Raw genomic sequence first — 72,089 nt, 5'->3', positions numbered from 1 at the left:
GCAAATTGCTTATCCTGCTCCTCTTTCCGGAGTTTTTAAGGATAAGGTATCTTGGCTTTATATTCCTCAACCTTAGTGGTTAAAGAAGCCTTTTTAGAGGGGTTGTTATCAGCACTTGTGTGTGTCTGATCCCTCACTGGCAATTGAGTGCCAGAGTTAGAAACTGGAGTGACGTTAGATGCCAACTCCTTGTCTGTTCCTGGCGTCTGAACGCCAAAACTGTGCCCATTTTGGGTGTTCAGCGCCAGATCTTGCCCAGTTTGGGCGTTCAACGCCAGATCCTTACCCATTTCTGGCGTTGAACGCCAGTTTTGCCTTGTTTCTGGCGTTGAACGCCAGTTTTGGGCATGGTCTGGGCGTTCAGCGCCAGCCTTCCACCAATTTTCTGGCGTTTTAGTGCCAGAATTATTTTTCCCTGGGCTCTTACTGTCCTCAGGTGAATTTTGGGTGGTTTGCTCATTCCTTAGCTTTTTGCTGCCTTGAGGTGGGGTATTTAATGTTTTCCCACTTCTTAATTGAACTGCTTGGCATTCTTCTGTTATTTGTCTTGACAGCTGCTGCTTTGTTTGCTTAAACTATTCTTCCATATGTATATTAGCCATCCTTGTCTCTTGTAGTCTATCTTTGAATTCGGCTAATTGCTTTGTTAGGAAGTCCAATTGCTGATTGAATTCAGCAGCTTGTTTCACAGGACTGAGTTCAGCAGTTGCTGTTTTAACCTCTTCTTTCATGGAAGGGTCACTGCTTAGGTACAGATGGTGATTCCTGGCAACTGTATCAATGAGCTCTTGAGCCTCTTCAATTGTCTTTCTCATGTGGATAGATCCACCAGCTGAGTAATCTAGAGACATCTGAGCTCCTTCAGCAAGCCCATAATAGAAGATGTCTAACTGAACCCACTCTAAAAACATTTCAGAGGGGCATTTTCTTAGCATCTCTCTGTATCTCTCCCAGGCATCATAAAGAGATTCATTATCTCCTTGTTTAAAGCCTTGGATGTCCAGCCTTAGCTGTGTCATCCGTTTTGGGGGAAAGTATTGATTCAGGAATTTTTCTGTCAGCTGTTTCCATGTCCTTATGCTGGCCTTAGGTTGGTTATTCAACCACCTCTTAGCTTGATCTTTTACAGCAAATGGAAATAGTAATAGTCTGTAGACATCCTGATCTATTTCTTTATCACGTACTATGTCAGCAATTTGTAAAAATTGTGCAGAAACTCTGTAGGTTCTTCCTGTGGAAGTCCGGAATACTGGCAACTTTGCTGCACCATGATAATGAATTGAGGATTCAACTTAAAGCTACTAACTCCAATGGAGGGTATGCAGATGCTACTCCCATATGAAGCAGTAGAGGGGTTAGAATATGACCCCAGAGTCCTCCTGGACTGTTCATTTCCGCTTAGGTCCATGATGGAGAAAGGGAGATGATGTAAAATAGAGAAAATATTTATATTTATTTATTTATTTATTTCGAAAAATAAATTAATAAAATAAATAAAAATAGGTGAAGATTTTCGAAAAAATGAGGGGAGAGAAAGTGGTAAGGAAGTTTTGAAAAAGATATGATTTGGAAAAGATTTTCAAATTTAAAAAAATCTGAATTTTTTAAAAAAAAATTTGAAAATTTGTTTTAAAATTGGAGAGAAAAGATATTTTTGAATTTAGTGAGAAAAGAGAAAAACAATAAAATAGCATAAGATTTAAAATTTTTAGATCTAATACTCCGTGTTTTCAAAAAATTTGGAGGGAAAACACCAAGGAACACCAAACTTAAAAATTTTAATATCAAGACACAAGGAAAACTCAAGAATACTTTGAAGACTCACAAGAACACAAGAACATGAAGAAGGAACACCAAACTTAAAATTTTTAGAAAAAACAAAACCAAAATTTTCGAAAATCAAGGGAGATCACAAGAAAACACCAAACTTAAAGTTTGGCACAAAATTTAATAGAGAAAATATTATTTTTGAAAAAGATTTTAAAAAGAGTGTACCAAACTGCCACGGACTTAAACCAACGCTCTAGCCAATTGGGCAGTAAATGTAACACTTGTTTTGAAGAAGGATATTTTTAACCGAGAACAATAATAAGAGACTCTAAACCAAAAAGAAAATTTTCCTAATCTAAGCAACAAAATAAACTGTCAGTTGTTCAAACACGAACAATCCCCCGCAACGGCGCCAAAAACTTGGTGCACGAATTGTGAATCACACTTTTCACAACTCGTACCACTGACCAGCAAGTGCACTGGGTCGTCCAAGTAATACCTTACATGAGTAAGGGTCGAATCCCACGGAGATTGTTGGTTTGAAGCAATCTATGGTTATCTTGTAACTCTTAGTCAGGAAGTCAATTATGTTTATCAGTTGAATTTCGAATGAACAAGAGAGCATGGATTAAAGGTTACTTGTTATGCAGTAATGAAGAATGTGTTGGATTTTTAGAGATGCTTTGTCTTCTGAATCTCTGCTTTCATCTGTTTTCTGATTCACGCACGCACGTCCTCCTATGGCAAGCTGTGTGTAGGTGGATCACCGTTGTCAATGGCTACCATCCATCCTTCCAGTGAAAAGATTCCCAGTGCGCTGTCACTGCACGGCTAATCATCTGCAGGTTCTCGATCATGCCGGAATAGGATCTGCTATCCTTTTGCGTCTGTCACTACGCCCAGCAATCGCGAGTTTGAAGTTCGTCACAGCCATCCAATCCCAGAATCCTACTCGGAATACCACAGACAAGGTTTAGACTTTCCGGATTCTTATGAATGCCGCCATCGGTTCTAGCTTATACCACGAAGATTCCAATTAAGAAATCTAAGAGATATTCATTCATTCTATAGTGGAACGTAGGTGGTTGTCAGGCACGCGTTCGTGGAGGAATGATGATGATTGTCACGTTCATCACATTCATATTGAAGTGCAAATGAATATCTTAGATAGGAACACGCATGTTGAATGGAAAACAGAAATACTTGCATTAATTCATCGAGACACAGCAGAGCTCCTCACCCCCAACAATGGAGTTTAGAGACTCATGCCATCAGAGAATACAAAGTTCAGATCTAAAAATGTCATGAGATACAAAATAGATCTCTAAAAGTAGTTTAAATACTAAACTAGTAGCCTAGGTTTACAAAAATTGAGTAAACTATGATGGATGGTGCAGAGATCCACTTCTGGGGCCCACTTGGTGTGTGCTGGGGCTGAGACTTAAGCAATTCACGTGCATAAGGTCATTTTGGGCATTCAACGCCAGGTTTGGATCCATTTCTGGCGTTGAACTCCAGCTTTTAATCCTTTTCTGGCGCTGGACGCCAAAATTGGGCAGAAAACTGGCGTTGAACGCCAGTTTACGTCATCTATCCTTGAGCAAAGTATAGACTATTATATATTGTTGGAAAGCCCTAGATGTCTACTTTCCAACGCAATTGGAAGCACGCCATTTCGAGTTCTGTAGCTCCAGAGAATCTACTTTGAGTGCAAGGAGGTCAGAATCCAACAGCATCAGCAGTCCTTTTTCAGCCTGAATCAGATTTTTGCTCAGCTCCCTCAATTTCAGTCAGAAAAATACCTGAAATTACAGAAAAACACACAACTCATAGTAAAGTCCAGAAATATGAATTTTTCCTAAAAACTAATAGAATTAAACTAAGAACTAACTAAAACATCCTAAAAACTATATGAAATTAACCCCAAAAAGCGTATAAAATATCCGCTCATCAACATGCAAATGCAACAACTAATTTAACAAAGAAAATTTAAACATTGGTGTTGAGACAGGAAGGTACTAACCCACGGAGATCGGTATCGACCTCCCCACACTTAAAGATTGCACCGTCCTTGGTGCATGCTGAGATGTGCAGGTGGACGGATTGTTCCAACTGATGCTTTTCTTCAAGGATTATGCAAATGGACTTTTTTGTCTCCCCTTTTAGAAGTTTCTCTCTTTTTCCATCTTCGGTGACCAGCCTGAAAGAAGAAAAAAAGAAGAATAGTAACCCAAAAATAAATATAAGAAGACAAATAAAATATGGTTGGGTTAATGCCAAATAATGAGGGTCTCAATTACATGGTAGCTACAACATGAAAGTGAGAAAACAGTAGAAGTACATGGCAAATCAAGAGTGCAAAAATTTGCAACAATAGGGAAGAGAGTGTGGGTAAGGAGAGATAATATAATATGCAAAAGTAATACAAGTATAAAAGATTGGCATTGATTTAAATAATATTATCTAACCAGAATAAAATAAGTCACTAAGTACCCAAAATAATACAAGAGAAGATGCAACAGTTAAATAAGAAAATTCAACACCAACAGAAAAGTAATAAATATAGAAAAGAAAGTAAAAATATGCACAAAATTAAAATGCAATGAATGAAAGTATGCAAATAAATTAAGTAAAATAGAATGAAGGTGAAAAAGAATGAGAAGTGAAAGAGATAAAGTAAGAAAGAAAGAGGAAAGAAGAAAAGATAGAAGAAATTAGGATTAGAAAAGAAAAGATAAGATAATTGGCGCTGATCTGGATAAGTTGTGCGACGCAGGTGATGCGGACGCGTGAGTGACGTGGTTGCGTGGTACGCGATAAGGTCAGGTGACGCGGACGTGTGGGTCACGCGATCGCGTGGCCTGATTTGTGCAATTGGCGCGAGTGCAGCCTCGTGTTCACGCAACTCTCTGTTCGAAACTCTTTTTGCCAAATTTTTTGGGTGACGCGGTCGCGTGGTTGACGCGCACGCGTGAATGGCCTTTCTTTTAAAAATGACGCGGACGCGTGGGGCATGCGTTCGCGTGGTAGGGCTTGTGCTTCTAGCATGGTTCCAGCCTCATTCCAGCCCAGCTTACTGCCTTACACCCTTTTACGTCGATTTTACAGAGCCACGTGTTCGCGTGGATGACGCGGACGCGTGGGAGGCATTTTTTTCCACATGACGCGGACGCGTCAGCAATGTGGTCGCGTGGATCAATTTGTGCCAAAGGCACGCCTCCAGCCACGCTCTCGCGTGACTTTCTGTTCACTTTTCTTTTCTTCCTAATGCACTTGTGACGCGGACGCGTCAGCGACGCTTACGGGTCGCATGGATTTTTTTTATATAATAATGCAGTATGTAGAATGCAATGCTAATATGAACGTTGTGCATGATTTCAGGTCCAATCAAAACTCAAAAACAAACAAAACAGACTAGAATTAAAACTGAAAAAGGGACGATCATACCATGGTGGGTTGTCTCCCACCTAGCACTTTTAGTTAAAGTCCTTAAGTTAGACATTTGGTGAGTTCCTTGTCATGGTGTGGCTTGTGCTTGTATTGATCCTTGAATCCCCACCAATGTTTATACTTCCAGTGCCCTCCAGGATCCCAAACTAGGTGCATAAAGCCTTCAAGCAGGTTAAAGCAAGTGACAAGGCCCCAAGAGTGTTAATTTCTAGACTGAATTCCGGGGTCCCAAACCTTGCTTTTGCACCCGTCTTCTTGTTGATCGTCATGATTCCATCCGGGTAACAAGCAATCTGAATTCTCACTAAAGCGGCCAAACAACTTCCTAGACCCATTCAGTTGAGCTTTACACCAACCTTTGCATTTAAACTTTGAGCACACAACCATGTTGAACCTTGCTTGACGACTCCTACCAATAACCATCTCCCTCTTACTCTTAAAGCCACAAAGAGCTCGAAGCTGACCATCTGTTTCAAGTAAAGCATATTCAAGTGAGCTAGTTAAGCTTAAAGATGAAAGATTTACCGACTTGAATGAAGGAATAGATGGTGATGGCTTTGGAGGAGAGGTCTCCAGTAACTTTGGCAAGGTAATTTTAAGCTCCACTCCCTTGTGCTCTTCTTAGACAACTTCCACCTCATTGTAAGCTTCTTCAATTTCAACCTCTTCCTCTTGGTAGCTTTCTTCCAATTCAATCTCCTCTTCATTGCTCATCAAAGGCATGGGAGGTTGTGCTTCTTCTTCTTTAATCTCCATCTCTTGATCAACCTCTTCAAAGTCTTTAGCCATGATATGCCTTGGAGGTTGTACACCCTCTTTGGCATCAAATTCAAATGTCTTGGAAGGAGGTTCTATGACTGGACTTTTCCATGGAGGTTCTGCATCTCCTAAGTCTGCAACTACTTCTCCCTCTGCAACTATTATGGCTTCCTCTACTTGTTCCAATACAAAGCTATGTTCCTCATTGTCCACCGAAGTTTCTAGTGTCTCCTCCATGCTACGCTCTTCTTTTGATTCTCCACATGCAGCCATGGGAGTACTTTGAGTGCTCAAATGTTGGGAAGCTAATCGATTTATTAACTCACCTAAGGCGGCCGCGAAATTTAGCACACTCTTATTCATCTTTTCTTGCCCTTGAAGAATAACACTAAGGGCGCTGTTATCCAATGGAGGTTGGGGTGGATAGGAGGGTTCATTATTTTGGAGAAAGGATTCACAATAGGAAGGTGGTTCTCTTGATAAGGATATGGAGATGGTGAATATTGAGGTGGTGGTTCTGGGTGTGGTTCATGTGGTGGTTGGTGTGGTGGGTATAGGTTAGGGTCATATGGTGGTGTTTGGTGGTAAGGGACTTGTGAGTATGGTGATCCAGAGTTGTGTTGAGGAGATGGTTCATAAGCATATGGCGGGACTTGTTGGTAACTACAAAGGGGTCTACCATAGTCATCATCTTGGTACGCATCACAGAATGGTTGTTGGTTATAGTACATTGGAGGGGGTTGTTGCCAAGAGGGTTGATCAAATCCTTGTGGCTCCTCCCATTTTGATTGTTCCAACCTTGATGTCTGTTCTCATTGTAATTTCCTCTTTCTGCAACATAATTTTAACCAGACTCATAGCCAAAGGGTGAGAGTTCATAGTAACAAATAAAAATTAAAAACAAAAATAAAAATAATTTTAAATTAAAAGGTTATTGAAATTTAAATTTTGAATTTGAAAATTAAATTTTGAATTTTAAATTTTGAAATTTGAATTTTGAAATTTGAAATTTGATTTTGAAATAAGATAAGGTTTTGAAAAAGATATGATTTTTGAAAAAGATTTGAATTTTGAAATTTAAAACTAAGATAAGATAAGATAAAAATTTTTAAATAGAAATCTGAAATTTTTTTTATGCAAATTTCGAAAATTCAATTAAAATAAAGAGAAAAGATATTTTTGAATTAAATGAGGAAAGAGAAAAACAATAAAATGACACCAAACTTAAAATTTTTAGATCAAAACGAAGAAAACAACTAAGAACAACTTGAAGGTCAAGATGAACACGAAGACTAAATTTTTGAAAACATTTTTAATAACTAAATAAAAACCAATAACCTCTTAATTTATGAAAAAGCAAAAATAAAAACAAAAATAAAAACAAATAAACAAGAAAAAAGCAAATATTTACAATAACCAATAATAAGGCACACGTTTGCAATTCCCCGGCAACGGCGCCATTTTGAAGAAGCGGATGATTGACAGTTTAGAATTCAGAATAAATTCTCGTTGCAAGTATAGTTTCTAAACCAAGCAATCATCCTTTCTTACAAACGTTTTGGTTGTCACAAGTAACAAACCCCTTTGAAATTGATAACCGAAGTATTTAACCTCGGGTCGTCTTCTCAAGGAACTGCAGGGAGGTATGTTCTTATTATTGGTTGAGTTTTGTAAATTGGGGGTTTTGAAAGTAAGGAACAAGTAATTTAAATGACAAGTAAAATAAATAAATGACTATAAAATAAACTCTTGGCGATGTATGAAAATTCGGAAGTCCTATCCTAGTTACTCTTATGAGAATTGAGTTTAACCCCACTTAGTTAACCTTTACGAAAGCAAGGGAAAGTCAAGTGGACTAATTAGTTAGATCCCCAAGTCCTAGCCAACTCCTAAGGAAAGACTAGAGTTAGTGGAATTCCAATCAATTAGAGAAATTAATCAACAATCACGATAAGTTTGATAACTCAAGAGCCTCCAGTTAATCAATTAAAGCCAAGAATATAAAAAAAGCTAAATAAGAATCATAAATCTGAAATACATTAATTGCGTTAATAAAAAAAAATTCAATCTAAACATAAAGAGTTCATAAACTGAATTGATAAAATAAATAAAAGGAACATTGAACCTGGAACTCAGAAGAAATTGTAAGTTGAAATAATAAAGTTGAAATCCTAATTCCTTTAAGAGGAATCCTAATCCTAAATCCTAAGAGAGAGGAGAGAACCTCTCTCTCTAAAAACTACATCTAAATTATGAAAAGTGAATTATGAGCTGATTGAGTTATTTGAATAGATTCTCCCACTTTATAACCTCTAATCTGTGTTTTCTGGGCCGAGAACTGGGTCGAAAACACCCCAGAAATCGCTTGAGAAAAAATCTGCCACGCTGATTTTCGTCACTGTGATGCGTCCGCGTGGAGCGCGCATTCGCGTCACCTAGCATCAAGGAAACCATGGCATATTATATATCAAATCGAAGCCCCGGACGTTAGCTTTCTAACGCAACTAGAACCGCGTCGTTTGGACCTCTGTAGCTCAAGTTATGATTGTTTTAGTGCGAGAGGGTCAGGCTGACAGCTTTGTAGTTCCTTCAACTTCTTGTATTCCTTCCACTTTTGCATGCTTCCTTTCCGTCCTCCAAGCCATTCTTGCCCTGTAAATCCTGAAATCACTTAACGCACATATCAAGACATCAAATGGTAATAATAGAGGGTTAAACATATCAAAATTAAGACCAAAGAAGCATGTTTTCAATCATAGCACAAAATCAGGAAGAAAAACGTAAACTCATGCAAATCATATGAATAAGTGTATGAAAGATTGATAAAATCCACTCAATTGAGCACAAGATAAACCGTAAAATAGTGGTTTATCATTGTTCAAACTGCAGATTCCATTGTATCCTGTCACTATCTTCCAAACCGTACCTATAAGGTTAAAATTAACTTCCAAAATTCAATCCTTGGTTTAAGATTCTTTTTTCCTTATAAACACACTTCTCTGAGTTCTCTTATCTTTCTTTTATTTCTTTCTCATGGGTTAATCTATTTCCTTCCTATAGGATTTATTATATGTGCCATGCATAAGGCTTTCATGCTGATATGTTGTAATTTACTTTGGATAAATAGTAACAAATTTTTGTTTCTCAAATTCAGGGAGCAAATTCACAAATTCAATTTCTTCAAAGCTCTACCATTTGCACCACAAGACTCCAAGAAACTTGTTAGTTTTTGCTATGTCTGCTGATAGTATTACCTCTTTTTTCTTCCTCCCTTGTTTTCTGAATTTCGTAAAGGCTTTGGGAATTGTTGCTACTGGTGTCTTTGCCTTGAATTATTGGATTATTATTACTAGATTTGGATACTAATTCTTGCCGATTGCCACTGTTTGTGCTTTTAATATTGAATTTTGTGAATTGGTGCATTTGGTTTGCTTGGTTTATGCTATTTGTTATTATCAGTATTAATGCACGCCAAGTGCTCTCTGATATGCCTCTTTGATATTCCTCTCTGGTTTATACATGTTCACAATTCTGAATTCTTGTTTCTCTATCCAAGTTCAAATTTATATTTTATATATACATTACAATATAACAAGCTAAGGATTCTTTTTCTGTTCATGCATGGAAAAACTTGTGGGATCCGTTTAAGCGTGACTGAATAGTATAATTAATTAATTAATTAATTAAACGCAAAACATTTAGGCATTTAGCTAACTAACAACTCTAGTTGCCTTCTGTCTAAGTAGTTTTCTTTTGCTGCTTTCATTGAGCTGTTGTTATGCTAGTGCATAAAATATATAAAATATATATAGTTAGTTTTTCTTAACATATAGTATCTTAAAAAAAAGCTGATTAGATTTTAGTCTTTTAAATTGACCATTATCCTACAATATTATTATATAACTAAAATATTAAATGTTGATGAATGAAAACTCTTAACAAAAATATAAATATGATCCATTGTTGTATGTTTGAATGGATAAAAATGGATCTGAAGCTAAGGGTATGAAATTATTTTCAATTCTTTTATTCTGCTGCTCCTATGGTACTGCTTTGTTTATACTTTGGTTTCTTAAACTTTCAACTATTTTTAACTGTTTCTTGCCATATGCTACCGACATTATATATGATAGTTTGGGTTGTGAAGTTCTTATTCTTTTCATACTGCATTTTCTGAATACTACTTGAAAATATTTTTTACACTGCAGAATGTAGAAAAAAGTGAGAAAAGAGCACTACAGGATTAACACTCTGATTCTGAGTTGCTTGCTCATGTCTTTCCAAGGTGATTACTGTGGTCAGAAAAAGAGAGTTGCATAATTTTTCATGCTTTGCTGTTTGTATTTGATGGAGTAATGTTTAATTAATACAATTATTTTTAGGTAGAAGTTTATTATTATTATGATTACCTTATGGCTTAAGAATGATTATATTTAAAGTATACTTATCAGGAGACCTAAAATTAGATTATTGAAAAATCACAGCCTAGATATACTTTAATCTCAGAGAAATTAAAGTTGAGACATACTTGCCAGTTTTAAGTCAAAATTGAAATAGTACTAGTAATTCATAAAACAGTTTATATAACAGCGAAAAATAATCAAGAAATGTGTTAATTGCTGGTTGGTTGCTAGTGCTACTATGGCTTTTTTTTTTCGGTAAAAAAAATAGGCTGACAAGTGTTAGGGGCCACTCTCACCCTGGTTGAAGATGAGAATTAAAATTCTCAAAAGAGTTTATATTCATGTATTTTTTATGTTTTAAAGTAAGAAAAAAATTTAATTCTCAAGAGCATTTTAATTTTATGCTTTCCAACAGGCTTTTGATAGTTATCTATCCACTACTACTACCACTTCTTTTATTCTGCTGCTCCTGTGGTATTGCTTTGATGTTGCTGTGGTACTGATTATCTGCTGCTGAATCGCTATTCGCTGCCGCTGCTACCTTTCTAATTCTGCTTCTGCTGCGCTACTACTTTGGTGCTGGTGTTGTACGGATTAAGACAGTATTTAAGGTTGGTTCATACGAATTTAAATACATCTATTAATTTGTTATTAATGTTATGCGGACAACTTAAGTGCTTTCCTGAGGCACTCACTTCAGGACCTTCTTTAAGAATTGCTAAAATTTAATTTTCTTTGCTATTTTATGTCCAATGCCTTCAAAGTATTTTGGAGACTTGGAAAATATTGTCTCTTAGTTAATTAGGAAGCTAAACTCGCAGTTAGTGAAACTAGCAGTAAAGACTTCAAACTAGAAACTTAGCTATCTATTTGAAATATATAGGTTTTCGATGGATGTGTCCAAGGATTGAATGGATACACCACATCATGAAAAAGAATATCATCTCGGTGTAGAAAAGTTTTTACACTTTGCTTTTTCATCACCGGGAATTCCTCAATGGGAAGAAATTCAATGCCCATGTGCAAAGTGTTGTAATAGACTTTGGTTAAGGAGAGATGTCGTGTATGACCATCTAATATGCGATGGATTCGTAAAAGGTTATAGGCAGTGGTTTAATCATGGGGAATCACTTGTTGCTATGGATGTTGACAGTGACACAGATGAGGAATATAACTGCAATGATAATATTGATGAGTTGTTACGTGATAGATTCAGAGATACTACACAAGTTGATGGACATAACATGGGGCCTAACGAAGGTGCAAAAGAATTTTATAAATTGGTAGACGAGGCAAGCCAAGAACTATACCCTGGATGTAAAGGATTACAAGATTATCCTTTACCATCCGTCTTTACTTGTTAAAATGCTTGCATGGTTGGAGTAATGCGTCGTTCACTTCTCTCTTAGAATTATTGAAAGAAGGAATGCCACATTTGAATATTCCTATTTCTTTTGATAAAATGAAGAATGTGGTGAAGAATTTGGGTCTTGACTACCAAAAGATCGATGCATGTCCCAATGATTGCATGTTGTATCGGAACGGGCATGAGAATGACTCACCTTGCCATGTCTGTGGAACATCCCGTTATATTGAGCATCATGTAGAAGAAGACGATGCTACCTCATCTAAAAAGCCTTGTAAAGTTGCTGCAAAAACTCTAAGGCATTTCCCCCTAATTCCCAGACTTCAAAGGCTTTTTATTGCACAAGGACGGTTGAAGCTATGTCTTGGCATCATAATGAACGTGTTAAAGATGGGTCGTTAAGGCATCCTGCCGATGGTGAATCTTGGAAAGCATTTGACAGTCGACATGAAGATTTTGCAAAGGAGCCTCGTAATGTGAGACTTGGCTTAGGAAGCGACGGATTCAATCTGTTTCAAACTTTGAGTAGTACACATAGTACATGGCCTGTTGTTCTGATGTTGTATAATCTACCCCCTTGAATGAGCATGAAGCCTGATTATTTTATGCTCTCTTTACTCATTCCTGGCCCACAATCACGGGAAAATGCTATTGATGTCTTTCTTTAACCACTAATTGAAGAATTAAAAGAATTGTGGGAGTTAGGTGTCGAAACATATGATTCCAAAGAGAACAAAACATTCAACATGATAGCATATCTTTTATGGACAATTAACGACTTCTCTGCGTATGCTATGTTATCTGGGTGGAGTACAAATGGAAAATTGGCTTGTCCATGTTGTAATGATGAGACTTCTTCTATACATCTGAAACATAGCCACAAGACTGTTTATATGGATCATTGAAGGTTTTTTTACCCATGAACCATCCATAGAGACATAATAAAAGATCTTTCAATGGGAAAACTAAACTTAGGTCTCCACCGCAGTTGTTAGATGGAACAACTGTATTTCATATATTGCAAGGGGTAGATAATTCTTTTGGAAAGAAGCAAAGGAGATCAAAGAATGGCATTTCAAATTGGAAAAAGCGGTCAATCTTTTTTGATTTATCATATTAGAAGTTCAACATGTTTAGACACAACCTTGATGTCATGCACATAGAGAATAATATAGTTGATAGCATAATTGGAACGCTTTTGGATATTTCTGGAAAGACAAAGATCATGCAGCTGCGTGTTTTGACCTTAAAGACATGGGTATCAGGAAAAACCTTCAACCAAGAGATACGAATGATGGTAAAAGAACTAAGTTAGCAAAGGCATGCTTCTCAATGACTGCAGTAAATGATAACAATCTACGAAGAACAAAGTGGGAGAAAGCCAAAGACCATAGTCAACAGTTCTCAGAATGGTTTAAAACTCGTGCCATGAAAAATGATGTGCCTGGTTGGGCAAAAGGGTTGGCTAGGGGTCCAAATAGAGTTGAAAAAAGATTTTCAGGTTATGTTATCAATGGGTATAGGTTCCATACAAGGCACCGTGATGCGAGACGTAAAACCCAAAATAGTGGTGTCACATTGGAGGCATTGACTCCTAGTTTTGCTACTGTGAAAGATAAGAACCCAATTGAAGCAAAAGTAACCTACTATGGTAGAATAGTTGATATGTTTGAATTAGATTATTATGGCCAATTTAAGGTAGTCCTATTTAAGTGTGAGTGGTATACAGTTGTAAAAGATAACTTTGGTCTCTCATATGTGTATTTCAGTCAAAAATACTACCAAGAAGAACCATTTATGCTAGCATCCCAAGTAAACCAATGCTTTTATGTGCAAGACCCATATGTGAGTGACAAACACTATGTTATGAAAATAATTCCAAGAGATTTATTTAGGATAAGTGATGACCTTGAGTTTGATTCTCCCATAATATATGCAAGGGAGCCATGTGAACCTAAAGTGATTCCCAGTCTCCCAAATGATAATGGTGAAGTTGATCTAGTGAGGAATGATCTACGAGCAACCATTATAGATGTGGCTCCAAATATGTTTGCCAAACAACGTGGTGAGAAAGATGAGGAAAGCGAATACGAATACATGGAGGACTCTGATTCTGAAACATCTTGACATGTTTTCATGTAATGCTGTTTTGGTAGAATTCTAAATGTCTCATTTGTTTTAGTTATTTTGCTTATTTAATTACTCGCTTATGTTGATTATGTTAATTTAATTATTCATAAAATAACATTTTTTTATTGCAACTCTTTTGTGTATGCAGAATGGAGAAAGGAGAGATCGCTAAAAGAAAACAGATAAGTACCTTAGCACAAAAAATGAAATAAAAAAGTCCAAAAAAAAAATTCCTTTGAGGTTACACAAGTGAGGTCAAGTGCTGAATTGCTACAACAATACAATATTAAAAGAGAAAAGATCATGGCTGAAAATAAGAAGGCTAGCTTCCAAGCTCAAGACCCAAAAGATCAAACAAGAAACCAACCCATCACAATCATGGAAGTTGCCATTGAAGAGCAAGCTAGGACTCCAAAGAAAAAAAAGAAGGTCCAACCAATGTCACTTTTTCAAGAATGTGAACATAATGGGAACGGGACAATGTCTCAAGCTGAAAAGACCTCCAAAATTGGGAATCAAAGGACTGTTGAAGCTGATACAATGGAACAAAATGATTTAAGTTATGATGATGAGAGAGAAGATATAAGCGAGCTAAGTGCAAGTTGAACAAAAAAAGGAATGAGTCTTGACATGTATTTTAAGGTACATGGGATAAATTTAGAAGATGAAGAAGATGAGGAAGATGAGGAAGATGAGCTTGATGATGCTGCAAATGATGAGGGTAATGGATGACAAGCTAGTAATGAAGGTGCTTTTCTTGTTTTACCTTATTGTCAAAATATAGCTTGTATTACTTCTAAGTTGATTTGAGTTAAAATTCTGTTATTTTAATCGGACTCAGGCACAATAAAGAAGAAAACTCGTGGAAAGACTATGTACAAAAACCTTCATGCCACTGATTTTAATGATCAATGGGAGGTGGAATTTTTTGGAGGGCAGCCTATAAGTCCAACCAAGGAGGTTGTATCTAACCTCAACCAACTCTTGGACACAATAGTTAGAAATCCTCGTTTTGTGATTTTGCTATATACTAGTTGGCATGGTGTGCCTAAAAACCTGAAAGAGGACATGTGGGAGTATGCCAATGTATGTAAATATAGAATTATAGATAATTTTTTTAAAAATTTATTTGTTACTTTATTTATGCTAACCTTTGACATTTTAATTTGTTATCTTGTTTAGCAAAATTCATTCTTCCAATAACTTCAAAGCCGTGGGTAATGAACGGATTTTGTCGTGCATGGAAAAAATACAACGGTGAAATAAAAAAGGAACATTTCTTGAAGTACAACACAAAGAAAGAAATGATAAAGACCCGACCGTTAGAGATCTCTGAGGTTCAATTTCGCAAACTAATTCGGTATTGGAGTCTTTGATGAACGGACTTTTGTTGATATAGAATTTCACAAATGAAAGCTCGTTGTAAAGTATAGTTTCTAAACCAACAATAGTCCTTTCATACAAAAATATTGGTTGTCACAATTAACAATCCCCAATAAAAATTAACCGGAGTATTTGGACTCCGGGTCGTCTCACGAAGAATTGCAATGAAGTGCTCAATTATTGGCTATGAGGGGTATAAGGGGGGGTTTTTTTTTTATATTTGACAAGAAAATAAATGACAAAAAAAGTAAAATTGAGCAAGTAATAAAAAGAGAGACATTCATGGCAATGGATTAAGATCATAGGCTTTCTATCCTAGTCATGCATGATTAATTCATCTTATTTAGTTAACTCACACATCGGGAGAATGTCAAACAAGACTAATTAATCATGTCACAATTATAAAAAAGAATTTATCTCATTACGTCAACTCCAACAAATAGGGAGAAAGTCTAACGAGACTAGCTAATCTCAATCCAAAAGTCCTAACCAACTTACTAATTAGATTAGCAAAAGATTAGCGTCAATGGAAACAATATTCCATAAGTCCTAATCAACTCACTAATTAAATTAGCAAAAGGTTAGCGTCAATGGAAACAATACTAGCTAACAACTCTAGATTGCCAACATAAGTTGGGTTTTCATGACTCAAGATTGCCCAATTACTCTTTCCAAGCCAAGAATGCTCAAAATCTACTCTAACATCCTACCAAGCATTTTGTCAAACACTTGGTAGGCATAAAAGGAAAACATGACAAAATTGCAAGGAATGTAATCTATGCTACTCAATTGCAAGGAATTAAACAACAACAATTCAAATGAACAATAAAGAAACATGAATCATAAATTGCATTGAATTGAAAATAAAAGAACCAAAAGGTGCATCAACAACAAAGTAAGCAATTACAAGAATGAGATACAAAATTAAAAAGAGAAAGAGTAGAGGAACAACAAATTGTAAAGGAAAAGTAAATCAAAGCATGAATTAAACCTAAATCTAAGATGAAAATTAACCTAACCTAATTCTAGAGAGAAGAGGGAGCTTCTCTCTCTAGAAAACTAACTAAAGGCTCATGTTGGCTAAACTAATTGCTCCCCCCTTTGTCCAAGCTTGAATTCTGCATGAAATAGCATTAGAAATGAGTTGGGTTGGGCCCAAAATGTTTCAGAATTCGCTGGGGGCGAATTCACTTCAGTGGGCCATGGCAGAATCGGCGCGTGCGCGCCCCTTAGTGCGAAGTAACATATAGCAAATTTTATATCATTTTGAAGCCCCGGATGTTAGCTTTCCAACGCAACTGGAACCGCCTTATTTGGACCTCTGTAGCTCAAGTTATGGTCGATTGAGTGCGAAGAGGTCGGGCTTGACAGCTTTCGGGTTCCTTCATTTCTTCATTTATTCTCCCGCTTGCATGCTTTTCTCCTCACTTCTTCCATCCAATACTTGCCCTATGAACCTGAAATCACTTAACAAATATATCAAGGCATCGAATGGAATTAAAGTGAATTAAAATCACCATTTTAGGGCCTAAAAAGTATGTTTTTACATTTAAGCACGATTCAAGGGAGAATTACAAAACTATGCTATTTCATTGAATAAATGTGGAAAAAGGTGAATAAATTCCCCAAAATAAGCACAAAATAAACCACGAAATCGGGGTTTATCAGTCTTCCGACTATTAAGGTAATATTGTCTTTTAGTTCTTTATGTGATTAAACTTGGTGTTTTGGAAAAAAGTAGTGTGATTTTGAAAAAACAAGAAAACATGTTTATTAAGAATAATAACATCTCTTTTTCATATTTATATTTAGGCTGTGTCTACTAAGAATGCTGAAAATAGGTCAAAGCAAACATATCCTCACCGGATGGGTTCCACAAATTTTGGAATAATGCGCAAGCAGCTGGTAATATAACTTATTTTTTTGTGATTTCTCATTTATATTCATGTTGTAGTTTTCTAGTTAGTATGCTTCATGTAAATTTTTTTGTATGTACTCTAGCGCGACTCTAAAGAGAACAATGAAGAACCATCAAGAGTTGAAGTTTTCATAGCAACTCACACAAGTAAAAAAGGAAAAGAAATTGATGCTAAAACGCAAAGCACAATTGTGAGTTGTTTGTATTTGTATTTGGATTTGTACAATATAAATTCTATAGTGATTTCTATTAATATTGAGTTAATGCGGCTTTGTATTTTATTGCTCCTCACTTTTGACAAGCTGAAATTCAAACCCGCATAGAGGCAGGGGAAAATGATGAGGATGCATTTGTAGGAGTGCTAGGAAAGGACCAACCAGGTCGAGTTCGTTGTTATAGGGCTTCGATTACAAGAAGCTCTCTTAAAAAGGATGAGGAGATTCGACAAGTCAAAGTTGAATACAACAACAAGGTTGAATCATTAGAGAAGAAGATGGACGGTGTATGTAGTTTATTAAAGGTATTGGTGCACCAAGTCAACCCTGGAATGAGTGAGGAAGAGGTAGCAGCCTTAGTGCAAGCTGCCTAAAATTCTCCTTTGGATGCTTCAAGTAGCAGACCGAGAAATACTTCTCACTCCTCCGAATCAACTCATATTCCACCCAAAGATGTAAGTCACTATCTTTGGATATTCGATATATTTCTATTCAAAGTAGTTGACTTATTGTTGTTGTTGATTTTGGACATTTGATAGTGAGATAAAAGATTATAAATGGTGCTAATGGTGTTGAATTGGAATCTGAATTTAAAGTTGTTGACTTTTTAGTAGTGTTTTGTTTTGTATCTAGTGTGGCATTGAATCTCAATTTTGGAAAACACGAGAAATCTTTGAAGATTTTCACTTTTTCCTAATCAAATTGGAAAAAGAAAAAGAAAAGAAACCATAATTGAATTTTAATGGTTTTGTTTGTTTTGATTTTTGCAGACTCCAGAAGGAATTAATGGCTCGCATGGTATATCTCATTTTGCTTGATTTATTTATTGGGAATCGGTTATAGAATTGATCTATATACAATTTGTATTGATTCTCCAGTTGCTAGTATAAACTTATGGTGCATGCATGTGACTGCAGGTGCAGTATAGGGCTACAAGAATGGTTAACTTGGTTGTGAAATATATTAAGAGTTAGGGTGATACATGCCATTGTTGAGTAAAACATGTGACAATTGCAGAAAAAAGGGGGGGGGGGGGAGTTTGATTGTTAGCTTCCTATATCAGTACCCTTTCCCTTTTTTGAAAACTTTAAGAACAAAAAAAGTATAGTGGCTTTCAATGAAAGAAAAGCCTTTGCTGGTGGTGCACGAAATTGTGATCATCAACAATGGCGCCAAAAGACTTGGAGCTCTTAAACGTAAATCACACTTTGTCATAATTCCGCACAACTAACTAGCAAGTGCACTGGGTCGTCCAAGTAATACCTTACGTGAGTAAGGGTCGATCCCACGGAGATTGTTGGCTTGAAGCAAGCTATGGTCATCTTGTAAATCTCAGTCATGCGGATTCAGATGGTGATGGAGAATTGATAATTAAAAGATAAATAAAACATAAAATAAAGATAGAGATACTTATGTAATTCTTTGGTTGGAATTTCAGATAAACGTATGAATATGCTTTGTTCCCCCTGAACCTTTGCTTTCCTATTGCCTTCTTCCAATCATCCATACTCCTTTCTATGGCAAGCTTTATGTTGGGCATCACCATTGTCAATGACTACTTCCCGTCCTCTCAGTGAAAACATTCCAAATGCGCTGTCACCACACGGCTAATCATCTGTCGGTTCTCGATCATGTTGGAATAGGATCCATTGATCCTTTTGCGTCTGTCACACGCCCAACAATCGCGAGTTTGAAGCTCGTCACAGTCATCCCTTCCCAGATCCTACTCAGAATACTACAGACAAGGTTTAGACATTCCGGATCTCAGGAATGGCCGCCAATAATTCTAGCCTATACCACGAAGGTTCTAATCTTAGATTAGAAATCCAAGAGATACACATTCAAGCTTGTTTGCATGTAGAACGGAAGTGGTTGTCAGTCACGTGTTCATAGGTGAGAATGGTGATGAGTGTCAAATAATCATCACATTCATCATGTTCTTGGGTGCAAATGAATATCTTGGAGAAGAAATAGACTTGAGTTGAATAGAAAAATAATAGTACTTGTATTAATTCATGAAGAACAGTAGAGCTCCACACCTTAATCTATGGTGTGTAAAAACTCCACCGTTGAAAATACAAAAGTGATAATGGAGGTCATTGGCTTCGGCCCCAGAGAGGGAACCAGAAGAACCAAGATGAAAATACAATAGTAAAAGGTCCTATTTATAGAGAACTAGTAGCCTAGGGTTTACAGAAATAAGTAATTAATGTAGAAATCTTCTTCCGGGCCCACTTGGTGTGTGCTTGGGCTGAGCATTGAAGCTTTCATGTGTAGAGACTTTTCTTGGAGTTAAACGCTAGCTTTTGTGCCAGTTTAGGCGTTTAACTCCAGCTTTTGTGCCAGTTCCGGCGTTAAATGCTAGAATTCTTGAGCTGACTTGGAACGCCTATTTGGGCCATCAAATCTTGGGAAAAGTATGGACTATTATATATTTCTGGAAAGCCCAGGATGTCTACTTTCCAACGCAATTAAGAGCGCGCCAATTGAGCTTTTGTAGCTCTATAAAATCCACTTTGAGTGCAGGGAGGTCAGAATCCAACAGCATCTGCAGTCCTTTTTCAGCCTCTGAATCAGATTTTTGCTCAGGTCCCTCAATTTTAGCCAGAAAATACCTGAAATCATAGAAAAACACACAAGCTCATAGTAAATTCCAGAAAAGTGAATTTTAAATAAAAACTAATAAAAATATAATAAAAACTAACTAAAATATACTAAAAATATACTAAAAACAATGCCAAAAAGCGTATAAATTATCCGCTCATCACAACACCAAACTTAAATTGTTGCTTGTCCCCAAGCAACTGAAGATCATATAGGATAAAAAGAATAGAATGTACAATAAATTCCAAAAACATCTATGAAGATCAATATTAATTAGATGAGCGGGGCTTTTAGCTTTTCGCTTCTGAACAGTTTTGGCATCTCACTTTATCCCTTGAAGTTTAGAATGATTGGCATCTATAGGAACTCAGAATCTAGATAGTGTTATTGATTCTCCTAGTTAAGTATGTTGATTCTTGAACACAGATACTTTATGAGTCTTGGCCGTGACCCAAAGCATTTTGTTTTCCAGTATTATCATTGGATACATAAATGCCACAGACACATAACTGGGTGAACCTTTTCAGATTGTGACTCAGCTTTGCTAGAGTCCCCAATTAGAGGTGTCCAGAGCTCTTAAGCATACTCTTTTTGATTTTGGACCACGACTTTAACCACTCAGTCTCAAGTTTTCACTTGACACCTTCACGCCACAAGCACATGGTTAGGGACAGCTTGGTTTAGCCGCTTAGGCCAGGATTTTATTCCTGTGGGCCCTCCTATCCACTAATGCTCAAAGCCTTGGATCCCTTTTTATTTTACCCTTGCCTTTTGGTTTAAAGGGCTATTGGCTTTTTCTGCTTGCTTTTTCTTTCTCTCTCTTTTTTTTTCGCATTTTTTCGCATATATTTTTTTCTGCAAACTTTTTTATTCACTGCTTTTTCTTGCTTCAAGAATCATTTTTATGATTTTTCAGATTATCAAATAACATTTCTCCTTTTCCATCATTCTTTCAAGAGCCAACAATTTTAACATTCATGAATCAACAGTATCAAAAATATGCACTGTTCAAGCATTCATTCAGAAAGACAAAAGTATTGTCACCACATCAAAGTAACTAAACTGTTATAAAATTCGAAATTCATGCACTTCTTTTTCTTTTTCAATTAAAAACATTTTTCATTTAAGAAAGGTGATGGATTCATTTTCATAGCTTTAAGGCATAGACACTTAGACACTAATGATCATGTAATAAAGACACAAACATAAATAAACATAAAGCATAATTTTCGAAAAACAGAAAATAAAGAACAAGGAGATTAAAGAATGGGTCCACCTTAGTGATGGCGGCTTATTCTTCCTTTTGAAGATCTTATGGAGTGCTTGAGCTCCTCAATGTCTCTTCCTTGCCTTTGTTGCTCCTCTCTCATGGTTCTTTGGTCTTCTCTAATTTCATGGAGGAGGATGGAATGCTCTTGGTGCTCCACCCTTAGTTGTCCCATGTTGGAGCTTAATTCTCCTAGGGAGGTGTTGATTTGCTCCTAATAGTTTTGTGGAGGAAAATGCATCCCTTGAGGAATCTCAGGGATTTCATAATGAGGAAATTCCTCATTCTCTTGGTGAGGTTCTCTTATTTTCTCCATTCTTTTCTTAGTGATGGGCTTGTCCTCATCAATGAGAATGTCTCCCTCTATGTTAATTCTAACTGAATTGTAGAGGTGACAAATGAGGTGAGGGAAGGCTAACCTTGCCACAGTAGAGGACTTGTCCGCCACCTTGTAGAGTTCTTGGGATATAACCTCATGAACTTCTACTTTCTCTCTAATCATGATGCTATGAATAATGATGGCTCGGTCTATAGTAACTTCAGACCAGTTGCTAGTGGGAATGATTGAGCGTTGGATAAACTCCAACCATCCCCTAGCCACGGGCTTGAGGTCATGCATTCTTAGTTGAACCGACTTCCCTCTTGAATCTCTCTTCCATTGAGCGCCCTCTTCACAGATGTCTATGAGGACTTGGTCCAACCTTTGATCAAAGTTGACCCTTCTAGTGTAGGGGTATGCATCTGCTTGCATCATGGGCAAGTTGAATGCCAACCTTACATTTTCCGGACTAAAATCCATGTATTTCCCTCACTTTGATCATGGTTCTTGGTGATCCATGCATTGGCATAGAACTCTTGAACCATTAAGATTCTGACTTGTTGAATGGGGTTGGTGAGAACTTCCCAACCTCTTCTTCGGATCTCATGTCGGATCTCCGGATATTCGCCCTTTTTGAGCTTAAAAGGGACCTCGGGGATCACCTTCTTCTTGGCCACAACTTCATAGAAGTGGTCTTGATGCACCCTTGAGAGGAATCTCTCCATCTCCCATGACTCGGAGGTGGAAGCTTTTGCCTTCCCTTTCCTCTTTCTAGAGGTTTCTCCGGCCTTTGGTGCCATAAATGGTTATGGAAAAACAAAAAGCTTTAGCTTCTACCATACCAAACTTAGAAGGTTTGCTCGTCCTCGAGCAAAAGAAGAAAGAAGAGAGTAGAAGAAGAAGAAATAGAGGAGATGGAGGGCGCTTAGTATTTCGGCCATTATTAAAGTTTTTGAATTTGAATGGTGAGGTAGGTGGGGTTTTATGAAGGATGGATGTGAGTGGTGAAGAGAATGGTGGGATTTGATAGGTGAGGGGTTTTCGGAGAAGAGGTATTGAGGTGATTGGTGAATGGGTGAAGAAGAGAGAGAGAGGTGGGGTAGGTGGGGATTCTGTGGGGACCACAGATCCTGAGGTGTCAAGGATATCTCATCCCTACACCAAGTGGCGTGCAAAAATGCCCCTTTCTGCCAATCCTGGCGTTAAACGCTAGGCTGCTGCCCATTTCTGGCATTTAACGCCAGCTTCTTGCCTATTCCTAGCGTTAAACGCCAGTCTGGTGCCCATTTTTGGTGTTAAACGCCCAGAATGGTGCCAGGCTGGGCGTTTAACGCCCATTCTGCTACCCTTACTGGCGTTTAAACGCCAGTAAGTTTCTCCTCCAGGGTGTTCTATTTTTACTTCTGTTTTTCCTTCTATTTTTGCTTTTTCAATTGTTTATGTGACTTCACATGATCATCAACCTATAGAAAACATAAAATAACAAAAGAAAATAGAAATTTAACATAGAACAGTAAAGATTGGGTTGCCTCCCAACAAGTGCTTCTTTAATGTCAATAGCTTGACAGTGGGCTCTCATGGAGCCTCACAGATACTCAGAGCAATGTTGGAACCTCCCAACACCAAACTTAGAGTTTAAATGTGGGGGTTCAACACCAAACTTAAAGTTTGGTTGTGGCCTCCCAACAGCAAACTTAGAGTTTGACTGTGGGGGCTCTGTTTGACTCTGTATTGAGAGAAGCTCTTCATGCTTCCTCTCCATGGTTACAGAGGGATATCCTTGAGCTTTAAACACAAGGGAGTCTTCATTCACTTGAATGATCAATTCTCCTCTGTCAGCATCAATCACAGCTTTTGCTGTGGCTAGAAAGGGTCTGCCAAGGATGATGGATTCATCCATACACTTCCCAGTCTCTAGGATTATGAAATCAGCAGGGATGTAATGGTCTTCAACCTTTACCAAGACATCCTCTACAAGTCCATAAGCCTGTTTCTTTGAATTGTCTGCCATCTCTAGTGAGATTCTAGTAGCTTGTACCTCAATGATCCCTAGCTTCTCCATTACAGAGAGAGGCATAAGGTTTATACTTGACCCCAGGTCACACAGAGCCTTCTCAAAGGTCATGGTACCGATGGTACAAGGGATTAAGAATTTTCCAGGGTCTTGTCTCTTCAAAGGTAATTTCTGCCTAGTCAAGTCATCCAGTTCTTTGATGAGCAATGGAGGTTCATCCTCCCAAGTCTCATTACCAAACAACTTGGCATTTAGCTTCATGATTGCTCCAAGGTACTTAGTAACTTACTTTTCAGTAACATCTTCATCCTCTTCAGAGGGAGAATACTCATCAGAGCTCATGAATGGCAGAAGTAAATTTAATGGAATCTCTATGGTCTCTGTGTGAGCCTCAGATTTCCATGGTTTCTCATCAGGGAATTCCATGGAGGCCAGTAGACGTCCATTGAGGTCTTCCTCAGTGGAGATCACTGCCTCTTCCTCTTCTCCAGGTTCGGCCATGTGAGACGTGTTTATGGCCTTGCACTCTCTCATTGGATTCTTTTCTGTATTGCTTGGGAGAATACTAGGAAGGAGTTCAGTAATTTTCTTACTCAGCTGACCCATTTGTGCCTCCAAATTTCTAATGGAGGACCTTTTTTCACTCATGAAACTTTGAGTAGTTTTAATTAGATCAGAGACTATAGTTGCTAAGTCAGAGTGGCTCTGCTTAGAATCTTCTATCTGTTGCTGAGAAGATGATGGAAAGGCTTGCTATTGCTAAACCTGTTTCTTCCACCATTATTGTTGTTGAAACCTTGTTGAGGTCTCTGTTGATCCTTCCATGAGAGATTTGGATGATTTTTCCATGAAGGATTATAGGTGTTTCCATAGGGTTCTCCCATGTAATTCACCTCTTCCATTGCTGGGTTCTCAGGATCATAAACTTCTTCTTCAGAGGAAGCTTCCTTAGTACTGCCTGTTGCTGCTTGCATTCCAGACAGACTTTGAGAAATCATATTGACTTGTTGGGTCAATATTTTATTCTGAGCCAATATGGCATTCAGAGTATTAATCTCAAGAACTCCTTTCTTCTGATTTGTCCCATTATTCACAGGATTCCTTTCAGAAGTGTACATGAATTGGTTATTTGCAATCATCTCAATGAGTTCCTAAGCTTCTGCAGGCGTCTTCTTCAGATGAAGAGATCCTCCAGCAGAGCTGTCCAATGACATCTTAGACAGTTCAGACAGACCATCATAGAAGATTCCTATGATACTCCATTCTAAAAGCATCTCAGAAGGGCACCTTCTGATTAATTACTTGCATCTTTCCCAAGCTTCATAGAGGGATTCACCTTCCTTCTGTCTGAAGGTTTAGACTTCCACTCTAAGCTTGCTCAATTTTTGAGGTGGAAAGAACTTTGCCAAGAAGGCATTGACTAGCTTTTCCCAAGAGTTTAGGCTTTCTTTGGGTTGTGAGTCCAACCATGTCTTAGCTCTGTCTCTTACAGCAAAAGGGAAGAGCATAAGTCTGTAGACCTCAGGATCAACCCCATTGGTCTTGACAGTGTGTCACATATTTGCAAGAATTCAGCTAAGAACTGATGAGGATCTTCCAATGGAAGTCCATAAAACTTGCAATTCTGTTGCATTAGAGAAACTAATTGAGGCTTAAGCTCAAAGTTGTTTGCTCCAATGGCAGGGATTGAGATGCTTCTCCCATAGAAGTCGAGAGTAGGTGCAGTAAAGTCACCAAGCACCTTCCTTGCATTGTTGGCATTGTTGTTTTCGGCTGCCATGGCTTCTTCTTCCTTGAAAAACTCTGTTAGGCCCTCTAGAGAGAATTGTGCTTTAGCTTCTCTTAGCTTTCTCTTCAAGGTCCTTTTAGGTTCAGGATCAGCTTGAACAAGTATGCCTTTATCTTTGCTCCTGCTCATATGAAAGAGAAGAGAACAAGAAAGTAGGGAATCCTCTATGTCACAGTATAGAGATTCCTTGAGGCGTCAGAGGAAAAGAAGAATAGAAGGAGGAGGTAGATAGAAGAGAATTCGAACTTATCAAGAGGGATAGAGTTTGAATTGCACCTTGAGGAGGAGTGTTAGTCCCTTAAATAGAAGGATGTGAGAAGAGGGGAAGAATTTTCGAAAACAAATTAAAAAGATTTTGAAATAATAAAAAGAAATTTGAAAATTTGATTGAGATTTTCAAAAATTAAGATTAGGAAAGAAATTAAGTGATTTTTGAAAAAGATTTTGAAATTAGAAATAAAAAAGATGTGATTGAGAGTTAATTTTGAAAAAGATGTGATTGAAAAGATATGATTGAGAAGATATGATTGAAAATCAATTTTAAAAAAGAAAGTTTTAAAATTAAAGTTGATTACTTGACTAACAAGAAATTAAAAGATATGATTCTTAAAATTTTAAAATTTGATCCTTTCTTAATAGGTAAGTAACAACTTGAAAATTTTGAAGTAAATCATTAATTATAGCAAGGATTTTTGAAAATAATAAAAAAATGGAAAGGAATTGATTTTGAAGAGATATGATTGAAAAGATATGATTTGAAAAAGATTTGATTTTGAAAAATTATGAAAATTTGAAAAATATTTGAATTAAAAACAAAATCTTTCCTCTAGTGTCCTCCTGGCGTTAAACGCCCAGAATGGCATCCATTCTGGCGTTTAACGCCCAAAATCCTACCTTTTTGGGCGTTAAACGCCCAGCTAGGTACCCTGGCTGGCGTTTAAATGCCAGTTTTCCTTCTTCACTGGGCGTTTTGAATGCCCAGCTTTTTTTGTTTGATTTCTCTGCTGAATATTCTGAATCTTCAATTCTCTGTATTATTGACTTGAAAAGACATAGTTTTGAGAATTTTTTTGAATTTTTCAATGATGAGAAACAATCAAAATACAACTAATCTTAGGAAACTCAAATCAAACAAACAATGCATGTAGGACACCAAACTTACAAATTTTCATATAAGAGACACTAACAAATTGAGAATGCATATGAGAAACAACAAAATACACAAAATAAGAGAATTTAGAGATCAGAGCAATGAAATCATCAAGAACAACTTGAAGATCAATGAAGAACATAATGCATGAAATTTTCGAAAATTAGAAGTATGCAATTAACACTAAACTTAAAATTAGACACTAGACTCAAACAAGAAACATAAAATATTTTTTATTTTTATGATTTTATAAATTTTTTTGTGTTTTTCGAAAATTGAGTGGAAAAAAAAATAAAGGGGTTCAAAATTTTTAGTAAGAGTTCCAGGAATCATTGCAATGTTAGTCTAAGACTCCGGTCCAGGAATTAGACATGGCTTACTAGCCAGCCAAGCTTTCAATGAAAGCTCCGGTCCAAAACACTAGACATGGCCAATGGCCAGCCAAGCTTTAGCAGATTATTACTAACAACAGCAAAATTAATAGAAATCAACAAGCTCTTGTGATGATAAATTGAAACCTCGGTCCAAAAATTTAGACATGGTTTCACAACCAGCCAGACTTCAACAGATCATCATGAAACTCTAGAATTCATTCTTAAAAACTCTGAAGAACGAAATAGAATTTTTTTTTTTGAATTTTTCGAAAAAAAATAAAATAAAATTACCTAATCTAAGCAATAAGATGAACCGTCAGTTGTCCAAACTCGAACAATCCCCGGAAATGGCACCAAAAACTTGGTGCACGAAATTGTGATCATCAACAATGGCACCAAAGGACTTGGAGCTCTTAAACGTGAATCACACTTTGTCACAATTCCGCACAACTAACCAGCAAGTGCATTGGGTCGTCCAAGTAATACCTTACGTGACTAAGGGTCGATCCCACAGAGATTGTCGGCTTGAAGCAAGCTATGGTCACCTTGTAAATCTCAGTCAGGCAGATTCAGATGGTGATGGAGAATTGATAATTAAAAGATAAATAAAACATAAAATAAAGATATAGATACTTATGTAATTCTTTGGTTGAAATTTCAGATAAACGTATGAAGATGCTTTGTTCCTCCTGAACCTCTGCTTTCCTATTGCCTTCTTCCAATCATTCATACTCCTTTCCATGGCAAGCTTTATGTTGGGCATCACTGTTGTCAATGGCTACTTCCCGTCCTCTCAGTGAAAACGTTCCAAATGCGCTGTCACCGCACGGCTAATCATCTGTCGGTTCTCGATCATGTTGGAATAGGATCCATTGATCCTTTTGCGTCTGTCACACGCCCAACAATCGCGAGTTTGAATCTCGTCATAGTCATCCCTTCCCATATCCTACTCAGAATATCACAGACAAGGTTTAGACGTTCCGGATCTCAGGAATGGCCGCCAATAATTCTAGCCTATACCACGAAGGTTCTAATCTTAGATTAGAAACCCAAGAGATACACATTCAAGCTTGTTTGCATGTAGAACGGAAGTGGTTGTCAGTCATGCGTTCATAGGTGAGAATGGTGATGAGTGTCACATAATCATCACATTCATCATGTTCTTGGGTGCGAATGAATATCTTGGAGAAGAAATAGACTTGAGTTGAATAGAAAAACAATAGTACTTGTATTAATTCATGAAGAACAGCAGAGCTCCACACCTTAATCTATGGTGTGTAGAAACTCTACCGTTGAAAATACAAAAGTGATAATGGAGGTCATTGGCTTCGGCCTCAGAGAGGGAACTAGAAGAACCAAGATGAAAATACAATAGTAAAAGGTCCTATTTATTGAGAACTAGTAGCCTAGGGTTTATAGAAATAAGTAATTAATGCAGAAATCTTCTTCCGGGCCCACTTGGTGTGTGCTTGGGCTGAGCATTGAAGCTTTTATGTGTAGAGACTTTTCTTGGAGTTAAACGCCAGCTTTTGTGCCAGTTTGGGCATTTAACTCCAGCTTTTGTGCCAGTTCCGACGTTAAACACTAGAATTCTTGAGCTGACTTGGAACGCCTATTTGGGCCATCAAATCTTGGGAAAAGTATGGACTATTATATATTGCTGGAAAGCCCAGGATGTCTACTTTCGAATGCAATTGAGAGCGCGCCAATTGGGCTTCTGTAGCTCCAGAAAATCCACTTTGAGTACAGGGAGGTCAGAATCCAACAGCATCTGCAGTCCTTTTTCAGCCTCTGAATCAGATTTTTGCTCAGGTCCCTCAATTTCAGCCAGAAAATACCTGAAATCATAGAAAAATACACAAACTCATAGTAAAGTCCAGAAAAGTGAATTTTAAATAAAAAGTAATAAAAATATAATAAAAACTAACTAAAATATACTAAAAACAATGCCAAAAAGCGTATAAATTATCCGCTCATCAGCTGGTTACAATTATTGTACGACTATAACATTCATTTGTTGATAATATATGTCTTTTCATTTTTTGGTTTGGTATAAGATGCACTAACACACAACATTTAAAATTATGCAGGGCAGTGCTGAAAACAATTTCGCTCACAACGATAATCAGTAATCATGAAGTTTTATATTTTGTAATGAAGTGTAAAGGAAGTAGATAATGTAACCCATGTTAGAATTGTAGTAATTCATGTATTAGGAAATTGCTAGTGGATGAGACTTTGATTTTTGCTATTTTGTTAGAGTATAACATGTGATCAAACACTTTTTCTATGACAAGTTTATTAAGCAAGGATTAGTTGATTTAAAATTAGTAGTCATCTTTTAAATTTTAAAATTATCTATGATTTTGTAAGGTTTATAAAAAAAAGAGTGCCAATAGGTACTGAACTAACTTACAGCCACGCTTTAAAAGGGTACCCATATTGTACAGTAGCAATCAATAGCCACGCTTTATAAGCGTCGCTGTAATTTAGTTCAGAACCTATTGGCACACTTTTAAAGCGTAGCCATATCTCCACTTGTTGCCACGCTTTGAAAGCATGGCAATATACGTTACAGTGGGCATCAAAAGCCACGCTTTAAAAGCGTAGCTGTATCTCATCTATTGGCACGCTTTAAAAGCGTAGCCATATCTTGCTAATGGCACGCTTTTAAAGCGTAGCTGAAAGAGCGAAAGATGGATGGTTTAGAAGTTATAGTAAATACTCGTTGCAAGTATAGTTACTAAACCAAGCAATCAACCTTTCTTACAAACGTTTTGGTTGTCACAAGTAACAAACCCCTTAAAATTGATAACCGAGTATTTAAACCTCGGGTCATCTTCTCAAGGAATTGCAGGGAAGTATGTTCTTATTATTGGTTATGGAGATTGTAAATTGGGGTTTCAAGAATGAGGAACAAGTAACTTAATGGCGGGTAAATTAAATGGCAATTAAAATAAATAAATAACTGCAAAGCAAACTTTTGGCAAGGTATGAGAAATTGAAAGTCCAGACTTAGTTATTCTTATCAACAACAATGAAAGTTGAATCTTAATTCCACTTAGTCAACATTTACTAAAGTAAAAGAAAGTCAAGGGACTAATTAGTTTGATCTTCGAATCCTATTTATTTCCTAAGAAAATGTTGGGATTATTGAAGCTCAGTTCAATTAGCAAAGATAACAGTTATCAATTATGTTGAGATAAGATAACTCCTGAGTTACTACTTTCTTAACCAAGGCCAAAAGAGGAAAAAGTAAATTTGCTGGAATAAAAATGCCTTCAGATGTAAAGCAACAATAACATAAATTAAAGAAAGCAATCATGAATTGAAATACCTCAAATAACATTAATAAGGGAAATTATAATCTAACATGAAGAGTTCATAAACTAAATTAGAAGAATAAATAAAAATAAAGAACCTGGGATTGAGAGTCACTCCTAAAACTAAGAGAAGTCCTAAATCCTAAGAGAGAGAGGAGAGAACCTCTCTCAAAACTAGATCTAAATCATGGAAAGTAACTAAATTGGCGGGCTCTCCTGAATGGATGCATTCCCTCACTTCATAACCTCTGGTCTATGCCTTCTGGACTTAGATTTGGGCCAAAAAGGGCTTCAGAAATCGCTGGGAGCATTTTCTGCAATTTCTGGTGTGTGGCCTCTGTCACGCGTCCGCATGGGTCACGCGGTCGCGTCGTTCAGAGCTCTTCCTTGCTACGCGGTCGTGTCAATCATGCGACCGCATCATATTCGTTCTGCTTAAGGCGCGCGGTCGCGTTAGTCATGCGGCCGCGTCGATGTTGATTCGCGCTTGGCACGCGATCGCGTCGTCCATGCGATCGCGCGGATGCCAGATTCTTCAAGGACTCCGTTTTGTGCTTTCCTTCCATTTTTGTATGTTTCCTTTCCATCCTTTGAGTCATTCCTGCCTTAGAAGATCTGAAACTACTCAACACACTAATCACGGCATCGAATGGAAATAAAAGTAATTAAAATAATTAATTTTAAAGCATAGGAAACATGTTTTTCACAAGCATCACATAATAAGGAAGGAGAAGTAAAACCATACAATTAATATGAATAAGTGGGTGAAGGATTGAATAAATCACTCAAATTAAGTACAAAATATATCATAAAATGTGGGTTTATCAACCTCCCCACACTTAAACAATAGCATGTCCTCATGCTAAATCCAAGGTAATAAGTAAGGTTAAAGTGATGGGATGTCATGCAATGCAATCTAATCTAAATGCAACTACCTAAATGAATGATGCATCGTGCAATTCTACTTTATTCACTCATATATAAAGCTTACAGGTAGTTAATTTAATTCACATTCTCAAGGAATCACATATGTATATATAGCCAAGCCTTAGACTATCAATAAGCATTTTTACAATTGAGATAGGAGAAAAAGCATTTTGTGAACTTGCAAGACAATTAGATAATTCAAACAGAAATAAATGTTAATGAGCTATTGAATCCTCACTGGATTTGTGTTTACTCTCTGGTCACTCAGTGTTTATTAGGTTAATCACTCTATTCCTCTTTTTATTCTTCCTTTCTATAACTTTGTTCTTCATCTAACCAATCAACAATTATAGAATACAGTCATACCAAAAATCATGAGGTCTTTAATTAAGGTTGTAATGGGGCCAAGGTAAAGGTAAGGATATATGTATAAGGCTAAGTGAGCTAATAAGTGAATCCTTAATTAGACTAAGATCTCACCTAACATACATGCTTAGTAAAACAAAACTTCTTTACCTATTTTCCCATATTTCCCACTTTTGGATGTTACATGCTCATGTTTCAACTTTTGTTCTTATTCCATGTGCATTGCTTTTATTTTTGCATTTGGAGAATTCTTTTGTATCCCCTTTATTAAATACTGAAAATTTTTTTTAATGCACATGGTAATTTAATCACTTTGATTTCTCATGAGCATGCTACCCAAAATTTTTAATTTGAGTTATTTTATTCCTTTTAACTTTTCTACCTTTTGTTTTTATCATCCATGTTCCCAATAGGTTTCCCACATTTTAAACTATTCATAATTCTCTATCTTAAGCTAACCAAGGATTCAACTTGGGATTTTATTTTGTTTTTCTGCTTAAGGCTAGTAGTGTGGCTAATAGAATAAAAGGGGATTTAAAGGCTCAAGGGGGGCTAACAAGGGTGATGTGAAATGTAGGTTAATTTGGGATAAGTGAGCTAAAATCAAATGATGGCCTCAATCATTCTTTTGGTATGTATCTATATTCTATATTCTATATTCTATAATTGGACATATAGATTAAAACAAAGTAAAGAACATCAGAATAAACAAGAAGGGCGGAACACACAGGAATAAAATTTATGGTTTAAATGTAACCATACACTTAAGCTCAAAACTCACAGGCTATGTGTTTTCTAGCTCAAAAATCATTTATCACTTATGTATGTCATGCAGGTTTAGTTAAAAATTCTCATTATTCTCAATGTAAAATTTATATTGAATGGCTTTAAAGTTCTAGTGTTTCTCCTTGATGAAGTGTTGTTAACTAACATGTAATGCTATATATACAAGGTGTGGGTTGTTTTGATTTTGTTAAAGTCTCTAGTTTACTTCCTTTTTCTTTTCAATCTATTCTGAGTTATCTTATGCTAAAAAAAAGGGTAAACTATACTAATCAATCCACAATTTCTATAACTAATAAGTTAGAATTGCAACTAAGTGGCTAAAATATGAACTAAAAATGAAAAATGCAGAAATAGAGTAAAAATACATAAAAGTAGCAATGTATAAATACTCAGAAAATAAAAATAAAAATAAAGAGAAAAGTATAGAAAAATATCCAAAATAAAAGAAAAAGAGTTTGTAGTGGTTCACCAAGATAATACGCCAGAGATGGCGACCTCCCTACAATTAAAATGAAGCATCGTCCCTGATGCTCACTCAAGCAGGGTGTGAAGGGGTGTCATCACTGGAAGGGATGGTAGCTGGTGTCTCTGTGGTGGCTGGCTGAATGTCCGGCTGCTGGAGAGGAGGGGCTGTCTGAATGGGGATCTCAGGATCTGCCGCCTGGATTTGCTGGGGTGCTGCCTGCTGGGTGTCTGCCTGCTCTGCCTCTCCCTGGGGATGGGTCTCTGCCTCGGGCGCATCCACCTCCTCCTCAGATGCCTCGGATGGTGTGTCAGGCTCGGAGGGGATGTCACCGGATCGTATCATAAGCTTCAGGTGCTCATAGCATCGCTTGTTGCGACGCTCCATCTGGTCAAGTCGTCGAAACAAGCGGTGCACCAGATGATAGACAGGCTCTGTGGCAGGTGGAGGTGCAGTGGTGGTGGCAGGGGTAGGTGGTGCAGCAGTGGAGGAAGAGGGACCGGAAGATGGTGTAGCTGTATCATCAGCAGTGGCAGTTAGGAATGGAGGTTTGTAGCCCAAGGCCAGGAAGTTCCTGCTGTGCGGGATAAGCTTCTTGCACTCTGCAGCAGGTGGCCTCTCATCAGCATCCTCCCATGGCACGTCAGCTCGACGGCCCAGCTGTGTAACCAGATAGGGAAAGGGAAGAGTGCCGCGGACGTGGACCCTGGCCATATAGTGCCGGATAAAGCGTGGCAGGTACAAGTCCTTGCCCTCCATCACACACCAAAGGAGGGCGATCATAGCGGCTGGTATCTCAGTCTCGTGAGTACTCGGCATAATGTAGTTACTGAATATCTGATGCCATATCTGAGCCTCATCGTTCAGGTAAATCCGCTTGATCCCTTTGGGCATGGTGGTGTTCTGACCCATGATCCAAGGAACTGTCGGGTCAAGGGCGATCCTTGCCTTTACTGTGTCCCAGTCAAATCGCATATAGCGCATATCCTCCTCAGCTTTTTGATAGCCATCTGTCTGATTAGTCTTACGCAGAAGCTTCAAAACCTCTTCTATTGCCTCCTCAGTAACTAGAATCTGCTTCCCTCTGAGGTTCACTGTATCTAGGGAAGTTTTGAAGTAGTTGCAGTAGAATTCCCTAACCCAAGATGCATTAACCTCAGTCAGAGGTTTCTCCAGAAAGAACCAGCCTCTTTGTTTGATCTGATCAGAGGTATATTGCTGGAGTTCTTCTGGGATCTTCAAAGTCCACTCCAGGTATAGGTTCCTGGAGTTTGCAAACACCGGATACTTCAGCTCACAGTATCGGTTTGCAAACTTTACTAGGTCAGTGGCGGGAAGTAGCTGGTCGGCCTTCTCTTGCGGGGTAAAGACTTTCTCCCGGAAGGAGGCATCATGCATGAGGTCGATGATAGACACGGAGGCTTCGCCTCTTTTCCTTTTGCCAGTAGTGGCCTTGCCTTTTCCCCTTCTCTGGGAATCTGACATCCTGAAAAACAGAAAACTAGGATATAATAAAAATAAGAAAGCAAATAGGCAAATAATCAAAGAAAACACAAAGTGGCAAAGGAGCAATAGGATAAAGAATATGAGTTAAGTAAAATGTGCATTTAGGATTGTATATGAGTGAAAAGTCTGAAAAGAAGAAATCACAATCCAAAATGTAATTGAATGCGAGTTAAATAGAAAAATTAACATCACGCCTTGGTTAGAATGTTAAAAGAAAGTGAAAGAAAAGCAAAAAAAAAAAAGGGTGCGCGACGCGACCGCATCATCCATGCGATCGCGTCAAATGGCGAACTACACTTCCCACGCGATCGCGTCACCCACGCGACCGCGTGACCTGGAGATCGGCGTAAAGATCCAACCTCCAGAGAGTTGGGCTGGAATCATGCGGCCATTGTGCGTCTAGCACAAAATGGCCCACGCGATTGCATGTCCCATGCGATCGCGTCACTTGCACACAATCAATCCTACGCGACCGCGTGAGCGACGCGACCGCGTCGCATGGATTGCACGAACACCCCCAAGGAGACAGAGAGTTGCATTGAAATGACACTGGATTCGTGTGTTTAGCACAAATTCCAGCGGCGCGATCGCCTGCCCCATGCGATCGCGTCATTTACTCTTTTTGCCCTCCGCGCGATCGCGTCATCTACGCGATCACGTCAACCACCTTTTTCGCTCCAGTCAGTAACCGCGTGCCACACGCGGCCGCGTGGATTAAAAAATATAACCCCCCGCCACTGCTCCCCTCCGCGTCACCACCCATCGTCGCCAACTGTCCCAACTGCAACCCCCTTCCACCAGCAACACCACCTCTCTTCCCTCCTCCCTTCCCCTACCCCCATCACCCTCTCTTCCCCTGCCCCAAACAGCCGTGCCGTCGTGCCCACCACCGCCAGCCGCCGTGCCCACCACCGGATGCCACCATCATCACCACCCCCAGCCACCTTTCTGCCTATTCTCATTATTCGGCCTTCCAGGTTCCGCAACACGCAATCCCTTTTATCCATTCGTAGTTATTCTTATTTTTCCGTTTATGTTCATGTTTAGGCTAGTTAGACATGCATGTTGTAGTGGATTTTAGGTTGTTAGGTAGCCTAGGATGTGGTTAGTGGATTTAGGTCTGTTTACTTGCACTGTTCATGTTTCTATTTTATCAAATTTGTGAATCTGCTGCTGCTGTGATCTTGTTCATATGCTGTATTTCTTGTATATTACTGCTCTTTACACTGAATTTTCATGCTTATATTCATTATATGTAACTGCAGCTTGAATTGTTTTAATTCATATGAGCTGTTTGATTGCTGTTTATTTTCCGGAAAAATCCAATTTTAGCCGGAATGCTGCCCAAAATTTTTTATAAATCTTTTTGACTTTCATTCATGTTTTGATTTTGGAATCTTGAACTCTGTTTTCCTCTGCTTTAACCAAACCATTCATGAATGCCAGGGCATGCATTCTTATCTTCTTTGATTTCCTGGTTCCTAAACTGCAATTTTGATGTTTGATTCCTATTTTTGCTTTCTTTATCTCTATTTGAATCATCATCAAACTGTTTTACTTGTGTGAATATGAGTTACCTATAGCTTCCACCTGTGATTACTTGTTACTTGGACTATTTTCATTATGCCTCTTACTTTAACCCATTTTTCACTAACTCACTAATTTTAACTCTAACCAACCTAACCGTTTCAAAATTTCTTTTTTTTTTTTTTTGCTTTTCTTTCACTTTCTTTTAACATTCTAACCAAGGCGTGATGTTAATTTTTCTATTTAACTTGCATTCAATTACATTTTGGATTGTGATTTCTTCTTTTCAGACTTTTCACTCATATACAATCCTAAATGCACATTTTACTTAACTCATATTCTTTATCCTATTGCTCCTTTGCCACTTTGTGTTTTCTTTGATTATTTGCCTATTTGCTTTCCTATTTTTATTATATCCTGGTTTTCTGTTTTTCAGGATGTCAGATTCCTAGAGAAAGGGAAAAGGCAAGGCCACTACTGGCAAAAGGAAAAGAGGCGAAGCCTCCGTGTCTATCACCAACCTCATGCATGATGCCTCTTTGCGGGAGAAAGCCTTTACCCCGCAGGAGAAGGCTGACCAGCTACTTCCCGCCACTGACCCAGTAAAGTTTGCAAACCGATACTGTGAGCTGAAGTATCCGGTGTTTGCAAACTCCAGGAACCTATACCTGGAGCGGACTTTGAAGATCCCAGAAGAACTCTAGCAATATACCTCTGATCAGATCAAACAAAGAGGCTGGTTCTTTCTGGAGAAACCTCTGACTGAGGTTAATGCATCTTGGGTTAGGGAATTCTACTGCAACTACTTCAAAACTTCCCTAGATGCAGTGAACCTCAGAGGGAAGCAGCTTCTGGTTACTTAGGAGGCACTAGAAGAGGTTCTGAAGCTTCTGCCTAAGACTGATCAGACAGATGGCTATCAAAAAGCTGAGGAGGATATGCGCTATATGCGATTTGACTGGGACGCAGTAAAGGCGAGGATCGCCCTTGACCCGATAGTTCCTTGGATCATGGGTCAGAACACCACCATGCCCAAAGGGATCAAGCGGATTTACCTAAACGATGAGGCTCGGCTATGGCATCAGATATTCAATAACTACATTATGCCAAGTACTCACGAGACTGAGATACCAGCCGCTATGATCACCCTCCTTTGGTGTGTGATAGAGGGCAAGGAGCTGTACCCGCCACGCTTTATCCGACACTATATGGCCAGGGTCCACGTCCGCGGCACTCTTCCCTTTCCCTATCTGGTTACACAGCTGGGCCGTCGAGCTGACGTGCTATGGGAGGATGCTGATGAGAGGCCACCTGCTGCAGAGTGCAAGAAGCTTATCCCGTATAGCAGGAACTTCCTGGCCTTGGGCTACAGACCTCCATTCCTGACTGTCACTGCTGATGATACAGCTACACCATCTGCCGGTCCCTCTTCCTCCACTGCTGCACCACCTACCCCTGCCACCACCACTGCACCTCCACCTGCCACAGAGCCTGTCTATCATCTGGTGCACCACTTGTTTCGACGACTTGACCTAGCGACGCTATGAGCACCTGAAGCTGATGATACGATCCGGCGACATCCCCTCCGAGCCTGACACACCATCCGAGGCATCTGAGGAGGAGGCGGATGTGCCCGAGGTAGAGACCCATCCCCAGGGAGTGGAAGAGCAGGCAGACACCCAGCAGGCAGCACCCCGGCAGATCCAGGCAGCAGATCCTGAGATCCCCATTCAGACAGCCCCTCCTCTCCAGTAGTCGGACATTCAGCCAGCCACCACAGAGACACCAGCTACCATCCCTTCCAGTGATGACACCCCTTCACACCCTGCTTGAGTGAGCATTAGGGACGATGCTTCATTTTAAGTGTGGGGAGGTCGCCATCTCAGGCGTATTATCTTGGTGAACCACTACAGACTCTTTTTCTTTTATTTTGGATATTTTTTTGTACTTTTCTCTTTATTTTTATTTTTATTTTTTGAGTATTTATACATTGCTACTTTTATGTATTTTTACTCTATTTCAGCATTTTGCATTTTTAGTTCATATTTTAGCTACTTAGTTGCAATTCTAACTTATTACTTATAGAAATTGTGGATTGATTAGTATAGTTTATCCTTTTTTAGCATAAGATAACTCAGAATAGATTGAAAAGAAAAAGGAAGTAAACTAGAGACTTTAACAAAATCAAAACAACCCACACCTTGTATATATAGCATTACATGTTAGTTAACAACATTTCATCATGGAGAAACACTAGAACTTTAAAGCCATTCAATATAAATTTTACATTGAGAATAATGAGAATTTTTAACTAAACATGCATGACATACATAAGTGATAAATGATTTTTGAGCTAGAGAACACATAGCCTGTGAGTTTTGAGCTTAAGTGTATGGTTACATTTAAACCATAAATTTTATTCCTGTGTGTTCCGCCCTTCTTATTTATTCTGATGTTCTTTACTTTGTTTTAATCTATATGTCCAATTATAGAATATAGAATATAGAAGATAGATACATACCAAAAGAATGATTGAGGCCGTCATTTGATTTTAGCTCACTTATCCCAAATTAACCTACCTTTCACATCACCCTTGTTAGCCCCCTTGAGCCTTTAAATCCCCTTTTATTCTATTAGCCACACTACTAGCCTTAAGCAGAAAAATAAAATAAAATCCCAAGTTGAATCCTTGGTTAGCTTAAGATAGAGAATTATAAATAGTTTAAAATGTGGGAAACCTATTGGGAACATGGATGATAAAAACAAAAGGTAGAAAAGTTAAAAGGAATAAAATAACTCATTAAAAATTTTGGGAAGCATGCTCATGAGAAATCAAAGTGATTAAATTACCATGTGCATTAAAAAAAAATTTCAGTATTTAATAAAGGGGATACAAAAGAATTCCCCAAATGCAAAAATAAAAGCAATGGACATGGAATAAGAACAAAAGTTGAAACATGAGCATGTAACATCCAAAAGTGGGAAAAATATGGGAAAATAGGTAAAGAAGTTTTGTTTTACTAAGTATGTATGTTAGGTGAGATCTTAGTCTAATTAAGGATTCACTTATTAGCTCACTTAGCCTTATACATATATCCTTACGTTTACCTTGGCCCCATTACAACCTTAATTAAAGACCTCATGATTTTTGGTATGACTGTATTCTATAATTGTTGATTGGTTAGATGAAGAACAAAGTTATAGAAAGGAAGAATAAAAAGAGGAATAGAGTGATTAACCCAATAAACACTGAGTGACTAGAGAGTAAACACAAATCCAGTGAGGGTTCAATAGCTCATTAACATTTATCTCTGTTTGAATTATCTAATTGTCTTGCAAGTTCACAAAATGCTTTTTCTCCCATCTCAATTGTAAAAATGCTTATTGATTGTCTAAGGCTTGGCTATATATACATATGTGACTCCTTGAGAATGTGAATTAATTTAACTACCTGTAAGCTTTATATATGAGTGAATAAAGTAGAATTGCATGATGCATCATTCATTTAGGTAGTTGCATTTAGATTATATTGCATTGCATGACATCCCATCACTTTAACCTTACTTATTACCTTGGATTTAGCATGAGGACATGCTATTGTTTAAGTGTGGGAAGGTTGATAAACCCACATTTTATGATATATTTTGTGCTTAATTTGAGTGATTTATTCAATCCTTCACCCACTTATTCATATTAATTGCATGGTTTTACTTCTCCTTCCTTATTATGTGATGTTTGTGAAAAACATGTTTCCTATGCTTTAAAATTAGTTATTTTAATTACTTTTATTTCCATTCGATGCCATGATTAGTGTGTTGAGTAGTTTCAGATCTTCTAAGGCAGGAATGAGTCAAAGGATGGAAAGGAAACATACAAAAATGGAAGGAAAGCACAAAACGGAGTCCTTGAAGAAACTGGCATCCGCGCGATCGCATGGACGACGCGATCGCGTGCTGATAAACCACTATTTCATGGTTTATCTTGTGCTCAATTGAGTGGATTTTATCAACTCTTTACCCACTTATTCATAATATTTGCATGGTTTTATATTTCCTTCCTAATTATGTGCTTTGATTGAAAACATGCTTCTTTGATCTTATATTAAATCCTCTCTTATTACCATTAGATGCCTTGATATGTGTGTTAAGTGATTTCAGATATTATAGGGCAGGAATGACTCAGAGGATAGAAAGAAAGCATGCAAAAGTGGAACGAATACAAGAAGTTAGAGAAATTGCTAAGCTGTCCAGCCTGACCTCTTCGCACTCAAATGGCTATAACTTTAGCTGCAGAGGTCCAAACGACGCGGTTCCAGTTGCGTTGGAAAGCTAACGTACGGGGTTTCGATTTGATATATAATATGCTATAGTTCCCCTGACACTAGGTGACGCGACCGCGTGATCCATGCGGCCGCGTCGCAGTGACGAAAATCAACACAGTTGAATTCGAGACCAGCGAATTCTGGGCTGTTTTTGACCCAGTTTGCGGCCCAGAAAACACATATTAGAGGCTATAAAGTGGAGGAATACATCCATTCATGAGGAGGCTCTCATAATTCATAATTTTAGGAGTAGATGTAGTTTTTAGAGAGAGAGGTTCTCTCCTCTCTCTTAAGATTAGGATTTAGGATTTCTTAGTTTTAGGAGTGACTCTCAATCCCAAGTTCTTTATTTTTATTTATTTTTCCAATTTAATTTATGAATTCCCATGTTATGATTTGAACATTTTATTTAATATAATTCGAAGTATTTCAGACTTATGATTGCTCTCTTTAATTTATCAATGCCCTGTGTTTATCCAAATTATTTTCATTCAAGTAGATTCTCTTCCCTTTTGGCTTTGGTTGAGTTATTGGAGACACTTGAATTATCAAACTCATTGTTGATTGAAAATTGGATTTCTTCATCTCATTAATTCATGTTCCAATAACTCTAGCCTTTCTCAAGGAAAGACTAGGACCTGAGGAATCAGAATTAATTCATCCACTTAACTTACCTTCATAGTTAGAGGTTAACAAGTGGGAGAAAAATCCAATTCTCATTACAATTGATAAGGATAACCAGGATAGGACTTCCAGTTATAATACCTTGCCAAGAGTTTATTTTACAGTTATTTATTTATTTTACTTGTCAATTAAATATACCTGTGCCCATTGCCCAAACTCAACATTCCCCAAAAACACACTTTTTCATAATCAATAATAACACCTCCCTGCAATTTCTTGAGAAGACGACCCGAGGTTTAAATACTCGGTTATCAATTTTAAAAAGGGGTTTGTTACTTGTGACAACCAAAACGTTTGTACGAAGGGATTTTTGTCGGTTTAGAGACTATATCTACAACGCGACTATTTTTATGACATTCTTTACTGGCGAAAATCCTAACGTCAAAATGGCGCCGTTGCCAGGGAATTGCAAGCGTGTGCCTTATTATTGGTTATTGTAAATATTTTTTGCTTTTGTTTTCATTTTTGTTTTTATTTTTGTTTTTTTTTTCATAAATTAAGAGGTTATTGGTTTTTATTACAAAATTTTTTAAAAATTTGTTCTTAGTGTTCATCTTGATCTTCGAGTTGTTCTTCGCGTTTATCTTGACCTTCAAGTTGTTCTTAGTTATTTTTAAAATTTTTATCTTATCTTATCTTATTTCAAAAATCAAATTTCAAAATTCAAATTTAAAAATTTTCAAAATTTAAATTTAAAAATTTTCAAATTTCAAATTTCAAAATTTAATTTTCAAATTCAAAATTTAAATAACCTTTTAATTTCAATTTGTTTTTATTTTTTTAATTTTTATTTTCTACTATGAACTCTCACCCCTTTGGCTATGAGTCTAGTTACAATAATGTTGCAGGAAGAAGAAATTACAATGAGAACAGGCATCAAGGTTGGAACAATCAAAGATGGGAGGAACCACAAGGATTTGATCAACCCTCATGGCAACAACCACCTCCAATGGACTATCAACAACTACCACCATATGCCTATGAACCCTTTCCTCAACATAACTTTGGACCGCCACACTCACAAGCCCCTTTCCGCCATTCACCTCCATATGACCCTAACCCTCAACCACCTTATGAGCCATATGAACCATATATAGAACCACCCCAATTCCAACCCAATTACTCACAAGAACCACCACTTCAATATTCACCATCTCCATATCCATCAATCCAAGAGCATTATGATCCTATTTATGAAAACCGAGTGCATCAAGAGGCAAAGGATCGTCTCAAGGAAACAGTGGATCGATTTCAGGCAACCACTCAACAACTGGGGCAAGTATTAATTCAATGGGCTTCTAGACGCTTAAATACACAAGGATCAGCCACAGCCCCATGTGGACAGTCTAGTGAAGAGCATAGCATAAAGGAGATACCAGAAACTCCAGTGGACAAGGCAGAGCATGAATTCATACTAGAACAAGTAGAAGAAGCTATCATTGTTCAAGAAGAAGAGTTGGTTGAAGACTTAGGAGATGCAGAACCTCCATGGGAAAGACAAGACATAGAGCCTCCTTCCAAGACGGTTGAAATTGATGCTGAAGAGGGTGTACAACCTCCAAAGCATATCATAGTTGAAGACTTGGAAGAGGTCGATCAAGAGATGGAGATTCAAGAAGAAGAAGCACAACCTCCCATGCCCTTGGAAAGCAATGAAGAGGAGATTGAATTGAAAGAGAGCTACCAAGAGGAAGATGTTGAAATTGAAGAAGTTTGCAAAGAGGTGGTAATTATCAGAGAAGAGCACAAGGGAGTGGAGCTTGCAATTTCATTAAAAATACCTCCCCCTAAGTTGCCATCATCCTTCACAACATTCAAGTGGGTAAAATTCATATCCCATAGCTTTGTAATCCCACTTCAATATGGGCTACTGGAGACGGATGGTCAACTTAGAGCTCTTTGTGGCATTAAGAGTAAGAGGAAGATGGTCAGTGGTAAGAATTGTCCTGCAAGGTTCATTATGGTTGGAAGCTTTAAGTTTAAACGCAAAGGTTGGTGTAAAGCTCAACTGAATGGGTCTAGAAAGTTGTTTGGCCGCTTTAGTGAGAATTCAGATTGCTTGCTACCCGGATGGAATCATGATAATCAACACAAAGATGGGTGTAAAAGCAAGATTTAGGATCCTGGAATCTGTTCTGACATCCAACACCCCGGGAGCCTAAGAAACTTTTTGAAGCTGCTCAAGGGTTTTACATGCCTAGTTTGGGACCCCGGAGGTTACTGGAATCACAAACACTGGTGAAGATTCCTGGATGAGTTCAAGCATAAGCCACCATAACAGGAAGCTCATCAAATGTCCAACTTAAGGACTTTAACTAAAAGTGCTAGGTGGGAGACAACCCACCATGGTATGATCGTCCTTTTTCATTTTTATTTAGTTTTATTTGTTTTTGAATTTTATTTTATTTTATTATATTGAACCTGGAGTTTTGCATCACATTCATATTAACACTGCATTCTGCATCTTTTCAGATTAAAAAAAAAAAGAAGCGAGCACGCGACGCGACCACATCAGCGACGCGTCCGCGTCGCAAGGAGATGGGAGACAATATTAATATGAACAGAGAGTTTCGCAGGAGCAACGCTGGAGGCGTGCCAATGGCACAAATCACCCCACGCGACCGCGTTACTGACGCGACCGCGTCACCTGGGAATAATGGCCTCCCACGCGACCGCGTCACCCACGCGGCCGCGTGACCTGAAATCGGCGTAAAAAGGGTGCATGGCCGAAAGTTGTGCTGGAGTTGGGCTGGACTCGTGCTGGCAGCCCAAGCCCCCCACGCGAACGCGTGCCCCACGCGTCCGCGTCATATTGAAGATAAGGCCATTCACGCGATCGCGTCACGCACGCTATCGCATCATCCTGGATTTTGGCAATACTATGTTTTGAACAGAGAGTTGTGCGACCGCGAGGCTGCACTCGCGCCACTAGCACAAATTGAGTCACGCGATCGCATGCCCTACGTGTCCGCGTCATTCAACCTTATCGCGTACCATGCGACCACGTCACCCACGCGACCGCGTCGCCAGCGTCGCACAACCTATCCAGATTAGTGCCAATTTTTTTATCTTTTCTTCCCTAATCCTTATTTCTTCTATCTTTTCTTCTTTCTTCTTTCTCTCTTACTTTATTTCTTTCCCTTCTCATTTCTCTTATCTTTTATTTTGTTTTTATTTAATTTGCATACTTTCATTCATTGCATTTTAATTTTGTGCATATTTTTATTTTCTTTTCTAAAATTATTGGTGTTCAAATGTTCTTATTCAACTGTTATATCTTTTCTGATATTATCTTGGTGCTTGTGACTTGTTTTATTCTGGTTAGATAATATTATTTAAATCAATGCCAATCTTTTACACCTGTGTTACTTTTACATTGACAAAAATTTATATTATCTCTCCTTACCCACACTCTCTTCCCTATTGTTGCAAATTTTTGCACTCTTGATTTGCCACGTATTTCTATTGTTTTCTCATTTGCATGTTGTAGCTACCATGTAATTGAGTCCCTCAATTTTGGCATTAACCCATACTTCTTTTATTTTCTTATCTCTATTTCTGGGTTACTCTTCTTCCCTTTTTCTTTCAGGATGGCCACCCAGAAGGGAAGCAGAAGACATTTTACATGGGGAGACAGACAAGTCCATCAGCACAATCCTTAGAGAAAAGCAACAAGTTGAAACAACCCATCCACCTGTAAATCTCAGCATACACCGAGGACGGTGCAATCTTTAAGTGTGGGGAGGTCGATACCGATCTCCATGGGTTAGTACTTTCTTGTCTCAAACACCAATGTTTAAATTTTCTTTGTAGATTAGTTATTGCATTTGCATATTTGTTTGATTTTTGCATATTTTACCACTTGGTTAAAATAATATTTTCTTTTTCAAGAAACCTTTTAGAGCATTTCACTAATTTGAATAAAATTTTTTTTGTTATACTTGTTTGAAGAAATATTATAATGGAACATGGTTTAGAGCTCGAACACACAAAACCTGTGAGATTTTGAGCCTATTTGAATTGGTTGTATTTTTCAACCAATATTTTATTTTTGGTGTATGTTTTTCTCTCTAAAATTGTGATCTTTGTCTTGCTTAATTCTATATTTCCATGGTTTGATGTATGCATGCACTTACATGATTGAGGCCTTTATTTCACTGAGCTTACATACCCATATGGCCTTACCTTTCATTATCCCTTGTAAACCAATTTGAGCCTATTTTATCCCTTTTTATTCTTTACTTTAGCACATCATTAACTCTAAGCGGAAAACAATAATGTCCTTAATTTGAATCCTTAGTTAGCTTAGACTAGTGAGAGTGCTTATGATTTAAGTGTGGGAAATTGGGTTTGGAAATATTTGGTTTGAGAATTGAGTATGTTAGAATTTTTTAAAAATGTGAAAGAAATGTTTGGGACATGTTCATGCATTCAATAAATTAATCATATGCATTGAGAAAAACAAAAGAAAAAGAAAAAAAAAATATATATATATATATATATAAAGAGCGAAAAAGAAAAGAAAAAGAGCAAATAAGTAAAATGGGACAAAATGCCCCAAAATATGTGGTGAAAGCAATGCATATGAGTTGTACTTGAAATTAGAATGCATGAATATGTGAAAAACATGGTTAATGGATGGTTAGATGTTGTAATATGATTACATGAATTGTTTAAGTTAGGTGGAAAGTTTAAGTTAAGGATTCAGATTTTAGTCCACTTGGCCAAATACAATCCTACCTTGACTCTAACCCCATTACAACCCTTAAAAGACCTCTTGATATGTGTATCTGTGCATTAAATTTGTGTTGATTGTTAGATGAAGAGCAAGCCTTAGAAAGCAAGGATAGTAGAGAATTGAGAGAATCAAACCTTAAACACTTGAGTGATTAGAGTGTATACACTACCAGTGAGGGTTCGATGCTCAATTCCTTGTTCCCGGCTTTCATGAGCTATTTTCTTCTACAAGTCTATTTGTGCTTCATTTTTATAATTTGAATTAGTGAAATCCAGTTCATCTTAGCATGTAGTTACATTCATAGGTTGCATTGCATACTCTCTATCATTCCTCTTCATCTTTATAGTTTCTCTTGAGCTTAGCATGAGGACATGCTAGTGTTTAAGTGTGGGGAGGTTGATAAACCACTATTTCATGGTTTATCTTGTGCTCAATTGAGTGGATTTTATCAACTCTTTACCCACTTATTCATAATATTTGCATGGTTTTATATTTCCTTCCTAATTATGTGCTTTGATTGAAAACATGCTTCTTTGATCTTATATTTGCTAATATTAAATCCTCTCTTATTACCATTAGATACCTTGATATGTGTGTTAAGTGATTTCAGATATTATAGGGCAGGAATGGCTCAGAGGATAGAAAGAAAGCATGCAAAAGTGGAAGGAATACAAGAAGTTAGAGAAATTGCTAAGCTGTCCAGCCTGACCTCTTCGCACTCAAATGGCTATAACTTTAGCTGCAAAGGTCCAAACGACGCGGTTTCAGTTGTGTTGAAAAGCTAACGTCCGGAGCTTTGATTTGATATATAATATGCTATAGTTCCCCTGACGCTAGGCGACGCGACCGAGTGATCCATGCGGCCGCGTCGCAGTGACGAAAATCAGCGCAGTTGAATTCGAGACCAGCGAATTCCGGGCTGTTTTTGACCCAGTTTGCGGCCCAGAAAACACATATTAGAGGCTATAAAGTGGGGGAATACATCCATTCATGAGGAGGCTCTCATAATTCATAATTTTAGGAGTAGATGTAGTTTTTAGAGAGAGAGGTTCTCTCCTCTCTCTTAGGATTAGGATTTAGGATTTCTCTTAGTTTTAGGAGTGACTCTCAATCCCAGGTTCTTTATTTTTATTTATTTTTCCAATTTAATTTATGAATTCCCATGTTATGATTTGAACATTTTATTTAATATAATTCGAAGTATTTCAGACTTATGATTGCTCTCTTTAATTTATTAATGCCCTGTGTTTATCCAAATTATTTTCATTCAAGTAGATTCTCTTCCCTTTTGGCTTTGGTTGAGTCATTGGAGACACTTGAGTTATCAAACTCATTGTTGATTGAAAATTGGATTTCTTCATCTCATTAATTCAAGTTCCAATAACTCTAGCCTTTCTCAAGGAAAGACTAGGACTTGAGGAATCAGAATTAATTCATCCACTTAACTTACCTTCATAGTTAGAGGTTAACAAGTGGGAAAAAAAAATCCAATTCTCATTACAATTGATAAGGATAACCAGGATAGGACTTCCAGTTATAATACATTGCCAAGAGTTTAGTTTACAGTTATTTATTTATTTTACTTGTCAATTAAATATACCTGTGCCCATTGCCCAAACTCAACATTTCCCAAAAACACACTTTTTCATAATCAATAATAAGAACACCTCCCTGCAATTCCTTGAGAAGACGACCCGAGGTTTAAATACTCGGTTATCAATTTTAAAAAGGGGTTTATTACTTGTGACAACCAAAAAGTTTGTACGAAGGGATTTTTGTCGGTTTAGAGACTATATCTACAACGCGACTGTTTTTATGACATTCTTTACTGGCAAAAATCCTAACCAGAAATTGCAAAAAATGCTCCTAGCGATTTCTGAAACCCTTTTTGGCCCAAATCCAAGTCCAGAAGGCATAGACCAGAGGTTATGAAGTGAGGGAATGCATCCATTCAGGGAGCACGCCAATTTAGTTACTTTCCATGATTTAGATCTAGTTTTGAGAGAGGTTCTCACCTCTCTCTCTCTCTTAGGATTTAGGACTTCTCTTAGTTTTAGGAGTGACTCTCAATCCCAGGTTCTTTATTTTTATTTATTCTTCTAATTTAGTTTATGAACTCTTCATGTTAGATTATAATTTCCCTTATTAATGTTATTTGAGGTATTTCAATTCATGATTGCTTTCTTTAATTTATGTTATTGTTGCTTTACATCTGAAGGCATTGTTATTCCAGCAAATTTACTTTTTCCTCTTTTGGTCTTGGTTAAGAAAGCAGTAACTCAGGAGTTATCTTATCTCAACATAATTGATAACTGTTATCTTTGCTAATTGAACTGAGCTTCAATAATCCCAACCTTTTCTCAGGAAATAAATATGATTCGAAGATCAAACTAATTAGTCCCTTGACTTTCCTTTACTTTAGTAAAGGTTGACTAAGTGGAATTAAGATTCAACTTTCATTGTTGTTGATAAGAATAACTAAGTCTGGACTTCCAATTTCTCATACCTTGCCAAAAGTTTGCTTTGCAGTTATTTATTTATTTTAATTGCCATTTAATTTACCCGCCATTAAGTTACTTGTTCCTCATTCTTGAAACCCCAATTTACAATCTCCATAACCAATAATAAGAACATACTTCCTTGCAGTTCCTTGAGAAGACGACCCGAGGTTTAAATACTCGGTTATCAATTTTAAGGGGTTTGTTACTTGTGACAACCAAAACGTTTGTAAGAAAGGTTGATTGCTTGGTTTAGTAACTATACTTGCAACGAGTATTTACTATAACTTCTAAACCATCAATCTTCCGCTTGCTTGGAAGGCGTCCATTCCTTCTGGAATAGGGGGAAGACTCAAAGCTTGTTGAATAGCCTCTTCTGTAATGGGAACTTGCTTCTGACGGACAAAGACAGACTGCAGGGTAGGCAGGTAGAAGTTAAAGTAGAACTCGACTACCCAAGAAAGATTGACCTGCTTCTGTTGCCTCTTGGAGGATCCCCACATAGCAGAAGATTGAGCTAGTGGAGCGTCCAACTTACGGACGTTAAAGCAAAGTGCTAGGTGGGAGACAACCCACCATGGTATGATCGTTCTTTTCTTTATTTTTAGTTTTCCATATTCAATAACTCTTCTCTTTATCAGTACTTTCGTGCATCTGTATCTGTATATATTAAAAAAAAATGCCACGCGACGCGACCGCATCAGCGATGCATCTACGTCGCAAGGAGAAGGGAGAAAAATAAAAAACGAACAGAGAGTCATGCTGGAGCATGGCTGGAGGAGTGCCAATGGCACAAATCAGCCCACGCGACCGCGTCGCCGATGCATCCGCGTCGTATGGGCATAATGGCCTCCCACGCGGCCGCGTGCCCTGATTTTCGACGTAAAACGGGTGCAGAGCTGAAAGTTGTGCTAGAGTGGTGCTGGACTGGCGCTGGGCGCGCAATTCCTCTCACGCGACCGCATGCCCCACGTGGCCGCGTCATGCCCCATAAACTACCCACTCACGCGATCGCATGCCCCATGCGATCGCGTCACCTAAAATTTGGCATTTAATGATTTTTAACAGAGAGTTGTGCGAGTGCGAGGCAACCCTCGCAACACTGGCACAAGCTGGGTCACGCGACCGCGTGACCGACGCGACCGCGTGACCGACGCGACCGCGTCCCTCACCTTAAGCGCAAGTCACGCGACCGCGTGCCCCATGCAATCACGTTGCTTGTGCCGCACAGCTCAACCTAATTTTGCCAATTATCATATCTTTTTCTTCTCCAAATCCTAATTTTTCTTTTCCCTCCTTATTTCTTCCTCCTCCCCTCTTCCTTCTATCTCACCTTTCACTCTCTCTCCCTCACCTCCATTAACAAGGTTTTATTTTCTTCTTCACCTTTTTCTTTTCTATCATTCTTCTTATTTTATATGTTATTTTCTTTTCTTTTCTTTTTCTTTTCATTATTCATATTTTCTTTCTTCTTCTTTCCTTTTTACATGGTGTTAGAATTTTATTTGAGTCATTATTCTTCCTTATATGCTTGTGGATTGTTGCAAATTACTTGACAATTATATATTCTTTTCTTTAAAGGGTTGCTTGCATGTTCACTTTAATACTTTCTATACTTTATTTACCTTGCATGCTATGTGTTTGTGAAAAAGCCCATATGGCATTATGCACTTCTCTATGTTATTCTAATATTCAATGCTTGCTTTTCACAAATTTCCTTTACTATTATATGAATTGAATTTAATTGTTAATACAAATGTGATGATTTGTTACAAAGTAACGCTTGATCTATCCTACTCATGCCCTTTGCCGGCATGCCAATAAACACCTTGCATTCACTTGTCATTATATGCACTAACTATTTTCCATTAATAATCTTTCACATGTACTCATGAGCGTGTGTTGACATCATTTACCTTTTAATGTGCATTTACAATCATCCTTTTTCGTTCTCTTCATTGCTATATATCTCTTTAAATTTGATTTACTTTCTCTTCCCGTTTTCAGGATGGCCACCAAGAAAGGAAAAGAGAAAGCTACTCCCAAACCACCAGCAAGAAGAGGAACTAAAGGAGCACTAGTGGCAGAGCCTTCCTCAACTGCAGTCAAGCCCTCAACAAAAAGAGTTAAGAGGATTATCAAGGTTGATGACAAGGAGAAAGCCTTTCCAGCAAAGGACACTGCACGATTTCCAAATCGCTACTGTAAGCAGATGTTCCCTATTCTGGTTGAAAGGAGTTACAACAACGAACACCTTCTTATCCTCCCGCCCAATATTGCTACTTTTGTTGAGCCACAAATTGAATGAAGACAATGGGGATTCCTACAGAGACAATAGAAGCAGGTCAATCTTTCTTGGGTAGTCAAGTTCTACTCTAACTTCTACCTGCCTACCCTGCAGTCTGTCTTTGTCCGTCAGAAGCAAGTCCCCATTACAGAAGAGGCTATTCAATAAGCTTTGATTCTTCCCCCTATTCCAGAAGGAATGGACGCCTTCCAAGAAGCTGCACTTAAGCGCCAGATGTACCAATTTGACTGGGAAGCTATTCTCAGAGTTATCGCACTACCTGGCAGCCGTTGGATCTACGGATACCATCGTACCCGCCCTAGGGGTATATTGGCTTCAGCACTTACCTTGGAGGCTCGCGTATGGGCACAGATCATGTCCCATTACGTCTTTCCGAGCATTCACGAGTCCTTCTTCACAGCGGACATGGCCGTTCTACTATGGTGCATCCTGACAGACCAGCCTCTGAATCTACCAAGACATATCTGGAATGCCATGGGACACGTACAAATTGTGGGCAACTTGCCTTTTCCTGCCTTGGTCTCAGATCTTGTCTCAGCAGCCGGAGTTTCCTACAGAGCTGGAGACACCAAAGCCATGCTTCCACGGGATGATCAGTATGTCCCCAATGGGAAGTACCTCAAACTTCCAGCAGCCACTACGAGCTTTCCTACTGCTCCGTTTGAAGATATTTCTTCTTCAACACCACAAGCACCTACAACAGATGAACTGCTCCAGCAGATAATCAAAAGATTGGATCGGCAAGAACAGAAAGCGAAGTTAAGAGAGCGCCGTAACGAGCGCCGATTCAAACACCTCAAGGAGCTACTCAAGGGACACTTCAAGGACTCAGACACCCCGGACTCCACTTCTTTTACCAGCACAGGGAGCCATGATGGCCCCAACTGTGGAGATACTATTACCAGCCCACCCCTGTTCCTGACAGATGGCACCGAGGACGGTGCAAAGCCTTAAGTGTGGGGAGGTCGGTCAGTACCTGACTTCCAGAGGTAATTTCTCTTCCCTAGCACCAATAAATTAGGATATTTAGTTAGATTTTCTTTCTTTTATAGAATAGGATAAATTGCATAGTAATAGGTTAGTTGCATGCATGTTCTACTTGATTGAAAAGACAATAAGTTTCTTCTAAGATTCTATCTTTGGAACAAAATTCCACTAATTCTTAAAATTTTTATGATAAATTTGCTTGAAGTTATATTTGGAACATGATGTTTGAGCTAAAGAACACACAACCTGTGAAGATTTGAGCCTTTATGCATGGTTACATTATTTAACCATAATTATTTTATTCCTGTGTGTTTACTTCTCTATGATTGTAATCTGTATTTTGTTTCATCCTATATGTCCAATATTTATTATATTTATATGCTTGCATATGATTGAGGCCATTATTTGTTTAGCTTACTTATCCAAATTAAGCCTACCCTTTTAATTTACCTTTGTTAACCACTTTGAGCCTTTAAATCCCATTTGTTCTATATTTCACGACATTACTAGCCTTAAGCGGAAAAATAATTGTATAACCCAAATTGAATCTTTGGTTAGCTTAAGATAGAAATGTGTGTGCTAGTTAAGTATGGGAAATTGTGGGAACAAAAGTTATTAAGGAAATGTGTCATGATAATATAATGGGAATTTGGATACCTACTCATGTGAAACTATAAGAATTAAAAATCTATGTGCATTGATAAGCTATGTTTATTTTTAATTGAAAAAAAAAATGCCACACGACGCGACCGCATCAGCGACGCGTCCGCGTCGCAAGGAGAAGGGAGAAAAATAAAAAACGAATAGAGAGCCATGCTGGAGCGTGGCTGGAGGAGTGCCAGTGGCACAAATCAGCCCACGTGACCGCGTCGCCGACGCGTCCGTGTCGTATGGGCATAATGGCCTCCCACGCGACCGCGTGCCCCACGTGGCCGCGTGCCCTGATTTTTGACGTAAAACGGGTGCACAGCTGAAAGTTGTGCTAGAGTGGTGCTGGACTGGCGCTGGACGTGCAATTCCTCTCACGCGGCCGTGTCATGCCCCATAAACTGCCCACTCACGTGAAAAAAAATAAAAAAAAATAAAAAAAGAAATAAATAAATCAATCAATAAATAAAGGGACAAACTTACCCCAATGCTGAATTAAGAATTCAAAAATCAATGCACATATGATAAAATTAAAATAAAAAGTTGATACATGAGTATGGAACGTAAAAGGGAATTCTGGGTAGCTAAGTATGAATTCTAAGGTTATGCAAGTTATATAGGTTGGGTTGAAGCTTGGGTTAATTAAAGATTCAATTTATAAGCTCACTTGACCATACATGTATCCCTACCTACCTTGGCCCCATTACAACCTTGAAAAGACCTCATGATGTTTGCATTAGTATATTAACCGTTGTTGATTGGTTAAGAGAAGAACAAAAGTTAGAGAGCATGATTAGAGAAGGATAGAGTGATTACCCTATACACTAGAGAGATTAGAGCGTACATACATCATCAGTGAGGGTTCAATGCTTGAATTTCCATGTTCCCTGCTTTCATGAGCTATGTTCTTGCACTTTTATCTGTCTTACTGTATAATGATAGAATTAGTGGAATTTGATTTGTAATTGTTTTGAAGAGCTTATTTACTTTTGATCAAGTGGGCAAGAATCATATAGTTGCATTCATATATATAGGTTGCATTGCATTTCATAGGTTTTACATGTTCTTCCTCATTTATTTTATCTCCTTCAATTAAGCATGAGGACATGCTAATGTTTAAGTGTAGGGAGGTTGATAAACCACTATTTCATGGTTTATATTGTGTTTAATTGTGTGGTTTTATCATGATCTTTGCCCACTTATTCATTAAATAAGCATGCATTTATATTTTCTTCCTAAAGATGTTTTATGGTTGAAAACTTGCTTCCTAGAGACTTTTAATTATGTATTTTATTTCTCCCTTATTCCATTCGATGTCGTGATCTGTGTGTTAAGTGTTTCAGGCTTTATAGGGCACGAATGAGTTGGAGATTAGAAGGGAAGCCTGCAAAAATAGAAGGAACACAAGAAATTGAGGAGATGACCAGCGAGAAGCGATGCGGCTGCATGGATGACGCGACCACGCGGAAGAGAGCAATTTGAAGCGACGCGGCCGCATGGATGACGCGACCGCGCGACATGGAATAGCACGAGTGACGCGGCCGCATGGGCGACGCGTCCGCGTGGCAAAGCAGAAACGCGAATGACGCGTCCGCATGAGCGACGCGATCGCGTGACGTGCGCGATCTGCATAATTTGCAGATTTGCTGGGGGCGATTTCGGGCCCTATTTTGACCTAGTTTTTGGCCCGGAACAGCAGACTAGAGCCAAAGAACATGCATAAACCAAAAACAACATTCATTCTACACAGTTTTAGTTTTTAGATCTAGTTTTACTCCTCCTCTAGGTTTTTCTCTCTACACATTCATAGTTCTTAGGATTTTAGTTTCTCTTACTTTTTCTTGGCATTGGAACACTGAGAAGAGTTATTACCTCATCAAGACTTTGTCATTCTAGTTCGTTTTCTTTACTTGGTTTACTCTCCCATGTTCTTTGCTTTGTTAATTTTATAATTGGAATATTTTTAGGATTATTTAATACAAGGATCACATTTATTTTTAATTGACTATTTCGATTTTTATTTCCAATGTCTTTCTTTAATTCCTTTTCATATGCTATGAATTTTACCTTTACAATGAGTGAGTAGTTCCCTAACTTGATGGGGAATTGATTGAAAGGAACCCTTGAGTTGGAAGGCTTGAAAGAAAAATTGTAATTGGGTTTATGGTTGGATTGCCACCTAATCACTAACACCAATCCCTTTTAATTAAGTGGATTGTGACTTGTGAACGGACATAGCATTCCAACTTGTTTGACTTTCCTTCACCCAGTGAAGGATAACTAAACAGGATAACCTTTAATTGTCAATTAATCCTGAGAGCATTCCAACAATAATAGGGATTCCAACTAATCAATTCCTAGTCAAGGCTTTTATTTACAGTATTCAAATTCATCAATTTAATTTCCTGTTGCCCAATTCAAATCTTTTTGAAAACCTCTGATTAATAGAATAGCACACTTTTCTGCAACTCGTTGGGAGACGACCTGGGATTTATACTCCTAGTATTTTAAATTCAATTTTCTGTGACACCTTTCTAAATTGGTAGGCGGATTTCTGGCGAATTAAGAACTATACTTGCAACGTATATATTTTAATAATTTTTAATTCGCTAATTTTTGCCCGCATCAATTTTTGGCGCCGTTGCCGGGGAGTTGCAATAAAGTGCTAAAGTTATTAATTAGAATTTATTTATTTGCATTTTATTTTATTTTGCTACTATGAGCTGCCTGTTTCTTTCGTCAAATGACGCGTTCACTTCCTGATCCGCGCTTGCTAATATTCGATCCTGAAATTGAAAGGACTATTTCACGAATAAGGCGAGCTCGGCATCGGTTAGCCCGCTCCGAGGGCGGATCTGAAAGTGAACTTGAGGAAGAAACCAGCTCCCGTTATACTGATTCGGTTGATTCACGTGCAGACGACATGGCAGAACCTAGGAGAGTTACCATCCAGGAGGAAGGAGCCCCTAATTTTACAATGCAACCGTTTCAAGAGCATCACCCAGCGGTGGCTACAGATTTCGAAATAAAGACCGTACTGCTCAATTTAATTCCCAAGTTTCATGGCTTACCTGCTTAAGAGCCTATCAAGCACCTGCGAGATTTCCAGGCAGCCTGTTCTACTGTCAGGCGAGATGGTACAGATGAAACTTTAATTCTGCTGAAAGCTTTCCCGTTTTCTCTTGAGGGAAAAGCAAGAGATTGGTACTACACTCAACCCCTAGCAAATGTATCCAACTGGGATACGCTTAGACAAGAGTTTTTGGAGAAATTCTTTCCATCTGAAGTTACTGATAAACTAAGGAAAGATATTTCCACTATTGTTCAAGATGACAATGAGACTCTCTTTGAATATTGGGAGCGCTTGATGAGGCGCAGAAGTTGGTGAATTAAAAATTATTAAAATAGTTACATTGCAAGTATAGTTCTTAACTCACCGAAAATCTGCCTATCAATTTAGAAATATGTCACAGAGAGTTTAAATTAAAAGTTACTGAGAGTTTAAGTCCCAGGTCGTCTCCCAACGAGTTGCAGAAAGGTGTGCTATTTTATTAATCAGATGTTCCAAGAAGTTGAGTTAAGTAGGTGGGAAATTAAATTGAGAAAATTCAAATAATATGAATAAAAGCCTTGACTGGGAGTTGATTAGTTGGAATCTCTATTATTGATGGGATGATTTCAAGATTAATTTATAATTAATGGTTGTTCCGTCTAGTTATCCTTTACTAGGTAAAAAAAATCAAACAAGTTGGAATGCTAGATCCGTTCACGAGTTGCAACCCACTTAGTTCAAAGGGATTGGTGTTAGTGATTAGATAACAATCCAATAGTTAACCCAATTACAATTTTTCTTTCAATCCTTCCAACTCAAGAGTTCCTTTCAATCAACTCCCCATCAAGTGAGGGAACTACTCACTCATTGTAAATAATAAATCCATAACACATGAAAGGGAATTAAAAGAAGACATGATTATTGGAATGGAAAAATAAATTAAAATGGAAGAAATAATCCTTGTATCAAATAATCATGAAAGTATTCAAATAACAAAATTGAACAAAGCAAAGAACATGGAAGAATAAAACCAAGTTAAGAGAACGAACTAGAATGACGAAGTCTTGATGAGGAAATAACTCTTCTCAATGTTCCAATGCTAAGATCAATTCAAAATTAAAATTCTAAAACCTAGAGAGAAAAACCTAGAGGAGGAAAAACTAGATCTAAAACTGTAAACTGTGTAGAATGAATGTTGTTGTTTATTCCTGCATATTCTCTGGCTCTAGTCTGCTGTTCCGGACTGAAAACTGGGTCGAAATAAGGTCCAAAATTGCCCCCAGCGAAGTCTGTAGATTATGCAGATCGCACATGTCACGCGATCGCGTCATCCATGCGGACGCGTCATTCGCGCTTTTCCTTGCCACGCGTTTGCGTCGTCCACGCTACCGCGTCGCTCGAGCTTTTGCAATTCACGCGGCCGTGTGAGCCATGCGGCCGCGTCACTGTGATTCGCTCTCCTTCGCGCGGTCGCGTGCGCCATGCGACCGCGTCACTTCTCGCTGGTTATCTCCTCAAATTCTTGTGTTCCTTCCATTTTTGCTAGCTTCCTTTCCAATCTCCAACTCATTCATGCCCTATAAAGTCTGAAACACTCAACACACAGATCACGGCATCGAATGGAATAAAGGAGAATTTAAAATACATAATTAAAGTTTCTAGGAAGCAGTTTTCAAACATGTTATAAATTCAGGAAGGGATCATAATTTCATGCTAATTTAATGAATAAGTGGGTAAGGATCATGATAAAACCACACAATTAAACACAATATAAACCATAAAATAGTGGTTTATCAACCTCCCCACACTTAAACATTAGCATGTCCTCATTCTTAATTGAAGGAGATAAGGAAATAAGTATGAACATGTAGAAACTCATGAAATGCAATGCAAGCCTATAAGTAAATGCAACTATATGATTCTTGCCCACTTGATCAAAAGTAAATAAGGTCTTCGAAACAATTACAAATCAAATTCCACTAATTCTATCATTATACAATAAAACAGTTAAAAGTGCAAGAAGATAGCTCATGAAAGCAGGGAACATGAAAATTCAAGCATTGAACCCTCACTGGTAATGTATGTACGCTCTAATCTCTAGTGTATAGGGTAATCACTCTATCCTTCTCTAATCATACTTTCTAACTTTTGTTCTTCTCTTAACCAATCAACAATAGTTAATATACCAATGCAAACATCATGAGGTCTTTTCAAGGTTGTAATGGGGCTAGGGTACATGTAGGGGTATACATTTGGTCAAGTGAGCTAATAAATTGAATCTTTAATTAACCTAAGCTTCAACCCAACCTATATATTTTTAATGTAATTTTAAAGTTCATACCTAGCTACCCAGAATTCCCTTTTTCTATTCATACTCATGTATCAACTTTATATTTGATTCTATCATATGTGCATTGATCTTTGAATTCTAAATTTAACATTGGGGTAATTTTTGTCCCCTTTATTTATTTATATATATATATATATATATATATATATATATATATATATATTATTTTTTTATTGACATTAAAATAAACATAGCTTATCAATGCACATAGATTTTTAATTCTTATAGTTTCACATGTGTAGGTATCCAAATTCCCATTAAATTCTCATGACACATTTCCTTAACAACTTTTGTTCCCACAATTTCCCATACTTAACTAGCACACACAATTCTATCTTAAGTTAACCAAAGATTCAGTTTGGGATATACAATTATTTTTCAGCTTAAGGTTAGTAATGTGGTAAAATATAGAACAAATGGGATTTAAAGGCTCAAAGTGGTTAACAAAGGAAATTAAAAAGGGTATGCTTAATTTGGATAAGTGAGTTTAAACAAATAATGGCCTCAATCAAGTGCAAGCATGTAAATATAATAAATATTGGACATATAAGATAAAACAAAATATAGATTACAATCATAGAGAAGTAAACACACAAGAATGAAATAATTATGGTTAAATAATATAACCATGCATAAAGGCTCAAATCCTCACAGGTTGTGTGTTCTTTAGCTCAAAAATCATGTTCCAAATACAACTCAAGCAAATTTATCATAAAAATTTTGAAAAATTAGTGAAATTTTGTTCCAAAGATAGAGTCTTAAAAGAAACTTATTGTCTTTTCAATCAAGTAGAACATGCATGCAACTATCCTAACCTATGCAATTTATTATATTCTATAAAAGAAAGAAAATCTAACTAAAGTATCCTAATTATTGGTGCTAGGGAAAAGAAATTACCTCCGGAAGTCAGGTACTGACCGACCTCCTCACACTTAAGGCTTTGCACCGTCCTCGGTGCCATCCGTCAGGAACAGGGGTGGGCTGGTAGCAGTATCTCCATAATTGGGACCGTCATGGCTTCCTGTGCTGGTAAAAGAAGTGGAGTCCGGGGTATCCGAGTCCCTGAAGTGTCCCTTAAGTAGCTCCTTGAGGTGTTTGAATCGGCGCTCGTTACGGCGCTCTCTCAACTTAGCTTTGTGTTCTTGCCGATCCAACCTTTCAATTATCTGCTGGAGCAATTCATCAGTTGTAGGTGCTTGTGGTGTTGAAGAAGGATTATCTTCAACTGGAGCAGTAGGAAGACTTGTAGTGGCTGTTGGAAGTCTGAGGTATTTCCCGTTAGGGACATACTGATAATCCCGTGGAAGCACGGCTTTGGTGTCCCCAGCTCTGTAGGAGACTCCAGCTGCTGAGATAAGATCTGAGACCAAGGCGGGGAAAAGTAAGTTGCCACAATTTGTACGTGTCCCATAGCATTCCGGATATGTCTTGAGAGATTCAGAGGTTGGTCTGTAAGGATGCACCATAGTAGAATGGCCATGTCCGTAGTGAAGGAGGATTCATGAGTGCTCAGAAAGACGTAATGGGACATAATCTGTGCCCATACGCGAGCCTCCAAGGTAAGTGCTGAAGCCAAGATTCTCTTAGGGCGGGTACGGTGGTATCCGTAAATCCAACAGCTGCTAGGTAATGCGATAACTACGAGAACGGAGTCCCAGTCAAATTGGTACCTCTGGCGCTTAAGTGCGGCTTCTTGGAAGGCGTCCATTCCTTCTGAAATAGGGGGAAGACTCAGAGCTTGCTGAATGGCATCTTCTGTGATGGGGACTTGCTTCTGCCGGACATAAACAGACTGCAGGGTTGGCATGTAAAAGTTAGAGTAGAACTCAACTACCCAAGAAAGATTGACCTGCCTTGGCTGTCTCTGTAGGAAACCCCATTGTCTTCGTTCAATTTGCGGCTCAACAAAGGTAGCAATATTGGACGGGAGGATAAGAAGGTATTCATTGTTATAGTTCCTTTCTGCCAAGATAGGGAACATCTGCTCACAGTAGCGATTGGGAAATCGCGCAGTGTCCTTTGCTGGAAAGGCTTTCTCCTTTTCATCAACCTTTATTATTCTCTTAACTCTTTTTTTTGAGGGCTTGACTGCGGTTGAAGAGGGCTCTGCCACTAATGCTCTTTTAGTGCCTCTTCTTGCTGGGGGTTTAGGAGTCGCTTTCTCCTTTCCTTTCTTGGTGGCCATCCTGAAAAGAGAGGAGAAAGTAAATTAAATTTAAATAGATATATAGCAAGGAAGAGAACGGAAGAGTGGTGATGGATGCACATTAGGATGTAGATGACATTAACACATGCTATCGAGTACATGTGAAAAGCCAACAATGGAAAATAGCTAGTGCATAAAAAGACAAGTGACTGCAAGGTGTTTATTGGCATGCCAGCAAAGGGCATGAGTAGCATAGACCAAGCAATACTTTGTAACAAACCATCACGTTTGTATTGACAATTAAATTCAATTAATACAATAGTAAAGGAAAGTTGTGAAAAGCAAGCATTGAATAGTATAACAACATAGAGAAGTGCATAATGCCATTTGAGCTTTTTCACGAACACATAGCATGCATGATAAATAAGGTATAGAAAATATAAAGGTGAACATGCAAGCAATCCCTTAATTAGAATAAAAATAATTGTCAAATAATTTGCGACAATCCACAAGCATATAATGAGGGATAATGACTCAAAAAATTTCTAACACCATGTAAAAGGGGAAAGAAAAAGAAGGAAAATATGAATAATGAAAAGAAAAATAATATATAAAATAATATATAAAATGATAGAAAAGAGAAGAAGGAAGAAGAAAATAGAACCCTGGTAATGGAGGTGAGAGAGAGAGAGAGGATGGGTGAGATTGGAAGAAGAAGGGAGAAGGAAGAAATAAGGAGGAAAAGGAAAAATTAGGATTTGGAGGAGAGAAAGATAAGATATGAGGCAATTTTTGGATGAGCTGTGCGGCGCATGCAATGCGGCCACGTGTTCGCGTGGATGCGCTTCAAGTATGGTGACGCAATCGCGTCGGTAACGCGGTCGCGTGACCCTTGTTGTGCTTCTGGCGCGAGTGCAGCCTCGCACCAGCACAACTCTCTGTTCAAATTAATTCAGTTGCCAAAATTGGGGTGGAGCGATCGCGTGGATCACGCGATCGTGTGGATCACGCGATCGCGTGAGTGTGCGTCCAAAAACGGATGACGCGGCCACGTTGGCGACGCGGTCGCGTGATAAGGATTGTGCCTCCAGCACCAATCCAGCATCACTCTCGCACAATATTTCATTGTGCACCCTTTTACGTCGAAAACTCAGGGCACGCGGTCGCGTGGGAGGCCATGATTCCCAAGCGACGCGAACGCGTCAGCGACGCGGTCGCGTGGGTTGATTTGTGCCATTGGCACACCTCTAGCCACACTCCAGCGTAACTTTCTGTTCATTTTTATTTTTCTTTACTCTCCCTGTGACGCGGACGCGTCGCTGATGCGATCGCGTCGCGTAGCAAAATTTTTTTTTAAACATGTAAATGCAGATGCACGAAAGTACTACGAAATAGAAGAGTTATTGAATAGGAAAAACTAAAAATAAAGAAAAGAACGATCATACCATGGTGGGTTGTCTCCCACCTAGCACTTTGCTTTAACGTCCGTAAGTTGGACGCTCCACTAGCTCAATCTTCTGCTATGTGGGGATCTTCCAAGAGGAAGATCTCAAGCTCCTTGTTTCTCTGTACCTTCTCGCCATGGTATAGCTTCAGGCGTTGTCCATTTACCTTAATAAGTTCAGAGCTTGAAGGATGGCTTAGGTGATAAAGTCCGTACGGTTCGGCCTTCTCTACTCTGTATGGACCTTCCCATCTTGATCTCAACTTGCCTGGCATGAGCCTTAGTCGAGATTTGTAAAGGAGGACCAAATCCCCAGGTTGGAACTCTTTCTTCTTGATGTTTTGATCATGTACGGCCTTCATCTTTTTCTTGTATATTCTGGAGTTTTCATAAGCTTCTAGGCAAAGGCTCTCCAGTTCCTGCAGTTGCAACTTCCTTTCAGCTCCGGCTTTCTCAATTCCCATGTTGCACTCCTTAACTGCCCAAAAAGCTCTGTGTTCTACTTCAACTGGGAGATGATAAGCTTTTCCATAAACCAAGCGGAAAGGACTCATCCCAAGATTTACAAAACTCAGCAGCGTCTCTAAAAAGGGTAGGCCACCAGAATCCACAGTCTAAGATCTTTCTAGCTGTCCTTTGAGGACCAAAATATCCTCCACTCTCAGATGAGTGACAGGCTTCTAAAATGGACTGGAATTCTGATTGAGGCACACAACGTCTAATTACTTGATCAGCGCCACATCTCCATAAATATGGGTCATCCCATATATAATATTTAGACTCGCTTTTCATCTTGTCTCTTTGATGCTTAGAAAAATTTGGAGGAAATGTGCGGCTAACTAAATAATTAGCAACAGGTGCATACCAAGGGACTACCTCAGATACTGTTTGTAGGTGATGAGCGGATATTTTATACGCTTTTTAGGGTTAATTTCATATAGTTTTTAGGATATTTTAGTTAGTTTTTAGTTTAATTCTATTAGTTTTTAGGAAAAATTCATATTTCTGGACTTTACTATGAGTTGTGTGTTTTTCTGTAATTTCAGGTATTTTTCTGGCTGAAATTGAGGGAGCTGAGCAAAAATCTGATTCAGGCTGAAAAAAGGACTGCTGATGCTGTTGGATTCTGACCTCCCTGCACTCAAAGTGGATTTTCTGGAGCTACAGAACTCGAAATGGCGCGCTTCCAATTGCGTTGGAAATTAGACATCCAGGGCTTTCCAGCAATATATAATAGTCTATACTTTGCACGAGGATAGACGACGTAAACTGGCGTTCAACGCCAGTTCTCTGCCTAATTCTGGCGTCCAGCGCCAGAAAAGGATCAAAAGTTGGAGTTCAACGCCAGAAATGGACCCAAACCTGGCGTTGAACGCCCAAAACAGCCTTATGCACGTGAATTGTTTAAGTCTCAGCCCCAGCACACACCAAGTGGGCCCCAGAAGTGGATCTCTGCACCATCTATCAGAGTTTACTCATTTTCTGTAAACCTAGGCTACTAGTTTAGTATTTAAACAACTTTTAGAGACTTATTTTACATCTCATGACATTTTTCAGATAAAAACTTTGTATTCTCTGACGGCATGAGTCTCTAAACCCCATTGTTGGGGGTGAGGAGCTCTGCTGTGTCTCGATGAATTAATGCAAGTATTTCTGTTTTCCATTCAAACATGCGTGTTCCTATCTAAGATATTCATTTGCACTTCAATATGAATGTGATGAACGTGACAATCATCATCATTCCTCTACGAACGCGTGCCTGACAACCACCTACGTTCCACTATAGAATGAATGAATATCTCTTAGATTTCTTAATTGGAATCTCCGTGGTAAAAGCTAGATTGATGGCGGCATTCATGAGAATCCGGAAAGTCTAAACCTTGTCTGTGGTATTCCAAGTAGGATTCTGGGATTGGATGGCTGTGACGAACTTCAAACTCGCGAGTGCTGGGCGTAGTGACAGACACAAAAGGATAGTAGATCCTATTCCGGTATGACTGGGAACCTGCAAATGATTAGCTGTGCGGTGACAGTGCACTGGGACCCTTTTCACTGGAAGGATGGATGGTAGCCATTGACAACGGTGATCCACCTACACACAGCTTGCCATAGGAGGACATGCGTGCGTGATTCAGAAGATAGAGAAAAGCAGAGATTCAGAAGACAAAGCATCTCCAAAACTCCAACATATTCTCCATTACTGCATAACAAGTAACCTTTAATTCATGCTCTCTTGTTTATTTGCAATTCAACTGATAAATATAATTGACTTCCTAACTAAGATTTACAAGATATCCATAGATTGCTTCAAACCAACAATCTCTGTGGGATTCGACCCTTACTCACGTAAGGTATTACTTAGACGACCCAGTGCACTTGCTGGTTAGTGGTACGAGTTGTGAAAAGTGTGATTCATAATTTGTGCACCAAGTTTTTGGCGCCGTTGCCGGGGATTGTTTGTGTTTGGACAACTAACGGTTTATTTTGTTGCTTAGATTAGGAAAATTTTCTCTTTTTTGTTTAGAGTCACTTATTATTGTCGTGTTAAAATTTTAGAATCCTTATTTTCTTTTTAAAATATTTTCCAAAAATAATTTTTATATTAAATCTTGTGCCAAACTTTAAGTTTGGTGTTTTCTTGTTGATTTTTCTGTGTTTTTCGAAAATTTTAGTTTGGTTTTCTAAAAATTTTAAGTTTGGTGTTCTTCCTTCATATTCTTGTGTTCTTGTGAGTCTTCAAAGTGTTCGTGAGTTTTCCTTGTGTCTTGATCTTAAAATTTTTAAGTTTGGTGTTCCTTGGTGTTTTTCCTCCAAAAATTTTCAAAAACAAGGAGCATTAGATCTAAAAATTTTAAATCTTGTGCTATCTTATTGTTTTTCTCTCTCTTCTTAAAATTCAAAAATATATTTTCTCTCTATTTTAAAGCATCTTTTTCAAAATCTATTTCTAAAATTCAGATTTTTATTTCAAAATTTAAAACCTTTTTCAAAAATCATCATATCCTTTTCAAAATCTCCTAACCACTTTCTCTCTCCTCACTTTTTCGAAAATCTTTCACTCATTTTTATTTATTTTATTTTGATTTATTTTTACATCATCTCCCTTTCTCCATCATGGACCTAAGCGGAAATGAACAGTCCAGGAGGATCTGGGGTCATATTCTAACCCCTCTACTGCTTCATATGGGAGTAGCATCTGCATACCCTCCATTGGAGTCAGTAGCTTTGAGTTGAATCCTCAGCTCATTATCATGGTGCAGCAAAGTTGCCAGTATTCCGGTCTTCCACAGGAAGAACCTACAGAGTTTCTGGCACAGTTTCTACAGATTGCTGACACAGTACATGATAAAGAAATAGATCAGGATGTCTACAGACTATTACTGTTTCCATTTGCTGTAAAAGATCAAGCTAAGAGGTGGTTGAATAACCAACCTAAGGCCAGCATAAGGACATGGAAATAGCTGACAGAAAAATTCCTGAATCAATACTTTCCCCCAAAATGGATGACACAGCTAAGGCTGGACATCCAAGGCTTTAAACAAGGAGATAATGAATCTCTTTATGATGCCTGGGAGAAATACAGAGAGATGCTACGAAAATGCCCCTCTGAAATATTTTCAGAGTGGGTTCAGTTAGACATCTTCTACTATGGGCTTACAGAAGGAGCTCAGATGTCTTTAGATTACTCAGCTGGTGGATCTATCCACATGAGAAAGACAATTGAAGAAGCTCAAGATCTCATTGATACAGTTGCCAAGAATCAGCATCTGTACCTAAGCAGTGACCCTTCCATGAAAGAAGAGGTTAAAACAGCAACTGCTGAACTCAGTCCTGTGAAACAAGCTTCTGAATTCAATCAGCAATTGGACTTCCTAACAAAGCAATTAGCCGAATTCAAAGATAGACTACAAGAGACAAGGATGGCTAATATACATATGGAAGAACAGTTTAAGCAAACAAAGCAGCAGCTGTCAAGACAAATAACAGAAGAATGCCAAGCAGTTCAATTAAGAAGTGGGAAAACATTAAATACCCCACCTCAAGGCAGCAAAAAGCTAAGGAATGAGAAAACCACCCAAAATTCACCTGAGGACAGTAAGAGCCCAGGGAAAAATAATTCTGGCACTAAAATGCCAGAAAATTGGTGGAAGGCTGGCGCTGAACGCCCATACCATGCCCAAAACTGGCGTTCAACGCCAGAAACAAGGCAAAACTGGCGTTCAACGCCAGAAATGGGCAAGGATCTGGCGTTGAATGCCCAAACTGGGCAAGATCTGGCGCTGAACGCCTAAAATGGGCACAATTCTGGCATTCAGACGCGAGGAACAGACAAGGAGTTGGCGTCTAACGTCACTCCAGTTTCTAACTCTGGCACTCAATTGCCAGTGAGGGATCAGACACACACAAATGCTGATAACAACCCCTCTAAAAAGGCTTCTTCAACCACTTCTGTAGGCAACAAAACTGCAGCAACTAAGGTTGAGGAATATAAAGCCAAGATACCTTATCCTCAAAAACTCCGGAAAGAGGAGCAGGATAAGCAATTTGCTCGCTTTGCAGATTACCTCAGGACTCTTGAAATAAAGATTCCATTTGCAGAAGCACTTGAGCAAATACCTTCTTATGCCAAGTTCATGAAAGAGATCTTGAGTCATAAAAAGGATTGGAGAGAAACAGAAAGAGTTCTCCTCACTGAAGAATGCAGTGCAGTCATTCTGAAAAGCTTTCCTGAGAAGCTTAAAGATCCTGGGAGTTTTCTGATACCATGCACATTAGAGGGTAATTGTACCAAGACAGCTTTATGTGATCTTGGGGCAAGCATCAACCTAATACCTGCATCCACTATCAGAAAGCTTGGTTTAACTGAAGAAGTTAAACCAACCCGGATATGTCTTCAACTTGCTGATGGCTCCACTAAATACCCATCAGGCGTGATTGAAGACATGATTGTCAGGGTTGGGCCATTCGCCTTTCGCACTGACTTTGTTGTGCTGGAAATGGAGGAGCACAAGAGTGCTACTCTCATTCTAGGAAGGCCCTTCCTAGCAACTGGACGATCCCTCATTGACGTCCAACAGGGGAAATAACCCTGAGGGTCAATGATGATGAGTTCAAGTTGAACGCTGTCAAAGCCATGTAGCATCCAGACACATCAACAGACTGCATGAAAGTTGATCTTATTGACTCTTTGGTAGAAGAGATCAACATGGCTGAGAGTCTCGAATCAGAGTTGGAACATATCTTTAAAGATGTTCAGCCTGATTTGGAGGACTCAGAGGACATGAAAGAGCCTCTGAAATTTCTTCTGGAGGAGGAAAACCTCCTAAACCCGAGCTCAAGCCATTACCACCATCCTTGAAATATGCATTTCTGGGAGAAGGTGATACTTTTTCAGTGATCATAAGCTCTGCTTTAAATTCACAGGAAGAGGAAGCACTTATTCAAGTGCTAAGGACACACAAGACAGCTCTTGGGTGGTCCATAGGTGACCTTAAGGGCATAAGCCCAGCTAGATGCATGCACAAAATCCTATTGGAGGATAATGCCAAACCAGTGGTTCAACCACAGAGGCGGCTAAATCTAGCCATAAAGGAAGTGGTGCAGAAAGAGGTCACCAAATTACTAGAGGCTGTGATTATTTATCCTATTTCTGATAGCCCCTGGGTGAGCCCTGTCCAAGTCATCCCAAAAAAGGGAGGCATGACAGTGATTCATAATGAAAAGAATGAACTGGTTCCTACGAGAACAGTTACAGGGTGGCGCATGTGTATTGACTACAGAAGGCTCAATACAGCCACCAGAAAAGATCATTTTCCTTTACCATTCATAGACCAGATGCTGGAAAGACTGGCAGGTCATGATTATTACTGTTTTTTGGATGGCTACTCAGGCTATAACCAGATTGCAGTAGATCCCCAGGATCAAGAGAAAACAGTAGTCACATGTCCATCTGGAGTGTTTGCTTATAGAAGGATGCCATTTGGGTTGTGTAATGCGCCTGCAACCTTCTAGAGATGCATGCTCTCTATTTTCTCTGATATGATGGAAAAATTTCTGGAAGTCTTCATGGATGACTTCTCAGTATATGGAGACTCATTTAGATCCTGTCTGGATCACCTGAAACTTGTTCTGAAAAGATGCCAAGAGACCAACCTAGTTTTAAACTGGGAAAAATGTCACTTCATGGTGACTGAGGGGATTGTCCTTGGGCATAAAATCTCAAACAAGGGAATAGAGGTGGATCAAGCAAAAATAGAGGTAATTGAAAAATTACCACCACCTGCCAATGTTAAGGCGATCAGAAGCTTTCTGGGGCATGCAGGATTCTATAGGAGGTTTATAAAGGATTTTTCAAAAATCGCAAAACCTCTAAGCAATCTGCTAGCTGCTGACACGCCATTTGTGTTTGACACAGGGTGTCTGCAGGCGTTTGAAACGCTGAAAGCTAAGCTGGTCACAGCACCAGTCATTTCTGCACCAGACTGGACATTACCATTTGAGCTAATGTGTGATGCCAGTGATCACGCCATTGGTGCAGTACTGGGACAGAGGCATGACAAGCTTCTGTACGTCATTTATTATGCTAGTCGCGTTTTAAATAATGCTCAGAAAAATTACACAACCACAGAAAAGGAATTACTTGCAGTGGTTTATGCCATTGACAAGTTCAGATCATACTTAGTAGGATCAAAAGTGATTGTGTATACTGACCATGCTGCTCTTAAATATTTACTCACAAAGCAGGATTCAAAACCCAGGCTTATCAGATGGGTGTTGCTTCTGCAAGAGTTTGATATAGAAATAAGAGACAGAAAAGGGATAGAGAACCAAGTGGCTGATCATCTATCCCGGATAGAGCCAGTAGAAGGGACGCCCCTCCCCTCTATTGAAATCTCTGAAACTTTTCTGGATGAGCATTTATTCGCCATTCAGGAAACCCCATGGTTTGCCGATATTGCAAACTATAAAGCTGCAAGGTTCATACCCAAGGAGTACAACAGTATATAAAAGAAGAAATTAATCACTGATGCAAAGTACTACTTGTGGGATGAACCTTATCTCTTTAAGAGATGTGCAGACGGAATAATCCGTAGGTGTGTGCCTAAAGAAGAAGCACAGAGGATCCTATGGCACTGCCATGGATCTCAATATGGAGGCCATTTCGGAGGTGAGCGGACAGCCACCAAGGTCCTCCAATGTGGCTTCTATTGGCCCACACTCTATAGATATTCCCGAGAGTTCATACGTAACTGTGACAGTTGCCAAAGAGCTGGTAATCTGCCTCATGGTTACGCCATGCCTCAACAAGGAATCTTGGAGATTGAGTTGTTTGACGTATGGGGAATTGACTTCATGGGACCTTTCCCACCATCATACTCAAACACTTATATTCTGGTGGCAGTTGACTATGTATCGAAATGGGTTGAGGCCATTGCCACACCCAACAATGATACTAAAACAGTGCTGAAGTTCCTCCAGAAACATATCTTTAGCAGGTTTGGCGTCCCTAGAGTACTAATTAGTGATGGGGGCACTCACCTCTGCAATAAACAGCTTTACTCTGCCATGGTTCGGTATGGAATTCGCCATAAAGTGGCCACTCCATATCATCCACAAACTAATGGGTAAGCTGAAGTCTCTAACAGAGAATTAAAGAGAATCCTAGAACGGACAGTAAGTACCCGTAGAAAGGATTGGGCACAGAGCTTAGATGATGCTCTGTGGGCTTACAGAACAGCATTCAAGACTCCTATAGGGACCTCTCCATACCAACTTGTGTATGGTAAGGCATGTCACCTGCCCGTGGAACTGGAACATAAAGCCTACTGGGCAACCAGATTCCTAAACTTTGATGCCAAATTAGCAGGAGAAAAAAGATTGCTCCAGCTAAATGAGCTAGAGGAATTCAGACTCACAGCTTTCGAAAATGCCAAGCTTTATAAAGAGAAATAAAAAAAGTGGCATGACAGAAAGCTGTCATCTAGAATCTTTGAGCCAGGACAGAAAGTTCTGCTGTTCAACTCTAGACTCAGGTTATTCCCCGGGAAATTGAAGTCCCGGTGGAGGGGACCATACGTGATTACAAGTGTATCACCATATGGTTATGTGGAGCTTCAAGATACTGATTCTGATAAGAGGTTCATTGTTAATGGACAGAGAATCAAACACTATCTTGAAGGCAACACTGAGCAAGAGTGCTCAAGGCTGAAGCTAGATTAAAAGCTCAGCAAAGTCCAGCTAAAGACACTAAAGAAGCGCTTGCTGGGAGGCAACCCAGCCATGGGGCATCAATCCTCTAAGCATTTTGCCCTATTTCTATTTTTATTTGTTTATATAGAGTTTATTGATAACAAGGTAAATAATCAATTGGATAAGTTCACAAGGTTACAGAAGGAATCTGCACACAAAACAGAGAAAAAGAGCTCACTGGCAAGAAAACGCCAGTAAAAGTGTATTTTGGGCGTTGAACGCCAGTAATGGTAGCAATCTGGGCGTTCGACGCCAGAAATGGGCACCCACTGGGCGTTGAACGCCAGTAATGGCAGCAACTGGGCGTTGAACGCCCAGGAGAGCAGCATTTGGGCGCTGAACGCCCAAAACAGGTAGTGTTTGGGCGTTCAAATGCCAGGAAGGCAGGGAGGAGCCAAATTCATTTTTTTCCACACGTTTTTCCATTCTAATTTCAAATTTTATGTTTCAATGCATGATTTTACATAAACATGTTAAGAACCCTGATTTCTAAAATCCCCAATATATCTTAATCCATAAGCACAAACCCTCTTTGCAAATTCAATCCAACTCTTTTCAAATCTTTTCCAAAAACAAATCTATCTTTTTCACTCTAAATCTTTTCAACTAATCAATATCTTTTTCAAATCTCCATATTATCTTTTTCAAAATCTAGAGTTATCTTTTTCAAAAATCTATCATATCTTCTCAATTTTTAACTATATCCTCCATCTTATCTTTTTCAAATCAATCTTTTTATCCTATCTTTTCTAATTTTTCGAAACCCACCCCCCATCCCTTTAAATAGGGGTTCGGCCTCCCTCCTCCTTCATCAACAATTGCACCTAGCTCTCCTTCCATCCCTCTCCTTTCTTTTCTTTTGCTTGAGGACAAGCAAACCTCTAAGTTTGGTGTGTTTATCCGAGATCACTAAGATCATGGCTCCTAAAGGAAAACAACCCACTCCAAGAGGCAAGAAAGAGAGCGTTCCAAAACCACTTTGGAATCAAGGGAAGTTCTTATCTAAAGAACATTCAGACCATTATTACAAAATAATGGGTCTGAGATCAGTGATCCCGGAAGTTAGATTCGATCTGAAAGAAGATGAATATCCAGAGATCCAGGAGCAAATTTGAATCAGGAGCTAGGAAGTCCTAGCTAATCCTGAAACGACAGTGGGAAGGAACATGGTCCAGGAGTTCTATGCTAATATGTGGCAAACTGACAAGCAGAAACTATCTGGGACTGCTCTCTATGACTATTGGACCATGGTCAGAGGAAAAATTGTTCATACCCACCCTGACAGGATCAGGGAGATCTTAAAGCTACCTCAGCTGAAAGATGATCCAGACTCCTTCAACAGGAGAATGATGAGAGCAGACAAGGGCCTGGATAAGATTCTAGAGGACATATGTATCCCTGGAGCCAGGTGGACCACCAACACAAACGGTGTCCCAAATCAACTCAAGAGAGAGGATCTCAAACCAGTCGCCAGAGGATGGCTGGACTTCATTGGGCATTCTCTGTTGCCTACTAGCAACCGTTCTGAAGTCACAGTTAAAAGAGCAGTGATGATCCATTGCATCATGATGGGAAAGGAAGTGGAGGTTCATCAGCTGATTTCAGCTGAACTCTACAAAATTGTTAACAAAAATTCTAAAGAGGCCAGGTTGGCTTATCCAAGCGTGATTTCTCTGCTCTGCAAGGACGCTGGAGTAAGGATGGGAATAACTGAGTATATCTCAGTTGAGAAGCCAATCACCAAAGTATCAATGGAAAACAACAAGCACAGGATGATCCCATCAAGAAGAAAGCACAGGAATTTCTCCCAGAGATCCCTCAATCTGAATACTGGGAGTATCTTGAGACATCTGTTACCAAGATACGGGAAGCTATGGAACAAATCATAAAAGAACAAAAGGAACACAGTCAAATGCTAACTTATATGTTTAAAGAACAAGAGGAGCAAGGGCGTGACTTAAGGGAATTGAAGCTCCAGAAGTCTTCTCTTGCAGGACCAAGCACCCCAAGGATCAGAGGAACCCCCGCTCCCCCAGAATAAAGGTTGTTAATTTCCAATTTCTGTCTTAACTCTGTGATAGTGTCCTTATAGAAGTTTACCTTAGGAGTCATATAGTAGTAATTAGTATCTATTTTGATTTTATCTCCAATTAAGCTATAGTTTATTTTTCTCATCATCAGCAAACATGAATAAAGTAGTAGATCTTTTGAATAAGAGGCAATAAAATTTCGAGTTTTAAATTCTAATTAGTTAAATGTGGTGGCCATGCTTTCTGTCTTCTGAATGAATGCTTGAACAGTGCATATATCTTTTGAATTTGTTGTTTAAGACTGTTAAATATGTTGGCTCTTGAAAGAATGATGAACAAGAGACATGTTATTGATAATCTGAAAAATCATAAAAATGATTCTTGAAGCAAGAAAAAGCAGCAATGAACAAAGCTTGCAAAAAAAAAAATTATAGAAAGAAAAAGAAAAAGCAAGCAGAAAAAGCCAATAGCCCTTAAAACTAAAAGGCAAGGGTAATAAAAAAGGCTCCCAAGGCTTTGAGCGTCAGTGGATAGGAGGGTCAAGAAGGAATAAAATCCTGGCCTAAGCGGCTAAACCAAGCTGTCCCTAACCATGTGCTTGTGGCGTGAAGGTGTCAAGTGAAAACTTGAGACTGAGCGGTTAAAGTCAAGGTCCAAAGCAAAAAGAAGAGTGTGCTTAAGAACTCTGGACACCTCTAATTGGGGACTTTAGCAAAGCTGAGTCACAATCTAAAAGGTTCACCCAATTATGTGTCTGTGGCATTTATGTATCCGGTTGTAATACTGGAAAACAAAGTGCTTAGGGCCACGGCCAAGACTCATAA

General features: G+C 38.6%; 1 non-coding gene across 1 annotated transcript; it reads left to right on the top strand.

Annotated features, from left to right (window-relative positions):
* The first annotated feature begins 24,866 nt into the window (after positions 1 to 24,866).
* Positions 24,867 to 24,974, top strand: LOC112767706 (small nucleolar RNA R71). Its single transcript, XR_003185148.1, has one exon. It is a non-coding gene; the product is annotated as a small nucleolar RNA R71 (small nucleolar RNA).
* The last annotated feature ends 47,115 nt before the right edge of the window (positions 24,975 to 72,089 follow it).

The sequence above is a fragment of the Arachis hypogaea genome, chromosome 17 (assembly GCF_003086295.3).
Source record: "Arachis hypogaea cultivar Tifrunner chromosome 17, arahy.Tifrunner.gnm2.J5K5, whole genome shotgun sequence".
Taxonomy (NCBI): Eukaryota; Viridiplantae; Streptophyta; class Magnoliopsida; order Fabales; family Fabaceae; genus Arachis; species Arachis hypogaea.
The sequence above is the reverse complement of the archived record's forward strand: the minus strand, read 5'-3'. Positions and strand labels throughout refer to the sequence as shown.